Source organism: Toxorhynchites rutilus, chromosome 3 (assembly GCF_029784135.1).
Source record: "Toxorhynchites rutilus septentrionalis strain SRP chromosome 3, ASM2978413v1, whole genome shotgun sequence".
Lineage (NCBI taxonomy): Eukaryota > Metazoa > Arthropoda > Insecta > Diptera > Culicidae > Toxorhynchites > Toxorhynchites rutilus.
In genome coordinates this window covers 65010488-65081518 of record NC_073746.1, presented here as the reverse complement: position 1 = coordinate 65081518, position 71031 = coordinate 65010488, and the positions used below count along the sequence as shown (strand labels likewise).

Below are 71031 nucleotides of genomic sequence, written 5' to 3'. Positions count from 1 at the left end.
CGCCGAGGTAAAGGGACGAATGATTGTCTCGCGCTGCTATCTTCTGAAATCCAAATCGCATTTGCTCGCAAAGAACAAATGGCTTCCGTTTTTCTCGATATCAAAGGGGCATTTGATTCAGTTTCCATGGAAATTCTCTCAGAGAAACTTCATAATCGTGGACTTTCACCAATTCTGAATAATTCCCTGTACAATTTACTGTCAGAAAAGCACATGTTTTTCAATCATGGCAGCTTGAAATCTTCTCGATACAGTTTTATGGGCCTACCACAAGGCTCCTGCCTAAGCCCCCTCTAGTACAGTTTTTACGTCAATGATATAGATGATTGTCTAACTAGAGATTGCACTTTGAGACAACTTGCAGACGATGGAGTTATTTCCATCACGGGTACTAATCCCGCCGTTCTGCAAAAATCCTTGCAAGATACCCTGAACAACCTGTTCACGTGGGCTCTCAAGCTGGGTATCGAATTCTCTACGGAGAAAACCGAAATGGTCGTTTTTTCTAGGAAGCACGAACCCTCCCAATTCCAGCTTCACCTATCCGGCAAAGCGATCAGGCACTCGATGTTTTTCAAATACCTTGGAGTATATTTTGACTCTAAATGTACCTGGGGAATACACATTGCGTATTTGAAACAGAAATGCCAGCAAAGAATCAATTTTCTCCAAACAATAACCGGAACATGGTGGGGTGCCCATCCAGGAGACTTCATTCAGTTGTACAAAACAACGATATTATCAGTGTTAGAATATGGCAGTTTTTGCTTTCGATCAGCTGCCAGGATTCATATTCTCAAGCTGGAGAGAATACAATATCGTTGCTTGCGTATAGCCATGGGGTGTTTGCATTCGACACATACGATGAGTCTCGAAGTTTTGGCAGGAGTACCCCCGCTTACTCTTCGGTTCACAGAATTATCCTACAGATTTCTCATCCGTTGCAAGATCATGAATCCATTGGTGATTGATAACTTCGAAAATCTACTCCAACTGACTCCTCAGTCAAGTTTTATGTCTTTATACCATGAGTACCTTACCCACGACGTGCACCCTTCACCGGGCATCTCCAACCAAGTTTGCTTCCCATACTTTTGCAATTCCTCTGTCAATTTTGATCTGTCCATGCGACAAAAGATCCATGGAATCCCAGATCATCTACGCTCCGATTATATTCCGGAGATATTTTCGGCAGAATATGGGAAAGTTAGATCTGATAAAATGTTCTTTACTGACGGTTCATGCATAAACGGGTCCACTGGCTTCAGCATCTTCAATGAAAGTTCCAGTGCCTCTTTCAAACTCAAAGATCCTTGTTCCGTGTATGTCGCTGAACTGGGTGCGATATATTACGCATTAGGGATCATTGAAACATTGCCCATCGACCACTATTTTATTTTTTCAGACAGTCTCAGCTCAATAGAGGCAATCCGCTCAATGAAAGTTGATAAATGCTCATCTTATTTCCTAACAAGAATAAGACAACTATTGAGTGTTTTGGTCGAAAAATTATTCAAGATTACCTTAGCATGGGTTCCCTCTCATTGCTCGATTCCGGGGAATGAGAAAGCGGACTCGCTAGCTAAGGTGGGCGCTTTAGAAGGCACACTTTTTGAAAGGCAAATTGCTTATAATGAATTTTTCCACATTCCTCGTCAGTATACGCTCGTAAGTTGGCAGCGCATGTGGAGTGGTGATGAGTTCGGTCGTTGGTTACACACGATTATCCCTAAGGTCTCGACGAGTGCATGGTTCAAGGGATTGAATGTAGGTCGTGATTTCATTCGCGTGATATCTCGGCTTATGTCCAATCACTACAACCTAAACGCGCATCTCTATCGCATTGGGCTCGCAGCAAACAATCTTTGTGATTGTGGCGATGGCTACCACGACATCGAGCATGTTGTCTGGTCGTGTATCCGGTTCCATGCTGCTCGCTCTCAGCTCTCTAGAGTACTGAGATCACAAGGCAGACAATCGGATATCCCCGTCCGGGATATCTTAGGTAGCCGTGATCCTGATCTTCTGCTTCATCTATACCTGTTCCTCAGAAACGCCGATGTCAACGTTTAATGATGTTTCCTTCGTTGTGTCCCCGTTTCATATCCCTCCTATCCGATCGATAAACTTTTACTTAGTCGCGGCAATACATACACACACTCTTTACAGATGCACGGGCCAAAGGTTGTGCAGTCCACTGATCATTCAACAAGAGCCAAAGGTTGTACCGCTCATGACAACTCTACACGAGCTGATGATTGCGCCGGCTAGTGACCATTCTATCCTGGATTCCTCGAGAAGACGCACCACGCTAGATATGGGGTACAGACTAGGGGGCGTTGCTGATTAATGGTCAGCTGCATCCCAATAGGAAGTATCCCGTGTCGGGCACAGGTACAGATCATTGAAGACAGCAACATCACAATTACGAAAACACTTGTAATACTAACCTCGAGCCAACCGCGAGTAATCGGTTACATATTACTAACATAGTTATAAGGCAAACATTGTCGAAATATTGAACTCCCGGCCCCGTCAGGTTGACGCCATATGAGCCTTAATAAAAATACATATTTTGTATAAAAAAAAAAAAATCAATGGATTTGTACCCCATCGTTCCACAACGTCCAATTTATTATGCTACACCAACGTGCTCTGCACTAAAGGCTTTGTACTGTAGTTTAGTGAGGAGCAACTTAGAGTACGCTGCACCGGTCTGGGTCCCATACCATGTTTCCTAGATTGTACGTATTGAGCGTGTACAGAAATGTTTTATTCGTTTTGCATTGCGACGTCTCCCGTGGAATGACCCCGCCCATCTTCTCCATTACTCGGAACGTTGACGTCTAATCGACTTGGAATTGCTCACGGCAAGGCGACTGAAGATGCAACGACTGATTGTATTCGACATCCTCAGTGAAAACATCGATTGTGCAGATCTTCTTCTGCATATTCCAATAAACGTTCCTCAACGTCAGCTGTGATTCTCCACAATAATTGCTGTTCCCGGACATAGAACATGCTATGGCTACAATAACCCATTAAGTTCCTGCCTCCGAGCCTTCAACAATGTCTGCCAAATTTTTGATTTCAACATGACTAAAGATTGTTTTAAAGCTAGGATTAAGAATATATCATAAGTATAACCAGTCTGTACGATACTCTCGAAGACGATGAATAAATAAATAAATAAATAAAATAAAAATAAGAAAATACAAATATCCATTGAAACTTCGTCAATAGTTCGGTGTCATACTGCTAATCATCTTATATATGAACGTAAGAGTGCAATATTTGATACGCTGTCCCACTGACACCCATTGTAGGCATTCAAGCATAAATCTTCGTGGAGTAAGTCGATCGCATCTCAATATCAAGCGTATGGCCTTGTTTTGAACAATTTGCATTCTTTTCATTTGCCTCTTATTTGCGAGAAATAGCACAGATGCACGATAATGTGGAGAAAAATGGAAATGTGGAGCGATCAAAGCTTAGTAGATGGTGATTTTACTCTTATAGGTCAATAATCGGTCCAGTTACATTATAATTGGAACGCAAATTAAGTAATTTCATTCGATCTGTTGTTTCAAAAGCCCTCTTCAAGTCAATAAATACAGCCAATACTATTTTCTTCATTTGCACAGCCTGTTTCCATTTCAGGAGTAATAAATTGAGAGCCGTTTCACAAGAGTGGTTTTTCCTGAACCCTGACTTTTCCTCCACCAGAATTCCATTTTTCGTTAAATGTTCCAACAGCTGGCCTTTCATAACGATTTGTTTTTTTACCGTCAAACTGTCGATATCCTTGCTGCCGCCTGGATTACATAATGCTTTGATTTTTTTTCCATAGCTTCTTCGGATCATGTTGAATTGCATTTATCTGATTTTGGATGACTTTATTCTTGGAATGCTTAAGTTCACGTACATAAATATTTCTCCATATTCTGTACGTGCTCCAATTTCCAATAGTTTTTGTGCGTTTTGTCCATATTTGTGTTCAGCATCCCAAAATTTGGTAAAAGCCATGTTTTTTTTTTCGCGTTGAACGACTTTTTTTTCTGGCTTGGTCAGCCTTTGTGTGGAATCGCCCCACTACGCGCTGCCTTTCTTTGGTCTAGAGGTCCCGCGACTTGCATGTCTTTGGAGTTACGGATGTTGTAGCTCCAGCGTCTAGTCATCCGTTATCGCAGTCACTGAGCCTGGTGTCAGAATCAGGAACACTGTGAATAACCTGTATTATATATACAGTAATTGAATATCAATGTATATCGTCAATCTAAATATATGATTGGAGTGCTAGATGATGTCTTTCCACATAAAAAACCACACATCCTGCAGTGCGATTAAATGAAACGTTACTCTTTAATCAATCAATCAATCAATTGGCAACAAGTTTCTCCCAGCATCAATGTCTTTATGAATCCTACGGCTTTATTCTGCACGGTAAGTAATTTTATCTAGCTCCAAATGAAGAACAGATAAATGTAAAAATGGCTCCCGTACACAATTAAAACAGCAGCAGAATTAATCCTCGTGCTGTGTTCAGCTTATCTTATAATGCGATCGCAATCGAATGCGATCGAGTATTTCTGCTCGACATGCCACAACACTCCACGTTCAGCTTGATTACTTGCTAATTGAGAAGCAATCAATCATGTGGAGCGTGTCCTCGATGTCCAAAGGGTGATCATTTATGTGGTGCTTAATAACTGTTTGTGAATTGCAGAGCGCGAAGGTAATATATTTGTGATACATGGGAACCAATATGTGGTTTGAAGCCTGATTGTTTTTTAAAAGCCGTGTGGCTCTATTTCTGGCACATTTTTCAAAGATGAGCTGAATTCTTTAATAAATTCTTGATATTCTGTGTCAGAATTTGTTATTTTGAGTAAAATTCGTTCAATTTGGAACCCACATTGATTTAAAAAAAAAAACAGAAAAGTTCAAGATTACAAACAAACTACATTTATTCGACACATATTTAAAATTGACTTGGTTTAGGCTTTTTTTTCGTGTTGTCTCACTTAGGTGTGTTGAGTTTAGCATGCACTTTACAGGGTTCCCGCAGCTGGTTCCAGGTTCAGCGACTGCTGGGAGATGGCGTGTCCAGCGAGAGGAGCATCATGGACGGCTCCTGGGTTGGCAGCAACATAGCGAGCTTCCTTCTGGGCTACAACGGCCACAGCTGGCTGGGCGATAACATTGACGGCTGGCTGAGCCACAACGGTGGCTGCTGGGGCTACAACCTGGGTAGCTTCAACCACTTCCGAGTCCAGAGAGCTGTAGGCAAGGGCTGGAGCAGCGGCGTAGGCAATTGGAGCAGTATATTGTGGGGCACCGTTGGATTGAACGACGGTGGTGTGAGGAGCGGCGTAAGCGATTGGAACGGAAGCGGCATAAGAGGTCACTGGGACGGAAGCAGCATAGGAAGTCACTGGGAGGGAAGCAATGTAACGTGGCGCCACATTCTGCTGAACAACGGTGGTGTGGGGAGCAGAGTAGGCCAATGGGACGGAATAGGTGACAGCGGATCCTTTAGCAACAACGGCGAGGGCCATCATGACTACAGCTGCGATGCACTACAAGGAAAAAAGCGATAATTAGAACCATCTACCGTGCTACATGACTCTCAAACTCACCTTCATGATTATTGATTTCTTCGGGATGGATCGCTGGGAGACGAGAAGATTGATACAGCTTTGAGTACCGATGTGTTCTGGTTTCCTAGCAGCCCCAAATTCTCTTTTATACCGAAGCGAATACCAGAACGAGATTAATAGCCTCCGCCGTGGAACAGGTTGCCCAAAATTGTATTTCGATCCGTCAATCATTGCTAGCCGGTCAACTTCTGCAAGGAAGGAGTTATTCCTGTACTTTTCCTGCTTCGCGCGATTTAGTTGTTGGCATTTTGAATCGACTGAGGTTCAATCGCCCACAAATATTCTTGAACTGGACTTATATCTTTCGTTTTCATTATCCATTTTGTTCAACAAGAGTTCTTCCCATATCGAGCATGTTTTGGAGTCATCACTTTTGATTGTTATCTTTTTAATTTGCTCCATTCATATGGTAATGTCATCGTTTGTGTCTTTAGGTAATTCACCCAAATTAGTACAGGGTATCACCATGAAAGTGATACACTTTAACCCTCTACCACCCAAATTTTTCTATTTATCTGAAAAAACCTACTCCACTTTTATTTCGAATTTCCGACTTTCAACATAAAATACTCCTAGCAGAAAGCTGCCAGCATAAAAACAATGTGTATGTGTGATAGATGAAAATATTCTAAAGACGTTCTAGTGGGGGTGAACATTGAAAATAATGTCTGAATAATTTGAAAAGAGAATCCGCGAAGCCCGTCCAAAGGCGGGCTTGGGCTGTAGAGGGTTAGTTATGTCATAAACACATAAACCCACATTATCTGATTCCTTTTTTTTTGTTATTATGGTAAAGAAGTGAAGAATCAGTGGAATTTGTCTCCTCCTTTCTCTCTTGTGTTAGATTCCATCCCATAAACGCTTTTCGAAATTGTCACAGGCCACACACATGACTTCAATCGCCGTTTCGTCCCAGATCTTCATCAAACGATTTTTAACAGTACGTCACACATTATCATGTCGGCGGTTCGGGTTCGATTCCCTTTCTGGCCGGGGATTTTTCGTCAAAGAAATTTCTTCCGACTTGCACTGTGGTCACGCATATTCCTCCTAAGCTTGCCATTGGGAATACTTTTAAAGCGTGTTATTTGTGTTATTTCCTTACATGTATCCCTAAATGTCCAATTAATTCAAATCGGGAGACGATGCGGGTCATTCAGAGGTGCTGATGGAGATGGAAAATTTTCGTTTCACCACTTCTGAACAATCAAAATATTGGAGCTTTTGGGCCGGCGCTACAATATTTTGAATATTCCGAAATCGTTCCATTCCTCATTTATCGGTTGGAATATCACATGACTTATTCAAAATAGCCTCTAAAGTAAACAATCTTCATCCCAAAAAAATGGTTAGGTGCAGCTCATGTCATCAGCAGTTTATTTTGCTGAATTGTACCCACATTAATAGATTTTTGTGCTTGGAATAGTTTGCTCTCAAAACGGTTTTTGATCTATTGCAACAAGTTTTTATATCAATACATAGCAATCATCACTCGTACACCTTCTATATTTCGAATGAAGTGATTATTATGCCATTTCGTTCAGTCGGTAGTATTAACGCTCAAAACCTTTTACCTTCAACGTAAAGCTCTCATTTTTAAAACTACCCATACCCATACCATAGTACTGAAATGAAAAATGTAGCTCTTAGTCAAAATTATGAACGCACTGCATTGCAAATTTACTGCTGTACTTGTTTGATGCTCAGAACATGATATGGGTTTGGTATAGTAAAAGGCAGATTGCCCCAACATATGTGATATGTCTGAGCCGCAATGATAAATTCGAGCAAGGGATCTGAATCATCCGCGCCACAATTGGAAGTCTGATGACGTTCAAAAAAAGGTAATGGATCGACAAAGTTATGTTACCAAGAAGTAGGGATCATGCGACCTCCTGAACTTCGGCAGGAGAGAATGTGGGCTACTTCACACCAACGTGGCCTAAATTGTTCATCGACAACTGGTGTCCATTTGTGACATCGTTCTGAACTGCCGGTACGCTTTGCACTGTTTTGACCGACCTCTCGATCCACCAACACCGTCCAATCATAATCGATGTGGCTATTACATTGAAGAAAAAAAATGGAGGAGAGCCATGGTCGCGAATTTGCATATACCGATCATTGATAGTGGATCTCAAGAATCAGTGGGTACAAAGGGAGATCCCAAAAATTATACTGGAGAAAATGTCAATTCCAAGACGACAGCAATGGTGCTCTTAGATATTGAAAAGACCTTCAACAATGTATGGCACAATGACCTGATGTATCCTATCAAAATCATTAGAAATCACATCTCTAGCAGGGTCTATCAGTGGAAGATTTTTCTTGGTTGCTGTTGCAGTGTTTGCTGTTGTATTTACTGTGGTTCTTTGGTCCGAACCAGATTTTATCTGGAGTAGTTTTTTATTTGACGTAGAACTACGTCTTTCATTAAGGGTGCTAAATCAGAAAACAGGTCACGTTTTTTATGAAATAAAGTTAACGTTAATAACTATTTTTGCCGCGAACGGATGTTGGCGATTTACATACCAAACGAATCGGAAATTCCGTAAGATTTGTTTAATATGCTATACATTAGAATACCCTGGTTTGTAAATGGTTAAAATTCATGAAAACTTTAAGCGTTTCCATTTTCCAATACATTTGTTCTGTCCATTTGTGTGCTTTCCCGAACAGAGCTTTCAATAACGAGCAACTTATCGACGACCAACGGAGGGGAAATCGTAGGATTCAAAGTCTCCGTGAACAAAGGAAAAGTAGAAGAATGAAGGGGAATACTTGCCTAGAGTATAAACAGTGGATCTCGCTGAGGCAAACAGAGAGGCGAATGAACTGCAAAGTTTAAAGCCTCTTAAAAACAAAGAAAGAAAGAAGAAGGCAAACTTTCAATCGGCATCGGACTGTTGAGCAATCCAGTTCACTTTGCTTTCGCTGCGCTTCGATCTAAGATTGGACCCCACCAGTGGTAATCAAACTTGGATATCGTCGTTTGGTTTTTCTGTTCGTTTTTCGCGTTATTCGTATCGTGTTTTTCTCTCCGCGTCATAAGTTGGACGTTTCGCGTAGTGTGTGATGAGCAAGAAGAAGAGGAAGGCAGGTTCGAGCCCTGCAAAAAACGAACGCATTGCCACGGGCAATAAATTTCGAGGCAAGCGTCATCTAATGATGCACACGATGTTGGTGCAGTGAAAAGCGCTCGCACTGAACCGAGCCTTCTTAAATGTGGCACCGCATAGAACAACTGCGAAGTAGGCGATTTCGGCGCGTCGGTCGAAAATGTAAACGTCGTTACCCAGGCAGCAACCAAAATCAAGCTCCCCCCGCTGGTAGTTAAGGCGGTACCTCTTGACACACTCATCGATAGGTGTTACAGCAGAGTACAAGCTGTGTGGCATAATTCAGTCTTTCTCCAAGCAGTTAACATTGTTTGTTTTCCGTCATCATAAGGGTTTCGTTTGTGCCTTTGAGAATGCATTAATGCATTAAACTTACGTTATGGCGAAGCATGCGTTAAGCTTGTGCGCCAAAAAATTATTTGGGGAATACCAATCATCTTGAATATCTTACTGGAATGTTATAAGTTATTTGGGTTCGCGTGCCAGTCGCAAAACTGCCTTCAACTAGGATTGCATTTGCACTAATATTCATCATAATGAAGCATTGCTATTGTTTTCGAGGTTGTTATTAACAAATAGAGTTTATTTCGCTTGTTTAGTCACCAAGAAAGTAAATGTCGTTCTGGAATTTTGTATGTGATTAGGTTTCGCTTGCCAGTAGCAAAACTTCCTCCACTAAGGGTGACAACTGCGCTTCTCTCGAGCATAAGAAAGTAATGCAACTTTTTTCGAGGCCAGTAACATTAACAGAAGCGTTTCTTTTGAGAATAGCGCAAAATGATGAGAAGTGTTTATATTCCTAGTTCCCAATGTATGGCTCTGTATGCATGCTATGGCGAACGCTTGTTTGGCGCTTGGTTTACGTTGTACGAACGATGCCTAGAGTTGCGATTCCTTTGAGGCAATACTAAATAACATGTAGCATGATATTTGATACATGCAAGTGTTGTCATTGTTGTTGTTTCCATGCGGTGCCAAAGATATTTTGATGTAGTTATGAGATGTGGAAAAATGGTGCTGGTGCAACTTGTATATAATCGACTGTAGCCGAGCCTATGTCAATTGCGAAAAAGGCCACCGGAATAGCGTTCGAGATAAACTTTCAATGCATTGACATGAAATGAATTGCGAAATACGATCAGCTAGTGTATTGTTTTGCGAAGGCAAGAATGAATCATCAATCAATTATCGTCAACTTTCAGAGATTATTCTACTAAGCAGTTGTTTCTAAAATTTCACAGCATTTTAGAATAATATCCGAAGGTATGAATAAGCGACTTATATAAAATAACAGCGTAGTTCTACGTCAACAATGCGGTCGTATCTTGGACACAACCTCCTATAATTTTTTATTTCTCCGTGGGAAAACCTAGAATTAAAGTCGCTTATTCCATTATATTATCAAACCAACAGCTTTGCACAAGAAGTTGAGAATATTGAATGGATTTTCAAGATCAACACATTTTCAGCGGAGGAAAGAATCGCACACTTCCTCGGGTTATGTGAAAAGTTTCAGTGAATTGAAGCTATTGGGTTTCTGGAAAAAACACTCCAGAAAAATATTTTCAAATTAACTTTCAGCATTAATATGTACTGTTGATTGCTCGCTCTTTAGAGCGATACTGAAATACAGAACTTAATGAATATTCAACTAGTTTTTCAGTATCTCTTAGCAAAATAATATCACCAATGCTCCCGAAAACATAATCCCCAAAGAAATAATCTTCAAATATATTTATAACCTATATATATAACCTTTTAGAGAACGGCAACCTAAAAAATCTGAAATCGATTGTGTTGTGGTGGCGACAGCTACAGCACCCGTAGTGGAACGAATTTTCACTTTTAGTTTTCAACCGAACAGCTCCCACTGCTATCAAATTTCATGCTATCTCGTCTTGGGAGTTGGTAGCACCATGTAAAATTTCAGTGAAACATTGTGGGTGTATAGATATTAGACATTTAGGCAATTTTCCATACTTGAAATCTCAAAAAAAAAAAAACATACAAATTAGACTTTTTGAAAAGGCCCAAAGTTTTTTTTCTATTTTTTTTTACTAAAAATTCCAACTCGAAAACTATAAGACCTACAAAATTTTGGTCATAAATGTAGGAATTTGGATTTTTTCATCAAATATTATCATCTATCACCTCCTGAATGAATTCGGATTTTTTTTATGAGAAAGGTATTTTATGACTTTAAGGGGATGAATCAAAGATTTTTTTTCTTTTATATTCAAAAAACGAAAAACATATGCATAAAAAACGATTAAAAATATTTTTTGGCTCGATTATATACAGTGAAAATAAATCCTTGTACATATTATTTTTGAGAATTTTAAAATAATACATTTTTGAAAGGAAATGAATTTGAATTTTGTTGACAACAATTCTTGACTAACATTTTGTAGGTCCTCTAAGTTTTTAGTTAAAATTTTTTGTAATAGGAGTATCGGTAAGTTTCTTCGTTTTTTTTCTCAAAAATTAATTCTATATTCTGCAAAAATGGTTACAAATTTAATATTCAAAGTATTGCCCATCGTTAGTTACAATTTTTTCCCGTCTTTCTTGCAAGTCATGGATCCCTTTGCGGAAATAATCGGCCGGTTCGTCGGCTAACCTCGAATCGATCCAATCGATCAAATCGAACGGATGTCTGGAGAATACGGCGGGTGGGATACGACCTCACATTTCAACGTTTCCAAGTTTTCGGTTTCGTGACATGCGGCCGAACATTGTTGTGCTGCAAAATAACTTTATCGTGTCTCTTGCTCATACTGTGGTCGTTTTTCCTTCAGTGCACAGCTCAAACGCATCAATAGTCGTCGGTAGAGATCCCCCGTAATGGTTTCATTCGGTTCTCATAGTACACCACACCCAGCTGGTCCCACCAAATAGACAACATAGCCTTCTGGACTTGAATATTCCACGCGGCCGTCGATGTTGATGCATGGGTATCCATACGTTGCCCGACGTTTAGGATTGTCGTAATGGACCCACTTTTCATCGCCAGTAGCGATAACGATGCAAAAAACCCCTTTTAAGCCGTTGCAGCAGTTGTTCGTACGTTAAAAAACGGCATTCGACGTCTCGTCGCTTCAATTCATATCCACATGATAGGGCACCCAATGTCCTATCTTTCGGATCATTCCCATTGCTTCTAAACGATCGGGTATGGTTTGCTGAGCTACTCCAAGTGTATCTGCAAGTTCTTGTTGCGTTTGTGACGAATCTTGATCGAGTAAAGCCTTCAATTCATCATCTTCAAACTTTTTTGGCGGTCCGGAACGTTCTTCGTCTTCCATGTCAAAATTACCACCTTTAAACCGTGCAACCCACGTCTGACACGTTAGCTCAGTTGGAGTATGGTCACCATAAACATCCACCAAAATGCGATGATTTTCCGCAACTTTTTTCTTCATATTGAAGTAATGAAGTAACACTCCCCGCAAAAACACTCTCGTTGGTACGAAATTCGACATATTCGAAGTGGCAAAAAACTATGTTGTTTACGCTTCAACTTTCTGACATATACTGAAAAAGACGCGCAATGACAGTAGCTTTCCAACGAATGTCTGGAAATTCGATTCACTGGAATAATAATCTGTTGTAAAACCGAAGAAACTTAATAAAAGATTAGGAAAAGAAAATCTTTCAAAAAAAAGTATGAAAAGTTGCATAAATGACCAATGTCCCACAACGTTTCACTGCAATCTGAGATGGTGCTGCCAATGGCCAGTCGAGGTGGCATGAAATTAGTCTGCCAGAAAATAGTTACTTCCCATCCGGGTTGCGATGTGTTGTACATTAACGTTGATTTTAACCCGGAAACAATGCACGATTTAGCGAAATTGAATAATCGATCGGAAAGCCACACACACAAAAAAACAAAAACTCTTCAGAATCCACACAAGCTCATTATATACTATAAAACGCATCGAAATGTTATCGATAACACGAGAGCGGAGGATGATAGTTCTTTTCTGGATGCCGGGAAAAATGGAAGTCATGTGCTGCTGCTGATTATTTTGATGCTGATACCTACTTTGTTGTTTCTTTGCTACCGCTCCTGTTGCTGATGTGCATTACTTTCCAAATAGGATCGATTTGGGGCGTGCGAGTGTTTGATTATAGAGACATAAAGCTTTTGCAGTTCATTTGTCTCAACCTCGAAAAGGGCTAATGTAGAGAAACAAAACAAAACAAACACAGTTTACAAAAACATAAGTTCCCAAATATGCGCTTATCAACCGGTCCATTATATCTTCAGTTTCCTTACTAAAAGAAGAGCATTTCCAAATGAAATCGTCCTAAAAATTCCAAAAATATGTATTTTTGATTCAAATGAAAGTTTGTATTCCGTTTGCCTTGTAGGAAATATGAGTTTTCCGCAGCAAATGGGATTTTTTTGGCTAAAGTGTTACTTTTGAAAAAGGGGGTATCGATTTAAGTAAGAGAAATCTTTGATAATTTATAACTCAAAATCTAAGAGTCGTACCGAAATAGTGTCTTAGAAAGAGTTATAGACTATTGATGTTAAAATGTGAAAAAATATACACTGAGAAAAAAAAAATTAGTACTATTTTTTTTAATTACAAATAAAGAAAATTATTTGTGATATCTAAAATATGTATTTTTAAATTTTTATTTTTTCATAAAAAAATAGAAGCCACGTAGAAAATTTAAAAATTGATTCCAAGATGGTAAAACTATATTTGACAAACTTTGTGGAACATTGAATTTTTATTTTCGAAACATAGAAGTTTTTATGTTAACAAATCTTCTTCTAAATGCAGCCATTTACGAGATATTTAACAAAAAAACATTATTAATGCATTGCCTTTTTTAATTTATTTTTTTTTAAATTAACATATGTATTTTTTAATTCTTTTTATTTTTTTCATATACAAAAAGTCCTGTAGAAAATTTAAAAAATGAGCCCAAGATGGTAAAACTATTTCTGACTAGCATCGATTTTTTATGAATTTTCGAAACGTGGAATTTATGTATGTTGACAATCATTTTTAGTCACAAATTATAAATCCTGATGTGATTTAAAACAAAAAAGCTCTTCATCAATCACCTTCTAAATGCAGCCATTTTCAAGATATTTAAGAAATATGTTTAATTTGGTAAAAATATATGTTTAGGATTGACGTTTAACAACATTTGAAGACATGTGGGTTAATACTCCCAAACATAACATGGGTAACTCCTAAACATATATTTTTACCATTATGATGTATTTGGAAAAGTTGTTGAAAATTATAAGCAAATTCATAAAATTTAATGAGTATGACGGTGTAACACGACAAACATATAAAAAGAGCCTATTTACTAAATAAAGACAATAAATTAAAATATTTTTTTTAATTATCTAAAGAATGCCTGCCTTTAGAAGGAGATTGATAAAAAGGTTTTTTGTTTGAAATCACATCGGGATTCATAAATTCATAAAAATTCGATGTTCCACAAAGTTGGTCAAAAAAAGTTTTACCATTTTGGACTCATTTTCTAAATGACTTCTATTTTAAATGAAAAAAATTAAAAACACATATTTTAGATATTGCAAATTTAAGTTTTTTTTTAAATAAAAAAAATCTATTTTTTCTCTCAGTGTATATTTTTTCACGTTTTAGCCTCAATGCTCTATAATTCTTTTTAAGATACTATTTCGGTACGACTCATAGTTTTTGAGATATAAATTATCAAAGATTTCTCTTACTAAAATCGATACGCTCTTTTTCAAAAGTTACGCTTTAGTCCCAAAATTCCCAATTGCTATGTAAATTCATATTTCCTCCAACCCAAACGGAATACAAACTTTCACTTGGAACAAAAATACTCATGTTTTTTCCATTTGTCGATTTCATTTGGAATTGCTCAGAAGTAAAAAAAGGTCCAGTTTACAACTACAAACAAACTTCATTTATTCCGCATCAACATATTTTACACCCGAAATGTACAGAATTCGTTCATCTTCAAGAACCATGTTCAAATTGCTATAAGAACGCGCTTTACTGAGTTCCGGCAGCTGGTTCCAGGTTCAGCGACTGCTGGGAGACGGTGTGTCCAGCGAGAGGGGCATCATGAACGGCTCCTGGGTTGGCGGCCAAATAGCGGGCTTCCTTCTGGGCAACAACGGCCACAGCAGGCTGGGCAATAACGCTGACGGCTGGCTGAGCCACAACGGTGGCTGCTGGGGCAACAACTTGGGTAGCCTCAACGACTTCCGAATCGATCGAGCTGTAGGCCAAAGCTGGGGCAGCGGCGTGGGCAATTGGAACAGCATACCGTGGGACAACGTTGGACTGAACGACGGTGGTGTGTGGGGCGGCGTAAGCGATTGGAACGGAAGCGGCATAAGAGGTCACTGGGACGGAAGCAGCATAGGAAGTCACCGGTAGGGAGGCAATATAACGCGGAGCCACATTCTGCTGGACAACGGTGGTTCGGGGAGCGGAGTAGGCCAATGGGACGGAATAGGTAACAGCGGATCCTTCAGCAACAACGGCGAGGGCCATCATGACTACAGCTGCGATGCACTGTTACGAAACAATTCAAGATAAAAAAATGCACCTTTTATAATTACTCAAATCCAATATTACCTTCATGATTGTTGATTTCTGTTGGTCGCTGGAAGACTGATGGAATGGTAATACTGTTGCGAATACTGTGCTTCGTGTTATGAAATCCTTTTTGTGCTGATCCGGCTTTTATACCCAAAATTCTGACCAAAATTTTAGTATTAATTCTATCCATATCCACATGATCCACAGTCAGTTCGATTATCATTCTTCACGCGCTTTGTTTGGGCAGTACATGATAGGTCAGCATAAAGGTGGTTGGCATTTAGAGGCACTAATGTCGTTTTTTTTTGTTTCAAGAATGAACACTTTACTCCATCATGAAATGCTTGGGTGGAATTTGATGATTCTTGTGCGTGATAAGTTCACTAACGATCCCTGGAGTTATTTCGAATCGGAAAGAAGCATCAACCCGTGGTTGACAATTTTCAATCGGAGTAGCAAATAGAACCAGTTTTATGCTGCTGAAATAGTGCGGCAGTGAACTTCATTGTTTTTTTTTGTTGTCCTGTGAGTAACGCAGGAGGATTAAATATTGGCAACCGGTTTCGCCCATCAACGTTATTTGGTGGTTCAAAAAAAATCTCTGATTGTTTCGATCATCGAACTCAGGTTTTATGGATATAAAAGATAGTGTTACCACAATGAGGAGTCAGAACACATCAGTACTCTAAACTGTATCAATCCTCTAGTCCTCCAGCGATCAGTCCCCAAGAAATCAATAATCATGAAGGTAATATTAAATTTAAGTAATTATACAAGGAACAATTTTAAATCATGAATCGTTTCAAAACAGTGCATCGCAGCTGTAGTCATGATGGCCCTCGCCGTTGTTGCTGAAGGATCCGCTGTCACCTATTCCGTCCCATTGGCCTACTCCGCTCCCCACACCACCGTTGTTCAGCAGAATGTGGCTCCACGTTACATTGCCTCCCTCCCGGTGACTTCCTATGCTGCTTCTGTCCCAGTGACCTCTTATGCCGCTTCCGTTCCAATCGCTTACGCCGCGCCACACACCACCGTCGTTCAGTCCAACGTTGTCCCACGGTATGCTGTTCCAATTGCCCATGCCGCTGCCCCAGCTTTGGCCTACAGCTCGATCGATTCGGAAGTCGTTGAGGCTACCCAAGTTGTTGCCCCAGCAGCCACCGTTGTGGCTCAGCCAGCGGTCAGCGTTATCGCCCAGCCTGCTGTGGCCGTTGTTGCCCAAAAGGAAGCCCGATATGTTGCTGCCAACCCAGGAGCCGTCCATGATGCCCCTCTCGCTGGACATACCGTCTCCCAGCAATCGCTTAATCTGGAACCAGCTGCAGGAACCTTGTAAAGCGCGTGCTCTTCCCTAACTATCGATCTTCAACAAAAAAACTGGTCAAGTGAAATAAATATAAGTTTGTAAATTAGGTGCGTGGTATGACTTTAAATGGCTGCATAAGCTTTGGAAAATGTTACGTTCAACGATTGAATCGCTCGCTGATCTTCGTCAGCGGTAAAACAGGCTCACCAACCGATCGGTTGCAATTAGTGTCGATAGCAATCTTCTGTGTGGTATTCCTCTTACTGCGGTTGATAATGAATGTTGGTTGGAATTTTCGCAATCGGATTCCCCGCAAGCAGTTACGTATTGAAGGGGCGGAAGAGACTTCAAAAATGTTAAACAACGATTACTTCAACACTGCCAGCGGCGGCAGAGATGCAGTCGATTATCACCCAATGTCGTAATGAATTTATCAAACACGCTTCCATGCGGAACAATTAAGCTTCAATTGCGGGATCAAAACGTGGCTCTCCGTAATCCAATTGGTTGGTGCGTTACTTGTTTGTTTATTTTTACTGATATTGTTCATTGCGATTTTCCAACTCTCAGTCGCAGGTTGAAGTGACATAGTATCACTTGAACTTGTAGAAGCAGTTTTATGAGCAGGCATTCCATTCACAGCCCCATGTCGGTCCCTAGGGGCTGACGTTGAGCTATTCGTTAGAAAAATGTTGATGGACTGGGACTGACAGTTTCAAAATAAGGAAACACGAAAAAAATTGTTTGTTTTTGGATGTTTTACGATATGCGACTACTTTCTAGTGAAATTTGTGAAATAGTCAGAAATTTCTCTTGAATACAATTAATATCTCTGTTGTTGGGGACCGACATTGATATTGTGCAAATGCTCTTTATGCGGACTGAATGGAAAGCGTAGTAAGAACAATCCGGGATTTTAGGAGAAAAAACTAAACATATCGAATTCTGTTTAATTGACTTTAATCCACTGGGAAAATATACAATATAGTGTTTCGTAAACCGTAAAATTACGTTTTAACTGAGGAGAAGGTGTAATTTCTTCATCAAACTAATGTAGCTAATAATCAATGTTAGAATTAATAAAATTAATTTACAACTGAGCTTTTTTTTAGAATTTCAACCACTGCTGATCTTTCATCCTAGAATTTTGGAGCACGTTCGTCGCCCAACGCGACGTTCCTGAGTTTCTTGGGGAGAAATTATTAAACGAAGATCAAACTCAGTTTGTAGACATCTTTTGCAGGATCTTGCAATATTTTATTTTAATTTGAAGACTAATTGACAACAATAATACATGCCAAAGTCATCTTATATGGGTTTCGCAAAAAAGCAGTACAAACCACCCGTACTATAAATTAACAAAAGTATAGTATTAACATTATAATAATGTGGTAATGATTTTATGATTTTTCTTCATACAGTGGTAGACATTCATTTAGCCGCACCCTATTTTTTCTCAATATTTTTAAAAATAAGTCAATTCTTTGTACAGTTTTGCTCATAAAAGACGATGATTGTTTATTTTCATTGAATTCATTCTAAAAAAAGTATAATTTCACTTTTTGTTTCCAAGTAATTCAAATATGTGGAATCAGGGTGGACATTCGTTCAGCCGCATCCTAAAATTTCAATAAAAGAAGAAAATTTGTACGGCAAATTTCGAGTTCAATCGGTAGCTAATATTTAGTATGTCCACCTCCATTTCGGATCACTTTGAAAACTCGATTTGGCATCGAGTCAGACAACTTTTAAAGTGTTGTCATATTGATTATAGCCCAACATTCCTGAATTACTGCCTTGAGACTGGAAATGTTGTCAAACTGTCATCCGTTTGCATAGACCATCTCGGCCAAGATTCTCCGTAGGTTCTCTATGGGATTGCAATCGACTGCCAGCAGGTCATTCAAGAAGCGGAATGTCCTTCACGGCAAACCATGCCTTCGATTGTTTGGAAACGTGGATCTATGCATAACCCTGCTGAAAAAACCACATCCTCGGTAACGTTATTCTCAATATTGTTCACTGAATATCTTTATTATTTTCCGCCCTCTTCCGTCAATAGAATACCTTTCGCCATTCCTTTAAATTCTACGTAAATCAGCTTCTTACATGGCACATCTAATATTTATCTTGTAAATTGAATTTCCCAAGTATTTTTTCAAAAAACACAGATAAAGGCTTGGTGATTATGCAAAAACTCGATTTTTATTCCCTGCGATCTATATCGAAAGATGGGCACTTTTACAGGGAAAAAGGTTTTTCTACCAACAACTTTTTCATGTTTTCTTTTATAAAATTACAACTAATACTAATTTTGTTTAAACTTAAGATTGCGATTCTCATACATTACTTGAGCTTGAAGTATCATCAAAAGTGCTATCCACCCATACTGCAACAGTATTTTCTCAAGCGTGTGGGGAGTTTCGGTATTCACATTCACATTCACACACATTCTGTCAAATATATACCGGGAATTAGTAATTTTTAATTTTTCCCCGGAACATTTTGAATTATGAAAATATCAACATAATAAAAGAGATTGTGCTCGGAAATTTCCCTTAAAGTTTAAGAGAGCTAGCTCGTGAATTAAATATCCCTCACGAGACCGTTCGAGATATTTTGGTTGATGTTTTGGGCATGTGAAAAGTCGCATCGGAACAACTAGTGCCAAAAGAGCTCAAATTCCTCCAAAAGTTTCACCGCAATCAAGTGGCGAAAGACATGCTTGAACGAGCAAATTCTGATCCCACGTTAATTCAACGCATAATTATGGTCGATATGGTCCCGTGTGATTTTTTTCCGTGGGACCCGTTCTGACAGCATTGAAGATTTGCTTGTATACCTTCGAGTACATTGTCAAATCATTTGGCAGATAAATAATTTCCGTGCAAAATTATCAGCGTAAACAAACCAAAATTTGATGGGAATGATCCTCAGTTGTAGTCAGAAAGGATTGAAGCCCGGGAAGCTTCCAAAAATCCATCTTCACATATGATTTGTCTTCCACGAGTTTTGGCCACATGGTTCTGCTTAAGCGTCCTGTCCGGTTACTGTATGAACGGTAGTATCCTCGCAAACGGGCTTCGAACGGTACGTGACTGACACCGTTTTTTTAGCGACATCCCTATTTGGTAATACACTGCTTTTCACAACTATAGAACCACTTATTTTTTCTGAGTTTCCAGAGATATGTAAGAAGTCGGTTGAATTGAAGTATATAGTGTAGAATACAATAACTATTTTCATTTATAAGACTGGCCATATAAACTTAATTGTTGTGTGCAGGCGCGAAACATTCAAACAACTAAAATTCCAGTGTTTCATAACTATAGAACCCGATAGAAAAACTTTCACTTCTTTACAAAATTAAGGCCAATTTCACATGAATTACAGTAAGTTTCTAATTTGTAGGTCATCTTAAGTTCTCCATCAGTTCAAATAACCCATTCGGGGTGATTTCGAACAAGCTGCGCCATGTTGTAGTGTGTATCTCGTTCTACGCAGAGGATACTGCTCGTGGCTTGATGATTACTTTGTAGATGTAACGTTAGGTGTTATGTTCGAAATTTGGTTAAACAAGAATAAGTGTAAATTGATTAAAGTGTTGCACGCAAACACTTATAAAATAAGGGATGTTCAAGTTTTTTGGAAGGAAATGCGTCAATTTTATGTCGAGCAGATTTTTGATCGTAACACCCTTAACACGCATACTCGTCTTCTAGTCTAGAGATTTTTTAAACAAAACTCGATTTTTTTATTCCAATTATTTGTATTAATGTGTATTAATTTTGTACACTCGAAAGAATTAGGACAAAGGCCTTCCTTTGTCCTTTGTCCAAACAATAAAATAATGGATACTAAAAATATTATTTGTTTATTTTTTTCAGAGCTCGAAAAATCGTCCGATGTTCGTGCGTCTACACTAGAGAATCCCCCTAAATATAAATCGTCCCTCTCAAACCTTTTTAAGGGAATGAAATTGGACCATCATTACTGAAAAAAAAAAAAAAGGAATGCAACCAAATTGGCTACGGAGAAATTTTGCTTAGTCCAGTCAAAACCGTGTTCGGTTCTCGTGAATAATTATGTTTTGATCACATTTTGATATTAGTATTTATCTAAATTTGTTTTCAAAATGTATCGTTTTGCTTTCTTCCAAGATGTGATCCCTTACATTATAGCGATTCATATACATTATGGTACCAATGAATGTATGGGAAAACATCGACCCTAAAATTTCAAAAAGTAACCCCTTAAAAAATGTTCACTACCTCGAAAAACACCCTATGCAAAATATCAGCTCAATCGGACTTAAGGAAGAGTGGCGCAAAGCGGCACTTGAGTTTGAGTTATTTGAAAATCCAAAAATCACCCACATTTCGCAGCAAGTTCCGAATGAAAAATCGAGACAACTATTTTTATTGGCACCCAAAACCATATGTTTCGCCTCGTATTCCGAAAAACTCTTTCGAAACTTTTTCGAGATGACAGTATATCTCGACGTTTCATGTAATTTTAAGACATTTGGCATCAACAATTTTTTTTGAAAACCTCGATTTCCTTTACTCCTCCCTTGGGTGATTTTTCGATTTTCAAAAAACTCAAACTTTGACCGCTTTGCGCCACTCTTCCTTAAGTCCGATTGAGCTGGTATTTTGCATAGGGTGTTTGTTCGAGGTGGTTAACATTTTTATGGGGTAACTTTATGAAATTTGAGATGGCCATTTTCATTGGCACCCTAATATTCATGGATGGTGTTTTTCGATATTTTCAGAAACTCTGCCGTTTAAAGTATCGTGTAACTAACTAGTAGAGTCTCCAATTAGTTATCATTACTGGTGGAATGTCTGCTCGAGCGATATTGGTTTCTAAAGGCACGTCCACATTAGGCCGAATGATGCCGATCGGCCTGTACCAGGCGGCATATTCGGTTCGTTATGTAATGTGGGCGCCCCATCGGGTGCACGAAGCCGAAGTCCCATCGGATGCACGAAGCCGTCACGAACACACGAAGCACAATGTCGTTAACGCTAATTTACTTCGTTTTGTTTTGGTTCGACTTTCTCGAACCGGACCCACTTGTTTCGGGTTGGGTTCGGTTTGATTCAAGTCGGTTTTCGGCTCGTCGGCAAGCCCGGGCGGTACGTACACATTTTACCGGATTTACCGGGCGGCCAAGGCCGATTGGCGTATGTAGACGGGTCTTAAGGTGTATTAACCGGCATTCAACTTAGCGAACCACCTGCGTAAAGGTATTTTCCCCATAAACAGAGCGCGTTTTTTCAAAATTAATTTTTAGCACATATTTTGAAATCCTGATTTATAACATTAAATGAGCTTAAAAATAACAAAAAATGTGCTACCCTCCCATACTAGTACAGCATTTGTATAATGCACATGCCATAGCAATATAGACGAATTTCATGCCAACTCGTTTAGGAGTTGGCAGCACCATCTCAGATAGCAGTGAAACGTTGTGGGTGTAAAGACATAGGTCATTTAAGCAACTTTGCATACTTGAAATATTCGAAAAAAATTAGACTACTTTTTGGAAAAAGCCAATTTTTTTTCTTAATTTTATTTAAAAATTTATAACTCAAAAACTATGATACCTACAAAATTCTGGTCAAAGGATGAAACGTAGGCAATTGTTTAAATTTCCACAAAAAAAAATATCAAAAACGCTGACAAAATAGGTATTTTAAAAATTAAAATTAATTTTTCCCAAAAACATATTTTTTTTTAAATTTCCAAAAATATATAAATGAATAGCGCTTACAATTTCCAACAAGTCGTCCATACATCGGAAGATGGGCACTTTTACAGGGAAAAAGTTTATCGAACAACTTTTTCATGTTTTCTTTGGAAAAAAATAAAACTTATTCTAATTTTGTTTAAAATCAAGATAGCGGTATAATGTATTCGACAATGTTTTAGATCTTGTTAAAATATAAACTTTTGTCGAAGACATTAACTTTCTATCTTTTATAGTTTTTGGAATATAAGTCATTTTTGTGTGAAGATTCCTGAAAAAAAATATGTTTTGTTCGTAACATTTTTGTTTGTAAATTCTCACGTTTGACATGTTCTTGGTATGTTTCTAAATAGAGAAAAGTTAGCAGAGCATTTAAAATGCGATAATTTATACATAAAAATGTAACGAATTGAAACTTGTTTGAAATTTTAAGGGCTATTTATATTAATTTTTTTTCAGAATTTTAAAAGCATATTTTTTCGAGAAAAATGAATTCTAATTTTTAAAATATTTTTTTGTCAATTAATTTTTTTTCCAAAAAATTCTTTGATAATTTTTAATGAACTTTTTGGAAAAAGCCAATTTTTTTTCTTAATTTTATTTAAAAATTTATAACTCAGTTTCTTGGGGAGAAATTATTAAACGAAGATCAAACTCAGTTTGTAGACATCTTTTGCAGGATCTTGCAATATTTTATTTTAATTTGAAGACTAATTGACAACAATAATACATGCCAAAGTCATCTTATATGGGTTTCGCAAAAAAGCAGTACAAACCACCCGTACTATAAATTAACAAAAGTATAGTATTAACATTATAATAATGTGGTAATGATTTTATGATTTTTCTTCATACAGTGGTAGACATTCATTTAGCCGCACCCTATTTTTTCTCAATATTTTTAAAAATAAGTCAATTCTTTGTACAGTTTTGCTCATAAAAGACGATGATTGTTTATTTTCATTGAATTCATTCTAAAAAAAGTATAATTTCACTTTTTGTTTCCAAGTAATTCAAATATGTGGAATCAGGGTGGACATTCGTTCAGCCGCATCCTAAAATTTCAATAAAAGAAGAAAATTTGTACGGCAAATTTCGAGTTCAATCGGTAGCTAATATTTAGTATGTCCACCTCCATTTCGGATCACTTTGAAAACTCGATTTGGCATCGAGTCAGACAACTTTTAAAGTGTTGTCATATTGATTATAGCCCAACATTCCTGAATTACTGCCTTGAGACTGGAAATGTTGTCAAACTGTCATCCGTTTGCATAGACCATCTCGGCCAAGATTCTCCGTAGGTTCTCTATGGGATTGCAATCGACTGCCAGTAGGTCATTCAAGAAGCGGAATGTCCTTCACGGCAAACCATGCCTTCGATTGTTTGGAAACGTGGATCTATGCATAACCCTGCTGAAAAAACCACATCCTCGGTAACGTTATTCTCAATATTGTTCACTGAATATCTTTATTATTTTCCGCCCTCTTCCGTCAATAGAATACCTTTCGCCATTCCTTTAAATTCTACGTAAATCACTAATCTGACCAGCTTCTTACATGGCACATCTAATATTTATCTTGTAAATTGAATTTCCCAAGTATTTTTTCAAAAAACACAGATAAAGGCTTGGTGATTATGCAAAAACTCGATTTTTATTCCCTGCGATCTATATCGAAAGATGGGCACTTTTACAGGGAAAAAGGTTTTTCTACCAACAACTTTTTCATGTTTTCTTTTATAAAATTACAACTAATACTAATTTTGTTTAAACTTAAGATTGCGATTCTCATACATTACTTGAGCTTGAAGTATCATCAAAAGTGCTATCCACCCATACTGCAACAGTATTTTCTCAAGCGTGTGGGGAGTTTCGGTATTCACATTCACATTCACACACATTCTGTCAAATATATACCGGGAATTTGTAATTTTTAATTTTTCCCCGGAACATTTTGAATTATGAAAATATCAACATAATAAAAGAGATTGTGCTCGGAAATTTCCCTTAAAGTTTAAGAGAGCTAGCTCGTGAATTAAATATCCCTCACGAGACCGTTCGAGATATTTTGGTTGATGTTTTGGGCATGTGAAAAGTCGCATCGGAACAACTAGTGCCAAAAGAGCTCAAATTCCTCCAAAAGTTTCACCGCAATCAAGTGGCGAAAGACATGCTTGAACGAGCAAATTCTGATCCCACGTTAATTCAACGCATAATTATGGTCGATATGGTCCCGTGTGATTTTTTTCCGTGGGACCCGTTCTGACAGCATTGAAGATTTGCTTGTATACCTTCGAGTACATTGTCAAATCATTTGGCAGATAAATAATTTCCGTGCAAAATTATCAGCGTAAACAAACCAAAATTTGATGGGAATGATCCTCAGTTGTAGTCAGAAAGGATTGAAGCCCGGGAAGCTTCCAAAAATCCATCTTCACATATGATTTGTCTTCCACGAGTTTTGGCCACATGGTTCTGCTTAAGCGTCCTGTCCGGTTACTGTATGAACGGTAGTATCCTCGCAAACGGGCTTCGAACGGTACGTGACTGACACCGTTTTTTTAGCGACATCCCTATTTGGTAATACACTGCTTTTCACAACTATAGAACCACTTATTTTTTCTGAGTTTCCAGAGATATGTAAGAAGTCGGTTGAATTGAAGTATATAGTGTAGAATACAATAACTATCTTCATTTATAAGACTGGCCATATAAACTTAATTGTTGTGTGCAGGCGCGAAACATTCAAACAACTAAAATTCCAGTGTTTCATAACTATAGAACCCGATAGAAAAACTTTCACTTCTTTACAAAATTAAGGCCAATTTCACATGAATTACAGTAAGTTTCTAATTTGTAGGTCATCTTAAGTTCTCCATCAGTTCAAATAACCCATTCGGGGTGATTTCGACCAAGCTGCGCCATGTTGTAGTGTGTATCTCGTTCTACGCAGAGGATACTGCTCGTGGCTTGATGATTACTTTGTAGATGTAACGTGAGGTGTTATGTTCGAAATTTGGTTAAACAAGAATAAGTGTAAATTGATTAAAGTGTTGCACGCAAACACTTATAAAATAAGGGATGTTCAAGTTTTTTGGAAGGAAATGCGTCAATTTTATGTCGAGCAGATTTTTGATCGTAACACCCTTAACACGCATACTCGTCTTCTAGTCTAGAGATTTTTTAAACAAAACTCGATTTTTTTTATTCCAATTATTTGTATTAATGTGTATTAATTTTGTACACTCGAAGGATTAGGACAAAGGCCTTCCTTTGTCCTTTGTCCAAACAATAAAATAATGGATACTAAAAATATTATTTGTTTATTTTTTTCAGAGCTCGAAAAATCGTCCGATGTTCGTGCGTCTACACTAGAGAATCCCCCTAAATATAAATCGTCCCTCTCAAACCTTTTTAAGGGAATGAAATTGGACCATCATTACTGAAAAAAAAACAGAAATGCAACCAAATTGGCTACGGAGAAATTTTGCTTAGTCCAGTCAAAACCGTGTTCGGTTTTCGTGAATAATTATGTTTTGATCACATTTTGATATTAGTATTTATCTAAATTTGTTTTCAAAATGTATCGTTTTGCTTTCTTCCAAGATGTGATCCCTTACATTATAGCGATTCATATACATTATGGTACCAATGAATGTATGGGAAAACATCGACCCTAAAATTTCAAAAAGTAACCCCTTAAAAAATGTTCACTACCTCGAAAAACACCCTATGCAAAATATCAGCTCAATCGGACTTAAGGAAGAGTGGCGCAAAGCGGCCAAAGTTTGAGTTATTTGAAAATCCAAAAATCACCCACATTTCGCAGCAAGTTCTGAATGAAAAATCGAGACAACTATTTTTATTGGCACCCAAAACCATATGTTTCGCCTCGTATTCCGAAAAACTCTTTCGTAACTTTTTCGAGATGACAGTATATCTCGACGTTTCATGTAATTTTAAGACATTTGGCATCAACAATTTTTTTTGAAAACCTCGATTTCCTTTACTCATCCCTTGGGTGATTTTTCGATTTTCAAAAAACTCAAACTTTGACCGCTTTGCGCCACTCTTCCTTAAGTCCGATTGAGCTGGTATTTTGCATAGGGTGTTTGTTCGAGGTGGTTAACATTTTTATGGGGTAACTTTATGAAATTTGAGATGGCCATTTTCATTGGCACCCTAATATTCATGGATGGTGTTTTTCGATATTTTCAGAAACTCTGCCGTTTAAAGTATCGTGTAACTAACTAGTAGAGTCTCCAATTAGTTATCATTACTGGTGGAATGTCTGCTCGAGCGATATTGGTTTCTAAAGGCGCGTCCACATTAGGCCGAATGATGCCGATCGGCCTGTACCAGGCGGCATATTCGGTTCGTTATGTAATGTGGGCGCCCCATCGGGTGCACGAAGCCGAAGTCCCATCGGATGCACGAAGCCGTCACGAACACACGAAGCACAATGTCGTTAACGCTAATTTACTTCGTTTTGTTTTGGTTCGACTTTCTCGAACCGGACCCACTTGTTTCGGGTTGGGTTCGGTTTGATTCAAGTCGGTTTTCGGCTCGTCGGCAAGCCCGGGCGGTACGTCCACATTTTACCGGATTTACCGGGCGGCCAAGGCCGATTGGCGTATGTAGACGGGTCTTAAGGTGTATTAACCGGCATTCAACTTAGCGAACCACCTGCGTAAAGGTATTTTCCCCATAAACAGAGCGCGTTTTTTCAAAATTAATTTTTAGCACATATTTTGAAATCCTGATTTATAACATTAAATGAGCTTAAAAATAACAAAAAATGTGCTACCCTCCCATACTAGTACAGCATTTGTATAATGCACATGCCATAGCAATATAGACGAATTTCATGCCAACTCGTTTAGGAGTTGGCAGCACCATCTCAGATAGCAGTGAAACGTTGTGGGTGTAAAGACATAGGTCATTTAAGCAACTTTGCATACTTGAAATATTCGAAAAAAATTAGACTACTTTTTGGAAAAAGCCAATTTTTTTTCTTAATTTTATTTAAAAATTTATAACTCAAAAACTATGATACCTACAAAATTCTGGTCAAAGGATGAAACGTAGGCAATTGTTTAAATTTCCACAAAAAAAAATATCAAAAACGCTGACAAAATAGGTATTTTAAAAATTAAAATTAATTTTTCCCAAAAACATATTTTTTTTTAAATTTCCAAAAATATATAAATGAATAGCGCTTACAATTTCCAACAAGTCGTCCATACATCGGAAGATGGGCACTTTTACAGGGAAAAAGTTTTTCGAACAACTTTTTCATGTTTTCTTTGGAAAAAATAAAACTTATTCTAATTTTGTTTAAAATCAAGATAGCGGTATAATGTATTCGACAATGTTTTAGATCTTGTTAAAATATAAACTTTTGTCGAAGACATTAACTTTCTATCTTTTATAGTTTTTGGAATATAAGTCATTTTTGTGTGAAGATTCCTGAAAAAAAATATGTTTTGTTCGTAACATTTTTGTTTGTAAATTCTCACGTTTGACATGTTCTTGGTATGTTTCTAAATAGAGAAAAGTTAGCAGAGCATTTAAAATGCGATAATTTATACATAAAAATGTAACGAATTGAAACTTGTTTGAAATTTTAAGGGCTATTTATATTAATTTTTTTTCAGAATTTTAAAAGCATATTTTTTCGAGAAAAATGAATTCTAATTTTTAAAATATTTTTTTGTCAATTAATTTTTTTTCCAAAAAATTCTTTGATAATTTTTAATGAAAACCAAAATAGTTTTCTACATTCCATTCTTTGACTAAAATTTGGTAGGTCTGATAGATTTTGTTTGTAGGTTTTTTTTAAATTTTGAGTTTTTCAACTTTGTTTCGAAAGATCTTAATTTAAAAACTATAAGATCCACAAAAAGATGGTCAGAGAATAAAATGTAGCAAATTACTTAGGTTTTCAATAAAAACTATCAAAGAATTTCTTGGAAAAAAAATTCATTGAAAAAAAATATTTTAAAAATTTAAATTCATTTTTCTCGATATCATATGCTTTTAAAATTCTGAAAAAAATAGATATAAATAGCTCTTGAAAATTCCAACAAATTTTCCATACATCGGACGATGGGCACATTTACATGCAAAAAGTTTTTCGAACAACAACTTTTTAATTTTTTTCTTACTATCAATGTTTAATTCGTAAATTATCGCAATTTACCTGCTCTGCTAACTTTTCTCTATTCAGAAACATGTCAAGAATATGTCAAACGTGAGAATACACACACAAAAATGTTACGAACAAAACATTATTTTTATCAGGAGTCTTCATACAAAAATGACTTATATTCCAAAAACTATAACAGATAGAATATTGACGTCTTCAACCGTACATATTTGAATAAGATCTACAACTTTGTTGGATACACTATATCGCTATCTTGACTTTAAACAAAATTAGGATTAGTTGTATTTTTTTCAAAGAAAACATAAAAAAGTTGTTGTTAGAAAAAAAATGTCCATGTAGAAGTGCTCATCTTCCGATGTATGGATAACTTGTTGGAAATTGTAAGGGCTATTCATATATATATTTTTGAGAATTAAAAAAAAATACGTTTTTGAGAAAAATGAATTTTAAATTTAAAAATAACTTTTTTGTCAGCGAAATTTTTCTCCAAAATTTGTTTGGTATTTTTTTGTGAAAATTTAAACAATTTCCTTTGACAATAATTTTGTAGGCTTTAAACTGTAAATTTTTGAAAAAAATTTAAAAAAAAATTGGCTTTTTCCAAAAAGTAGTTCGAATATTTCAAGTATGCAAAGTTGCCTTAATGACTCATGTCTTTACACCCACAATGTTTCACTGCTATCCGAGATGGTGCTGCCAACGGCCAGTCGAGTTGGCATGAAATTCGTCTATAACAATATGAGAGAACGAAATAAGAGACACATTGCAAATAAGCACGCATTAACCCTTTCCGCATACTTTGCCACATACACGACCTGCGAGCGAAAACGATACAGATTCACGTTTATGTTTTCCTTTCTACCGACCTTGGTTCGATCCCTGATTGGCATCGTTTGGATTTTTTTCCCAAACTGTTCAGTCTGAGAGAAACAGAGGTTTGCCCCCAAACATTTTAAAACGCTTGAAAAGCATTCTTTTATTTGTTGATTTTACCCTTCAACACACGAAAAAGCATTTTTTCTTCCGAAGATTACATTTTTTCTGCCAACGGTAGTTTAGATGTACTTATGACTCGTCATCATAATGAACTGAAGGTCAGATTTGAGCTGTTTTTATATCGTTGTGTGTGTCTCCATCCAAATTAGAATTGGAGAATATTGAAGAAAAATAGGAACGTACACAAAAAAAAATCAATTGGGCATGTGTTCAAATGTTACGCAGTGATAAGTTTGCCTAAAGCTTTATGTTCCACTAGCTAACCCGGCAAACTTCGTCCCGCCATTTACTTGATTAATTCTCGAGTAATGCAGAAATTTGTGTTTTATTTGTATGGCAGCCACCCCTAAGAGAGGGGGGAGGGGTATCTAACCACCATAGAAACATTCATTGCACCCTAAAGTTTCCATATGCCTAATTTGGTTTAATTTGCTTGATTAATTCTCGGGTAATGCAAAAATTTGTGTTTCATTTGTACGGCAGCCCCCTCTAAGAGAGGGGGAAGGAGTATCTTAACACCATAGAAACATTTATTGCATCCTAAAACCTCCACATGCCAAATTTGGTTTCATTTGCTTGATTAATTCTCGAGTAATGCAGAAATTTGTGTTTCATTTGTATGGCAGCCCCCCCCCCCCTTTGAGTGGGGGAAGGACTGTCTAACCATCATAGAAACATTGTATATAATAAATGATAAATGATTCTATGGTGGTTAGACTCTCCACCCACCTCTCTTAAGTGGGGCTGCCATCAAAATGAAACACAAATTTCTGCATAGCTCGAGAATTAATCAAGCAAATGAAACCAAATTCGGCATGTGGAGGTTTTAGGGTGCAATAAATGTTTTTACGGTGGTTAGACACTTCACCCCCCTCACTAAGGGGGAGCTGCCATACAAATGAAAGACAAATTTCTGCATAATCCGCAAACTTATCAAGCAAATGGAGCCAAATTTGTCATGCAAATGTTTTAGGGGACACAAAACGTTTCCATGGTGAATAGACACTCCTTCCCTCGCTATGAAGGAGGCGGGGGGGCTGCCATACAAATGAAACATACATTTCTGCGTAATTCAAGAACTAATCGAGCAAACAGAACCAAATTTGGCATGTGGAGGTTATAGGGGGCAAGAAACATTTCTAAAGCGGTTCAACACTCCTCCCACCTTTCTGGGGGAAGGAAGGAAGGATGTGGTTGAATGATCTTGAACGAGAATTGTGTCTGAGAATAATCTGATATTATAATGATGAGTTTTGTTAGAAATACTAGGAATTTTATACTAAAAGGTAAATTCAACGGGGTCGGTTAGAAGATCAATCAATGAACAGTTCTGCGATTAGACCCGTGAACTTGCTCATAGTGAGAAAACGTGAATGTTTGAAGATATTGATAACAAAAAACAAATGTTGGGCGTGACGAAGTTTGCCGGGTCAGCTAGTCTTATATATAAAACAAAGATGTTATAGATCTCGAAAGCACGAGAAGAAAATAGACAATTTCGAGAGAAAACTACAAAAAATTAAGCGGGACGAAGTTTGCCAGGTTTGTTGATTGTATATATGATAGTCTAGTGTTGTACCTAGGTGTCGAGTTGAGGGAAAGCTGGTACTATGAAGCCATTCTTCTAGTGAAGACAATTTTTTGATTTTATGCTTCAATATACGAATTGTATACAGTGTCATAATCAGTATCCAGTCTCTTTCCTTTCATCGATAACTTAAAATGATCTACGTCTAATACAGAAAATTGTCTCATACGAATTGAACACGAATACGAATAGTTGTTCAGATCCGCACACACGGGCATTCAAGAAAAGGTTTATTACTGGTTGATTACTACGGTGATAACGTGACATTTCAATCGAGAGTAAAAGCTACCGCGGTCACTTGTCACTCTCGCTGCTCGAAAATAGTAAAACATATACTGCTCAGTACATTTTATGCACTTGCGACCCGTAAGTGCGAATGCAAATCATTTCTGGTTGGTTACTTTACACTAATTGATCTTGGCAATTAGAACGTTGTTATCAATAGACTTTCGTTCCTCCTACTGCTAACTCTTGTTCTGAAACCTGCTCTCAAAGACAAGGTGAACTTTGGAAATAGTGACTCACAGTTTGAATTAACCGGCTACGGCTTTGTTCGAAGTGTTCTTGTGGGCAGGTGTTTTCAATGTTGAAAGCTGCATTCTTCGCGCGGTTAACTTATTTTCTCCACCAGCCACATGTTGCTGAACGGCTCTAATCGAACGGACGTGTTAATTATAATTTCTAGGCCTGACCAGCCCCTTCGTAACCTATTCATAGACTATATATAAACGCATGTTTATTGACCAACCGTTGACAAAGAGTGATTGTCACTTGAAACGTGTAAATCGAAATGAAGGTAATTGTTCAACTGTCGGATTAATATCAAATTGAAAGTCCTCTCTATTTTATTTGTGTAGGCTGTGTTAGCTGTACTCACCCTGGCGCTAGGCGCTGCTCATGGAAGCTACAATCCATACTACGCGGGGTTCAATCCTTATGCCGCGGCATGGCCGGCCTTGGGGTTGTACAATCCTCACGTCGCACCGCTCGTACACCAGATTCCCTCACTGTCCGGAACCTATGCCTACCACGACGGCATCCGACCAACCGTAGTTCAGGCAAACAATGACGGTTATGCGAATCCACATGCCGTTAACGGGTTGTACTCGCCGCATCTCCTGAATCCACACGCGGCCTCCCTGGGGTATTATGGCCATGGACTGGGTTATCCACATAAAACGGTTGTTCAAGCCAACCTTGGTTCGGGAGGGGATCCCTGGGGCATCGCGGCCCTTTACGGAACGGGAATATATGGGGTGGGCTACCACAACTACGTTCCTGCGTCGATAAGCAAGTATTTGCTTGGGTGAGGTGTTACGTATACCATTGTAAGCTTTCAGAACGCCAGGTCTTAGAATGATTATAACTGGGAATCGCTCATTTATAAATGAACCTGTCATATATGTTAACAAATGTGGATCTTGATTTGGTTTAGACATGTAACGCAATTTAACAACAGTATTTAGAAAATTAATCAACAAAATGGAACAAAAATGGTTTATTTATTTTGTTTTTACATTTTATCGCTTTCGTTTGGAAGACATTTATTCTCGCGAGGGAACACGTTAACTTCTTTAATTGATTTATTGAACAATTCATTTTATGGAAATTTTTGACACAAACGAAAATCTGAAAACCTCTTGTGTTTCGCGACAGAGATTATCTTTAGGTAACTTCAGAAGTAAAATCTGTATATTGGCTATATATTCTATCATTCATGGCATTCATGGAATTAAATTACGAAGACGGATCTTTGAGAAACCTGAGAAGGTAGTCAAGAGAACTGCTCTAGAAATAATCGACCCGGCGATAGCGGAAAGTTATTTTCAGGAAACCTGAGAAGCTAATCAAAAGAACTCCTCTGAAACCATTAAATAATTTTTAAAATTTGGTGATAAGCAATATAGCATCAAATTTAATGTGGTACCTAACATGCTTAGCAACATAGCTGGTTTATAAGGTACAGATATTCTTATAAAGTATAAAGTAAAAATTATTTTTGAAACCAATACGGTATGTTAAGAAAATATCCAATTATTCGAGTAGCATTACAGGTCTGTGAAATTACCATCAATGACACGGTCCCGATACCATTAACCTTATACGGCACGGTTTCAATAACTATAACGCCAAGTACAGAATTTCTTGCAAATATAGTGAAAAACTTTAATGACTCATGCGTGGTACCTAAGTGACTTCCAATGTATTTATAGCAAACTCAATTCGTCTACCTTCAAGAGGTTCTTTATCTATCAGGATAATTAATTTGAAGAATAAACCAGTATTGATAGATCAAGAAATTGAGCCAAAAATAACAGCCGCAGATAACTAAAGTATTAATGAATTCAAACACGATACAAACTATGACAAAAAATGAACAATAAAACAGGAACTGAAACTCAATCATCTCCAGGCAAATGATGAGAAAGCCATTAAAATTTCGTTTGAAGTATTCGGATATTTTGATGTAGGACTAGATCTTTCAGTAAGGGTTGGCACCCAGAAAATAGGTAACGTTTTTATGAGATAAAGTTAACGTTAAAAACTATTTTCGCTACGAGCGAATCCTGATGATACTATATTTTGATACCAATATTGATATTCTCTAAAATTTGTTTGATATTGTATACATTACGATTCCCTAATCCGTAAACGGTTCAAATTAACGCAAATTGGAATCATTCTCATTTTCCCATCCATTTCTTGTGCCCACTTGTGTACTTACTTACTCGTACTGTCAATAACGAGCAACTAATGCATTCCTTTCTGCCCTTCACACTTCACTTCTCGTTTGAAGTTTGTAGAGCGAACACCGTGTGCTGACGAGCGTCGAGCGGGAACGAATTGTCTTTCTCAAGACATGGAGAGAAGTTGGAGTTATGTTGTAACAAGGGTCTTTTTCAAGGTTAAAGACGAATGAACCGAGAATGTTCAAAGCCTCTCTAGTGCAAAAAAAAAAACGGAATTACCGAACGGAAGTCTGCTCTTCTTCAACTTATTTTGATATGAATGCAAAATGTCAATCATTATTCAAATGGAAAACCCGCGTTCTGGTTGGTGGATTGGCATACATAAATAATTTGTGGTCCCTCAGTTGTGCTATTAAAAGAGCAAGTAATGTAGCGATGATGATTCAGTATCATGTTGCATCTCTGTCAGTGACATTCCAGATAGCGATCAACGTCATGTGTTGAAGCTGAGTAAATTTGAAAATATTACTGCTTTGCTGATCGCTCGCGTAGCTCAGTGCAACCATTCCGATTGCTATGAAGTTTGAGTTCTGTTGGTTTGCCGATTTGGAGTACCGAAACTAAACTTTTAAATATTGGCCTTCAGGGAATCCATTTACGAGCCTCGCTGCCGCTCCCTTCTAGTTGTTAGCTGGAAGAATGAAGAAACGAGTCTGAAGTATGCTTTAATCTTCCTCTTTGTTTATTTACGGGCACTTTATATCTTCCGATTCAGTCGTCTCCGACAGATAAATGAAATTTTATCAATGAAGTCGGTTTCCTTCAGAAACACGATCAAATGGATTTCTTGGGATTCGTCTCATCTGAGAATGCCTCTTAGGCTTTTACTTATTATCATTTTTTGGCATCTTTGATCTACTGACAATCCAGCAATAACGGCTATCGGATATGGAACATAAGGGTTGTTTCGTTTTTGTCAAGTGAGTAGAAGAGAGTAAAGAAAATGCCGGAGATATAGATGGGTGAAAACCAGTCTTTATCTACTGTTATGTCGGTCGAACCAAGGAAGTGTGGTTTTTTTAATGTTGTGAAGATGAGTAGAATGAATGTTTCTGCAGGTTATATCCCAGCTTGAGCGGATCTGATGTTTCCCTCAACGGATGATATCAGATGGAGGACAGCGATCACCCAATATATGCTGAGGCTGAGACTTAATATGAAAGATAAAATCTATTTTAGATGGCTACGATGAAGTCACAACAAAATCACGTAGCGGGGCCATCAAAATATTCTGCTAAAGAAAAGTTATAATATTATGTTCCTTCCTAAGTTAACAAAGAAATTGATAATAATTGTATTGATAGCAAATTAAATGCAATAAGTTCGTAATCCTACGTTTACAATGCGGTTGTGTTTTGGACACCATCCTCAGATTTTATGAAGCTTTCCCCGCGTCACAATATTTCTAGCCTACTGGTGACAACACACTTTTTTCTGTCAGATATTGCTTGCATTATTTTTCTTAGTAGTACTTAAGTTGAGCTTTCTTGTGCCAAATAACACGCCTAGAATGCAGTGCAAGTCGGAAAAAATTTTATTGACCGAAAAACTCATGTCCAGAACGGAAATCAAGCCAAATCTTCTTCCTCCTTCTTTGCAATATGGGATATATTTTAGGTTTATGATTTTAAAATAAATGCATATAAATAACAAAAAGTACATTTATTTTTTTTATTGAATTGATAAATTGATATCTCTCTCGTCATCGACCGATTCATTCACAATAGCGGGGCGGCCGAAGATGAAGATTCATCTTCAAAGAAATATTGACCGTTGATTCTTCCGGTCCATTAATCGTATCGAACAGTGTATTTTGTATCGGCAGTTCCTGTGATGCCAGTTGCTGCTCATAACACGGTATGCATAAGTTTTATTTATAAATGTATCCATTGATAAGACCGAGCATAAACTAGATCCAAAACAATGGCACATGTCACGAATCAGGCGTAAGCAGTTATAAATAGAAGTTTTAAAAGCGAACCTCCAGAAATAGTCCCTCGTATATACCCCGAAAAAAACTTAATAGAACTAGATTAGGTGTTTTTTTTTCGCAAAGTATGCTTATTCAATGAGTAAAGGGTCAGCCATAACAGTAATAGAACCTTCCTTTCGAAAAAAATTTTTTTTTCTATCAATCCTTCCTTTTAGAAGATTTTGATAATAAAAGAAATAAGATACAAAATACTGATTAATTGTTGGTAATATTTATTCCATTTGTTTTACAGTCTTGGTAGCTCAGTGCAAATATTTACAGAGTTCCTGGTGCTGGTGCCAGATTCAGGGACTTCTGATTGACGGCGTGTCCGGCAAGTGGAGCCTTATGAACGGCACCACGGTTAGCAGCGACATACGAAGCAGAATGGTGCACTGGGGTGGCGATCACTGCGGCAGCGTGATGATGGTTATCCCAGTGACCATGATGGTTATCAACAGCAACAACAGCTGGAACGTGATGAGCATCCCAGTGATTATAGGCAATAATTGGGGCATGATGAGCTAAAGTGTTGTGGGCAATGGCAGCATGAGCCCAGCTGTGATGATCGTTTGATTGCACAACAGTTGGGTTGACGAGATGATGGGCAGCATAAGTTACCACTGGAGCAGCGTGATGAGCGTAAATCGATGGAACATAAGAACCTTCAGCAACAACGGCGAGGGCCACCATGACTACAGCTGTAATGCACTGGAAATAAAGACAATTCAATAATGATATTCAATGACATTAAAATTAAAATATACCTTCATGATTATTGTTTTGAGAATTACTCGGAAGATGTGAGTAAGTTGAGTACTAATCGAATTGTGTTAACAAACGCTATCGCTACAAGCAATTTATACCTGTGCCGATTTACGAGTAGAACATATAAAATACGGAAACCAACAATCATTTACTTTCGCTAATATATAAACTTTTCTCACAAAAAAAAGGAATGCTGCATGATTTCATTCGTCACAATCATCGGTCGACTAGGGTAGAAGAGAGAACATTAGAAACAATTACTTTTGCGTTTTGCTTTGGATCATTTTCGGTTAGAAGTTAACGATTTATTATCGACGCGTATGAATTCGTTTGAAAGTTATCAGGTATTTTGGTATAAATTGCCAATTCTTTTGCACTTTCAATCATATCTGAATTAATCTTCAAGTTGTTAAGAACACCAAAAGAATCATAAACCATCAATCATGAAGGTAAGTTCAAATTGATCATCGAGAACCATGTGGATTTTAACAATATTATTTTATCACAGTGCATCGCAGCTGTAGTCATGGTGGCCCTCTCCGTTGTAGCTGAAGGTTCTTATATTCCATCGATTTACGCTCATCACACCGCTCCAGTGGTGACTTATGCTGCCCATCATCTGGTCAACCCAACCGTGGTTCAGTCCAATGATCATCACAGCTGGGCTCATGCTGCCATCGCCCACAACGCTCTGGTTCATCATGCTCCAATTGTTGCCCACACTCATTGGGATGCCCATCATGTTCCAGCCGTCGTTGCTGTTGATAGTCATCATGGTCATTGGGATAACCATCATCACTCTGCCGCTGTGATCGCCACCCCAGTGCACCATTCGGCTTCATATGTTGCTGCTAACCGTGGAGCCGTTCATAAGGCTCCACTCGCCGGACACGCTATCAACCAGAAGTCCCTGAATCTGGCACCTGCTCCAGGAACTCTGTAAACTGTATAGACTGAATTATCAAAACCTGTTAGACCAAGGAATAAATTTTATAATGAGCAAATTATATAGTTTGTTTTATTTACTTCAGTCCTGATTTTTATTTATCTTCTCTCGTTGTCGGTTTATTTGTAGGGTGGAATGAATGTAGTCTGTTCAATGTATTCTACGGTATAATAATTCTACTAGGGTGATGATTTTGTGTTCACATTAAAAAAAACTTACCGATGCGTTCATACGATAGCTATTACCAAGAATGCCACCGATTGTACAAGGGCAGTCCAATAAGTGCTTAGCCTCATCGCCCGATGGTGTCAGTATCGCAAGAGTGATTACATATCGTGTAGTCTTCTTCTTCTTCTTCTTCTTCAATGGCACTAACGTTCTAGAGGAACTTCGCCGTCTCAACGTAGTATTACTTGCGTTATTTTTATTAGTACTTAGTTGAGATTTCTATGTCAAATAACACGCCTTGAATGCATTCTGTGTGGCAAGCTGTAGAATACGCGTGATCACAGTGCAAGTCGGAGGAAATTTCTTTGACGAAAAATTCCCCCGAATTTCTTTGACGGGAATCGAACCCGAACACCCGGCATGTTAGTTATGACACTAACCACTCGGCCACGGGAGCACAAATTCCGCCGCCGTCGTCCGCCGTATCGTGTAGTACATTCTCGTAAACGGCTGCTGTTTAAATTTCAGTCGAATAGGACTCATAGTTTTGTTTTGCTGTGTGTGGAAGCGGGCGTGTCCGCGGATTTTAGGAAAATGGAAAAAAAATGGAAATTCCGCCTTCTTCTTCTTCATGAATGGTTTTAACGTTCCCAGTGGAACATTTGCCGTCTCAACGTAGTATTATTACTTGCTCCATTTTTTTAAGTACTTAGTTGAGATTTCTATGCCAAGTAACACGCCTTGAATGTATTCTAAGTGCCAAGCTCTAGAATACGCGTGACCACAGTGCAAGTCGGAAGAAATTTCTTTGACGAAAAATCTCCCGGCCAGAACGGGAATCGAACCCGAACCCCCGGCATGCTAATGTGTGGCGCTAACCACTCGGCCACGGGAGTACAAATTCCGCCGTCGCCACGGCCAAATTGGTCGAATTTCACTACGAACTGCTGCCCCGTGCGACTTTTTTGTTTCCAAACTTGAAATAGTCCTCCGCCGGGCAGAAATTTGGATCGAATGAGGAGGTCATCGCCGCTACGGAGGCCTGCTTTGCAGACTTCGAGAATACGTATTTTTCAGATGGATTAAAGAAGTTGGAGCATCGCTGGGTCAAGTGTATCGAGCTAAAAGGAGACTGTGTTGATATAAATAGCCAGTTTTCCATTTTTTTGTAGGCTAAGTACTTCTCGGACTGCCCTCGTATTCAATATCATCACATAACCCAAACATCATTGGCAATAGATGCGATTGATAGCAAGAAACAAGCCCTAGAAATAATGGAGCAAGGTTTTTCGCAAAGATTCATATTATAACAGAATAACAATGAAATAATAAGCATTTCAAAAATCAGCAACAAGTTTTTCTCAAAGAAATGCTGCTGATAAAATGTGTCCAGAATTTGGAACAAAAGTCTCCGGAATTTCAATCATAATTAAAATGTTCCCGGATTTTGAATCACGACACAGTTACAAAATTTTAATGCATAACATACATGAATGTCTTCTAATCCCATTGAAATGGCACTGTTCCATGCTATGCTATAGCAATAATTTTTAGTAGTTGATGTTATCCTCGTAAATGTTTATGTATCCGGATTTCGATTCATTACGACACCTCGATTGCCAGTTTTCATAATCAGAACATTAATTTTCTGTTTTAAATTTTACTGAAGAGAAACACAATAAAGGGTGTGTCACATGAAATTGCATCACAGAAAAAACGCTGTAGAAATTCACCCAGTGGACCGATCCTTTGGAAAATTTTAGACAGTAAAATAAAAACTATTAAACAACTTTTGGCATTTTCTTTTTATTCATACTTCGAGCCCAAGCCCGTATGCTCGCACCTTCCTCTTTACCCCGTCCATAAGGTTCTGTACAGCGTCAGGTTGTAGTTTTTTTTGAACAGAAATCCATTTTCTCTTGAAGTCCGCCTTCGATTTGACAACTTTTGGGTTCTTCCGGAGGGCCTGCTTCATAATCGCCCAATATTTCTCTATTGGGCGAAGCTCCGGCGCGTTGGGTGGGTTCATTTCCTTTGGCACGAAGGTGACCCCGTTGGCTTCGTACCACTCCAACACGTCCTTTGAATAGTGGCACGAAGCGAGCTCCGGCCAGAAGATGGTCGGGCCCTCGTGCTGCTTCAATAGTGGTAGTAAGCGCTTCTGTAGGCACTCCTTAAGGTAAACCTGCCCGTTTACCGTGCCGGTCATCACGAAGGGGGCGCTCCGCTTTCCGCAAGAGCAGATCGCTTGCCACACCATGTACTTTTTGGCAAACTTGGATAGTTTCTGCTTGCGAATCTCCTCCGGAACGCTGAATTTGTCCTCTGCGGAGAAGAACAACAGGCCCGGCAGCTGACGAAAGTCCGCTTTGACGTAGGTTTCGTCGTCCATTACCAGGCAATGCGGCTTCGTCAGCATTTCGGTGTACAGCTTCCGGGCTCGCGTCTTCCCCACCATGTTTTGCCTTTCGTCGCGGTTAGGAGCCTTCTGAACCTTGTATGTACGCAGGCCCTCCCGCTGCTTGGTCCGCTGGACGAATGAACTTGACAAATTCAGCTTATTGGTGACATCCCGAACCGAATTTCTCGGATCACGTCTAAACTGCTTAACTACGCGTTTGTGATCTTTTTCACTGACGGAACATCCATTTTTGCCGTTCTTCACCTTCCGGTCGATGGTTAGGTTCTCGAAGTATCGTTTTAGTACTCTGCTGACCGTGGATTGGACGATTCCCAGCATCTTACCGATGTCCCGATGTGACAACTCCGGATTCTCGAAATGAGTGCGCAGGATTAATTCACGACGCTCTTTTTCGTTCGACGACATTTTTCCAAATTTACGAAAAATTGACAGTGAAGCATGGCCAACGTGATCTATACACTCTTATCTGATTATAAGCGAAAGCTGAAGATATAATTCCTAAAAATTAAATTTCTACAGTGTTTTTTTCCGTGATGTAATTTGATGTGACACACCCTTTAATATATTAATAATTTATTGGTTCGATGATATTATTTCACACATAGCACGTGATTGGATTGGAGGAAAATTGTCTTAATCCTTCAACACCTGGATTCAAAAATAAAAAGTATAGAAAAAAATTGCACGTTATCAGAAATTTGTCAGATAATTTAGCAGTGCTAAAGAAGACCGACTTCTGGATTCCAAATAATTCCTTCTCATCATGATTAGCTCAACAGTTCCATAGAGAATTTTCCTGGCCTTTTACAAGCTTCGTAAATGTTTGAACTAACAGTCGGAACTTTTAATTGTTGTTTTTGCAGATTAGCCTTTAGCGTAATCGTGACATTTTTTTGGTGACGTCAAAATATCTCTTGACATAAACCTTAATAACAGTTCGGCTGAAAAGTTTATGAGGTAACACAGTAAAACAATTTTTTTTTTGCAAAATTCAATTTTATTATTCAACATAATTGCCTTTGAGGGCGATACAGCGACTATAGCGATCTTGCAACTTTTCGATACCATTTTTATAGTACTCTTTCGAGTTTTCCAAAATAGGCCTCAGTTTCGGTAATCATCATCGGTCTTAAATTTCTTACCAGCGAGCATTCTCTTCAGGTCTTCGAACAGAAAATAGTCGCTGGGGGCCAGATCTGGAGAATACGGTGGGTGCGGAAGCAATTCGAATTCGAATTTTGCCATCGTTTTCATTGATTTGTGATTTTTCCATTTTTTCCACAACAACAAAAGATGCTTCACTCTCAATGCTGTAACTCACCAACCAATCGATCGATTGCTGTCCAATTTTGACAGCGATTTTGTGATAGTCAAGTAATTTTTTGCAAGAGGCGCCATCTAGACGTCAACCTTATGAACTTTTCAGCCGAACTGTTACATGTTACAAGGTGGCTTATTGAGAGTCTCTTACGAGATGTAGAACCCTACTGAGCGTATGCTGAAATTTCAATCGTTTGTGTTGAATCACCTGTTAGTTGGTTGTTAGTTGAGGCTTGTTTTTATCTACGCTTGTTTCATTTTTCAAAATTGAAAATAGACATCTATTGGAAAATTAAAAAAAAGTGAGATAGGATTGTTCGCATAAAACTGCAAAAAACTGTATACCTGATCAAAGCATCGAGTCTTCAGGTAATCAAAATAATATCACGCATTGCGACACGAACGACACATTGCGGACCACTCACGAGATTTATCGTGTTTCGCGTTCAGTCTGTTCCGGATGGATCACGAAATAACCCGTGTTTTCCACCTTGAAGGTTAAATCCTTGGTTTTCCAAGGCCTACCAATGGCTCGCCTTCATCTCATCCACATCGAAGGAAACGATCTCATTCGTGGAATCCAAACAAATGAAGCGTTCAAGTTTGACCCAAAACGTACGGTCCTTAATGTGTTAAGTCTTCAAATACTGAACCTTCTTCATTTTCCATAGTATTAACATTTTTGGCTACAGTTGGCAAATAGTTTACTACCAATCCTTTTTTAAGTCTAGAGAAGTTTTCATATAGCTTTTCTATCCTATTTATTGCTACGCAATTCGCAGCTCAAACAAATCAAAATTGCAACAAGATGCAAAAATACCGTTAATAAATAAAATACAAAATATTACTTGGTCATCGTAACATTTATTCATTGGTCTGACAGGTTTGATAATTCAGTCTATGGAATTTACAAAGTTCCTGGAGCTGGGGCCAGATTCAGGGACTTCTGGTTGACGGCGTGTCCGGCAAGTGGAGCCTTATGAACGGCACCACGGTTAGCAGCGACATACGAAGCAGAATGGTGCACTGGGGCGGCGATCACAGCAGCAGCGTGATGATGGTTATCCCAATGACCATGATGGTTGTCAACAGCAACGACGGCTGGAACGTGATGAGCATCCCAATGGTTGTAGGCAACAATTGGAGCATGATGAGCCAGAGTGTTGTGTGCAATGGCAGCATGAGCCCAGCTATGATGATCATTGGACTGAACCACGGTTGGGTTGACCAGATGATGTGCAGCATATGTCACCACTGGCGCAGCGTGATGAGCGTAAATCGATGGAACATAAGAACCTTCAGCAACAACGGCGAGGGCCACCATGACTACAGCTGCGATGCACTGGAAATAATGACATGATTGTGAATAATGAATTATTTGTACCGCAATGAATAACTAATTACCTTCATGATTGTTGTTTTAATGTTCACTCGAAAGATGTGAATAGGTTGAGTGTTAGTGGAATTGTGACAACATACTCTTCCACTACAAGGAATTTATACAAAAATTGACGTATCTAATACGGAAGTGAACGATTATTTACTTTCACTAAAACACGATGTTTTCTTTACAAAAAATTATGTGGATGTTGATTTTATTTGACACGAGCAACAGCAGTTCTCGAGAGAAGACCGAAGGCAATTACTTTTGTGTGTTGCTTTGAATCATTTTCGGTTAGAATTGGAGCGGACGAATGAATATTTACGCATTTGATTGAATGCGGCTCGTGATATAATTTTAGTATAAATTGTTGATCCTTTCTTCGACCCAATCATATTCGAATCAATCTTCAAGTTGTTAAGAACACCAAAAGAATCTTAAACCATCAATCATGAAGGTAAGTTCAAATTGACCATTGAGAATCATGTGGATTTTAACAATATTATTTTATCACAGTGCATCGCAGCTGTAGTCATGGTGGCCCTCGCCGTTGTTGCTGAAGGTTCTTATGTTCCATCGATTTACGCTCATCACACCGCTCCAGTGGTGACTTATGCTGCCCATCATCTGGTCAACCCAACTGTTGTCCAATCAAACGATCATCATAGCTGGGCTCATGCTGCCATTGCACACAACACTCTGGCTCATCATGCTCCAATTGTTGCCTACAACCATTGGGATGCTCATCACGTTCCAGCCGTCGTTGCTGTTGATAACCATCATGGTCATTGGGATAACCATCATCACGCTGCTGCTGTGATCGCCGCCCCAGTGCACCATTCTGCTTCGTATGTCGCTGCTAACCGTGGTGCCGTGCATAAGGCTCCTCTCGCCGGACACGCCGTCAACCAGAAGTCCCTGAATCTGGCACCAGCTCCAGGAACTCTGTAAACTTTATAGACTGAATTTCGGAAACTGTTAGACCAATTTAATAAACATTATAATAATCGAGCAATATTTAGTGTTTCATTTAAGGCGGTATTCTAGTGTAGAGATATGACTTTCGGACATTTTTTCGAGCTCCGTAAAAATAAAACAAAGTATATTTTTTTGTATCCATTATACTGTTATTTGGTCATCTATCTTTTAGCAATAAAACAAAAATTGAGCGGGAAAAACATTCACAATAACACTAGTTACAAGCTGATGAAGTGAGGGGGCTCAAAAAAAGTTGTGCCATGGCGTACACGATCCCATCCCTTCTGGTTATCTGAAACAAAAAAATCGAACAGATCTGAATCAAAGATGCCGCTATCGCATGAACCTCGGACACGTCAAAAACATCTATTTTGACAAAATGGCGGCCATTTGAAAAACAAAATGAGGTTTGAAATATTTTTTTCTATGTTTCCCGATTATTTTTTAAACAGTAAAATTTAAAAAATATATTTTTAGAGGTTCATGCGATAGAGAGATGCCTGCAGATAGTATCCATATAAATTGGACATGAATCGGTTCAGCAGTCGAGAAAAACACGTTTGAAGTACATGATTCTGGCCGTACTAGATGAGACACCGCATCACAAAAATGGCTCCAACTCGGTAAATATGCCTAAACTGCAGAAATATGAAGGAAAAACATTTGGACTTTTTCGTTCAAATTTCAAGACTAGAATACTGCCTTAAAAATAATCAGCTTATAAACTTGGTTTTAATTATCTTTAAGGTCTAATTGTCCTTTCATTTGATAGTAAGAGATCGAAAATCGTTTCAGCGGCTCGAAAGTTAGGATTATTTTAACATAAAAAATGGCGAAGTAAAAATATGTGGCTCCAACAGATTAACAGTGGAATACAGCTATTTGAATCAATGATCTCTCCTCAGCTAAACTTTTCTTCTTCCATTTTTGACCAATGAAACACAAGCGTCAAGATTACAGCGTTTGCAGAACAAAATAATGCGTATGATTTTACAATGTAATAGGATCACTTTCTTACATTTGACGCAGGATGCTTTGCAATGCTTATCTGTGAAGCATGGAATTGTGCATTCAACTATGGTGTTCATTTTTAAAGTAGTTAATCGATCGCTTCCTCGATATTTGTGTGATCGAGACACGAAAAAAATATAAGAGGTTGTGTCCAAGTTACGACCGCATTTTTGACGTAGAACTACACTGTTATTTCATATAAGTCCCTTGTTAATAACTTCGGATATTATTTAATAATGCTGTGAAATTTTAGAAATAACTGTTTAGTAGAATGGTTTGATCGCCCTGAAATGGTTTTTTTTATTGTAGAATCAGTTGACACTTGACCTTTTTCGCAATTGACATAGACTGAGCTACAGTCGACTATATACGTATTGTGCCAGCACCATTATTCCACATCTCATAACTACATCAATATAACTTTGGCACCGCCTGGAAACAACAACAATGACAATACTTGCAAGTAAAAAATATCATTCTACATGTTATTTAGTATTGCCTCAGTGGGATCGCACCTCTAGACAGCATTCGTACATCGTAAACCAAGCGCCATACAAGCGTTCGTCATAGCATGCATACAGAACCATACATCGGTGGCTTGAAGCTACTAGGAATATAAACACTTCTCATCATTTTGCGCTATTCTCAATGGGAACGCTTCTGGTAATATTACTGGCCTCGATAAAAGTTGCATTACTTTTCCATGCTCAAGATAAGCGCAGCTGTCATCCTTAGTGGAGAAAGTTTTGCTACTGGCAAGCGAAACCAAATCACATACAAATTTCCAGAACGACATTTACTTTCTTGGTGACTAAATAAATAAAATAAACTTTTTCTGTTAATCTCAACAACCTCGAAAAGAGTAGCATTGCTCCATCATTATCAAGATAAGCTCAAATGCAATCATAGTTGAAAGTAGTTTTGCGACTGGCACGCGAACCCAAATAAATTATAAGGTTCCAGCACGACATTCAAGAAGCTTGGTATTCTCCAAATATTTTTTGGCGCACTACCTTGAGCCTGCTTCGCCATATCGTCAGTTCAATTCATTGAATGCAATGTCAAAGGCGCCAACGAAGCCTTTATAATGACGGAAACCAAACAATGTCAACTGCTTGGAAAAAGACTGAATATTTGCCTCAGCAGGGATTCATTACTGATACCCTAACGCAAATATTTCCTTCCCGCACTATTTTACGTACGGGTTATAAAACACGCACGTCCGCACATCAATATCCATATTTCGATGGCTTGAAGCAACTAAATATACACACACTTATCACCGTTTTGCGCTTCTTTCAACAGAATTCTTTTCTGTTAATACTACCGGTCTAGATTAGCTTAGCTGCCATCCTAGGTGGAGAGAGTATTGCTACCGCCATGCGAAACCAAATCACAGACCAAATTCCAGAACATTTATTTTCTTGGTGAGCCGACAATAGCCTAGCTTGATGATTCCCCACACAATTGTGTAGCTCAGAACCTTAATGTAATGGCGTCAGTTTGATGCAATGACTGCAATGCCAGAGACATCACCGAATGAATAACTTGGTCACGTCCACAGCTCAACCCGAAACGAAGGCATGTGATGACGCAAAACAAGGCAGAAGAAGCGATGTTCATTGCTTTGAAAACAGAACGAGACTGAAAGTTTGCCTCAGCGAGATCCACTGTTTATACTCTAGGCAAACATTTCCCTTCATTCTTCTTCCTTTCCTTTGTTTACGGAGACTTTGAATCTTACGATTTCCCCTTCATTGCTCGTTATTAACAGCTCTGTTCGGGAAAGCACATATAACAGCAAAACAAATGAATGGGAAAATGGAAACGCTTATAGTTTTCATGAATTTTAATCATTTAAACACCAGGGGATTATGATGGTTAGAATATCAAACAAATATTAGGGAATTTCCGATTCGTTTGGTATGTAAATCGCCAAAATTTGATCGCTGCGAAAATAGTATTTAACGTTAACTTTATTTCATAAAAACGTGACCTGTTTTCTGATTTGGCCCCCCTAATGAAAGACGTAGTTCTACGTCAAAAAATTGTTGCAGTCCATGGTGGTATACACCGGATTCTTTTTCAACGCGATTTTTTTTGCATGATTTTTTTACGCGATTTGCTCGAAATTGCATGATTTTTTTTACGTGATTTGCTCGAAATTACGCGATTTTCTTTTTGCGCGCACGCATCTATCGCGTAAAAAAAGAATCCAGTGTACTGTTATTCACTCTATAAAAAAGATTGTTCGACTGATGAACGATGTTTGAATTTGAGCAGCTTTACATACAGCCATTCCATGCCAAACCGATATACTGGTTCTCAGATTTTCGTGAAAAGCGGTAATTTTATTCTTTATCGCAAAACATAAGACTCGTTTTTTTCAATTTTTTCATTAGGGTGACCATTTCCGTTTTAGGGTGGTCCGAAAATAATTTTTGAAGTACTGTACCGATTCCGATGACCAACATATCAAATTAAAGGCAATGAACTATTCTTCTTCGAAAAAAGTATAACACTTGCAAAAAAAATTGATTTTATTTTCATAATTATTGATTGTATTTGTTTTTTATAGTTTACATGGTGTAGCGGGATAACCTATTACCATTATCCTTTCTCACTTGTCATAAAATCCCAACGATCCTATTCCCATAAACTCATTCCCACGCCATAAATTATCGTCATACATGTTTGTAGGCCAAATGCATTTTTATGTCACTAGCTCACAGCTGCATACGATAATATTAAATAACAACCACTCACCCTTGCAGCGTAACATTATGCAGAACTAACCCACTTCAACCAAGTGTGAAATGACAACACACAGAAACAACCACTACCTTTTTGTTCTCCGTTTTGACCCGTTCGAACCAATCGAACGCGCTCACATATTTCCTTGCTGGCTCCTCCTCCTCTAGAATAGAAGCTATCTTGTGTAGAGTTTTAGTTTAAGCATTATAAAAAGTACATGTCGAATGCAAGCGAGGAGTCTTGCAATTATCTAGTTAAGCCAACGAAGCACGCGAGGAACTAAGAATATAGTGTTGATATATAGATGGAAAGTGTCTGAGTTTCAACAATATCACAAGTGCCCAAAAAGGGATCTCTTTGAGCCCCCACAATGGTCTCGGAACCAAAAGCGCTTTATATTTTTATATTTTTTCTTGCAAGCTGAGATTTTTTCACACAACATATTCGAAAATCAGTGAAACGTTATTTTTTGTTCTTATACAAAAATATCGCGCCCTTGGTCCCGAGATCGTGTAAACTATAAAAACAAATCCAATCAAATCACCGAAACTCATTATTTTTCGACCTTTCAAAACAGGGGTCTCCCTTAAGCAAATAGGGCGATAGCGAAGAGGATTGACAGAGGAGGAACAGTGGTTAAAAAATTTCTCAAGAATAGTCCTAGATGAGGCAAGATTTTAAACCGGGACAGGAGCCGCATTATATAGTTTGCGGAGTCTGGAAATCTCAATGCCTCGGGAATCAAACAGGGATTTGACCTTCCCGTATCGAAAAGGCCTGTATCTAACATTTTTCGAGGATCTGGACATTTTGTTTACAATGAAAAGGCGAAGAAACCTAACCTTACCCTAAGGTACGTACAGGCGAGATTGGAATTTGCTAAACAACACATGAACTGGGAAGCGGAGTATCAGTTAAATTTATCAGTTTCATGTTTTAATCTATTTTTGAGTATAAAATATGAGATTCGCTTATGAGAATTTGTACTCCGAATATGTGTTTTCACAATTTGAAAAAAAAATTGTTGACAATTGGACTGGGATATTCAATGGTGAAATTTACTTGATGTTCTAAGATTTTATAGAGCCTCTGTTTATATTTTGAACATATAGTTTTTAGCACTCAAACAGTTCAAATATATGGGTGCGCTTATAGGCACTTCACGCACTGTATGTATAAATTTATGTCTGCAAATAAAATCAGTTCTTCTTTTTAGTAAATTGGTATCAATGCTGACAAAAATAAAACATCTTTTCAAAAACTCGTCTTTCTCAAACCTCTGTGGAGGATGAGGGCGGAACCATCATCTCCATCATTAAAACTTTCAGATAATCGATAAATATATGTAGAAGATTTGAACAATATCGGAGATTTTTTTCAGTCCAACTTTTTTTTTCTTGAAAACCAGCACATAAAAATCGAATTTGACCACAAACATTGAAATTGAAACAGGAGGCAAAATCGTTTTCACGTATTGATGAAATAAAATATAAAATATTGCTTGCTCATTATAACATTTATTCATTGGTCTAACAGGTTTGATAATTCAGTCTATGTAATTTACAGAGTTCCTGGGGCTGGGGCCAGATTCAGGGACTTCTGGTTGACGGCGTGTCCGGCAAGTGGAGCCTTATGAACGGCACCACGGTTAGCAGCGACATACGAAGCAGAATGGTGCACTGGGGCGGCGATCACAGCAGCAGCGTGATGATGGTTATCCCAATGACCATGATGGTTATCAACAGCAACGACGGCTGGAACGTGATGAGCATCCCAATGGTTGTAGGCAACAATTGGAGCATGATGAGCCAGAGTGTTGTGGGCAATGGCAGCATGAGCCCAGCTATGATGATCGTTTGATTGGACAACAGTTGGGTTGACCAGATGATGGGCAGCATATGTCACCACTGGCGCAGCGTGATGAGCGTAAATCGATGGAACATAAGAACCTTCAGCAACGACGGCGAGGGCCATCATGACTACAGCTGCGATGCACTGGAAATAATGACATGATTGTGAATAATGAATTATTTGTACCGCAATGAATAACTAATTACCTTCATGATTGTTGTTTTAATGTTCACTTGAAAGATGTGAATAGGTTGAGTGTTAGTGGAATTGTGATAACACACTCCTCCACTACAAGGAATTTATACAAAAATTGACGTATCTAATACGGAAGTGAACGATTATTTACTTTCACTAAAACACGATGTTTTCTTTACAAAAAATTATGTGGATGTTGATTTTATTTGACACGAGCAACAGCAGTTCTCGAGAGAAGACCGAAGGCAATTACTTTTGTGTGTTGCTTTGAATCATTTTCGGTTAGAATTGGAGCGGACGAATGAATATTTACGCATTTGATTGAATGCGGCTCGTGATAAATTTTAGTATAAATGGTTGATCCTTTTATCGACCCAATCATATTCGAATCAATTCTCAAGTGGTTAAGAACACCAAAAGAATCTTAAACCATCAATCATGAAGGTAAGTTTAAATTGACCATTGAGAATCATGTGGATTTTAACAATATTATTTTATCACAGTGCATCGCAGCTGTAGTCATGGTGGCCCTCGCCGTTGTTGCTGAAGGTTCTTATGTTCCATCGATTTATGCTCATCACGCTGCGCCAGTGGTGACATATGCTGCCCATCATCTGGTCAACCCAACTGTTGTCCAATCAAACGATCATCATAGCTGGGCTCATGCTGCCATTGCCCACAACACTCTGGCTCATCATGCTCCAATTGTTGCCTACAACCATTGGGATGCTCATCACGTTCCAGCTGTTGTTGCTGTTGATAACCATCATGGTCACTGGGATAACCATCATCACTCTGCCGCAGTGATCGCCACCCCAGTACACCATTCTGCTTCGTATGTCGCTGCTAACCGTGGTGCCGTGCATAAGGCTCCTCTCGCCGGACACGCCGTCAACCAGAAGTCCCTGAATCTGGCTCCAGCTCCAGGAACTCTGTAAACTTTATAGACTGAATTTCGGAAACTGTTAGACCAATTTAATAAACATTATAATAATCGAGCAATATTTAGTGTTTCATTTAAGGCGGTATTCTAGTGTAGAGATATGACTTTCGGACATTTTTTCGAGCTCCGTAAAAATAAAACAAAGTATATTTTTTTGTATCCATTATACTGTTATTTGGTCATCTATCTTTTAGCAATAAAACAAAAATTGAGCGGGAAAAACATTCACAATAACAATAGTTACAAGCTGATGAAGTGAGGGGGCTCAAAAAAAGTTGTGCCATGGCGTACACGATCCCATCCCTTCTGGTTATCTGAAACAAAAAAATCGAACAGATCTGAATCAAAGATGCCGCTATCGCATGAACCTCGGACACGTCAAAAACATCTATTTTGACAAAATGGCGGCCATTTGAAAAACAAAATGAGGTTTGAAATATATTTTTCTATGTTTCCCGATTATTTTTTAAACAGTAAAATTTAAAAAATATATTTTTAGAGGTTCATGCGATAGAGAGATGCCTGCAGATAGTATCCATATAAATTGGACATGAATCGGTTCAGCAGTCGAGAAAAACACGTTTGAAGTACATGATTCTGGCCGTACTAGATGAGACACCGCATCACAAAAATGGCTCCAACTCGGTAAATATGCCTAAACTGCAGAAATATGAAGGAAAAACATTTTGACTTTTTTTTTTTTAAATAATCAGCTTATAAACTTGGTTTTAATTATCTTTAAGTTCTAATTGTCCTTTCATTTGATAGTAAGAGATCGAAAATCGTTTCAGCGGCTCGAAAGTTAGGATTATTTTAACATAAAAAATGGCGAAGTAAAAATATGTGGCTCCAACAGATTAACAGTGGAATACAGCTATTTGAATCAATGATCTCTCCTCAGCTAAACTTTTCTTCTTCCATTTTTGACCAATGAAACACAAGCGTCAAGATTACAGCGTTTGCAGAACAAAATAATGCGTATGATTTTACAATGTAATAGGATCACTTTCTTACATTTGACGCAGGATGCTTTGCAATGCTTATCTGTGAAGCATGGAATTGTGCATTCAACTATGGTGTTCATTTTTAAAGTAGTTAATCGATCGCTTCCTCGATATTTGTGTGATCGAGACACGAAAAAAATATAAGAGGTTGTGTCCAAGTTACGACCGCATTTTTGACGTAGAACTACACTGTTATTTCATATAAGTCCCTTGTTAATAACTTCGGATATTATTTAATAATGCTGTGAAATTTTAGAAATAACTATTTAGTAGAATGGTTTGATCGCCCTGAAATGGTTATTTTTATTGTAGAATCAGTTGACACTTGACCTTTTTCGCAATTGACATAGACTCAGCTACAGTCGACTATATACGTGTTGTGCCAGCACCATTATTCCACATCTCATAACTACATCAATATAACTTTGGCACCGCCTGGAAACAACAACAATGACAATACTTGCAAGTAAAAAATATCATTCTACATGTTATTTAGTATTGCCTCAGTGGGATCGCACCTCTAGACAGCATTCGTATATCGTAAACCAAGCGCCATACAAGCGTTCGTCATAGCATGCATACAGAACCATACATCGGTGGCTTGAAGCTACTAGGAATATAAACACTTCTCATCATTTTGCGCTATTCTCAATGGGAAAGCTTCTGGTAATATTACTGGCCTCGATAAAAGTTGCATTACTTTTCCATGCTCAAGATAAGCGCAGCTGTTATCCTTAGTGGAGAAAGTTTTGCAACTGGCAAGCGAAACCAAATCACATACAAATTCCCAGAACGACATTTACTTTCTTGGTGACTAAATAAATAAAATAAACTTTTTCTGTTAATCTCAATAACCTCGAAAAGAGTAGCATTGCTCCATCATTATCAAGATAAGCTCAAATGCAATCATAGTTGAAAGTAGTTTTGCGACTGGCACGCGAACCCAAATAAATTATAAGGTTCCAGCACGACATTCAAGAAGCTTAGTATTCTCCAAATATTTTTTGGCGCACAACCTTGAGCCTGCTTCGCCATATCGTCAGTTCAATTCATTGAATGCAATGTCAAAGGCGCCAACGAAGCCTTCATGATGACGGAAACCAAACAATGTGAACTGCTTGGAAAAAGACTGAATATTTGCCTCAGCAGGGATTCATTACTGATACCCTAACGCAAATATTTCCTTCCCGCACTATTTTACGTACGGGTTATAAAACACGCACGTCCGCACATCAATATCCATATTTCGATGGCTTGAAGCAACTAAATATACACACACTTATCACCGTTTTGCGCTTCTTTCAACAGAATTCTTTTCTGTTAATACTACCGGTCTAGATTAGCTTAGCTGCCATCCTAGGTGGAGAGAGTATTGCTACCGCCATGCGAAACCAAATCACAGACCAAATTCCAGAACATTTATTTTCTTGGTGAGCCGACAATAGCCTAGCTTGATGATTCCCCACACAATTGTGTAGCTCAGAACCTTAATGTAATGGCGTCAGTTTGATGCAATGACTGCAATGCCAGAGACATCACCGAATGAATAACTTGGTCACGTCCACAGCTCAACCCGAAACGAAGGCATGTGATGACGCAAAACAAGGCAGAAGAAGCGATGTTCATTGCTTTGAAAACAGAACGAGACTGAAAGTTTGCCTCAGCGAGATCCACTGTTTATACTCTAGGCAAACATTTCCCTTCATTCTTCTTCCTTTCCTTTGTTTACGGAGACTTTGAATCTTACGATTTCCCCTTCATTGCTCGTTATTGACAGCTCTGTTTGGGAAAGCACATATAACAGCAAAAAAAATGAATGGGAAAATGGAAACGCTTATAGTTTTCATGAATTTTAATCATTTAAACACCAGGGGATTATGATGGTTAGAATATCAAACAAATATTAGGGAATTTCCGATTCGTTTGGTATGTAAATCGCCAAAATTTGTTCGCTGCGAAAATAGTATTTAACGTTAACTTTATTTCATAAAAACGTGACCTGTTTTCTGATTTGGCCCCCCTAATGAAAGACGTAGTTCTACGTCAAAAAATTGTTGCAGTCCATGGTGGTATACACCGGATTCTTTTTCAACGCGATTTTTTTTGCATGATTTTTTTACGCGATTTGCTCGAAATTGCATGATTTTTTTTACGTGATTTGCTCGAAATTACGCGATTTTCTTTTTGCGCGCACGCATCTATCGCGTAAAAAAAGAATCCAGTGTACTGTTATTCACTCTATAAAAAAGATTGTTCGACTGATGAACGATGTTTGAATTTGAGCAGCTTTACATACAGCCATTCCATGCCAAACCGATATACTGGTTCTCAGATTTTCGTGAAAAGCGGTAATTTAATTCTTTATCGCAAAACATAAGACTCGTTTTTTTCAATTTTTTCATTAGGGTGACCATTTCCGTTTTAGGGTGGTCCGAAAATAATTTTTGAAGTACTGTACCGATTCCGATGACCAACATATCAAATTAAAGGCAATGAACTATTCTTCTTCGAAAAAAGTATAACACTTGCAAAAAAAAAATTGATTTTATTTTCATAATTATTGATTGTATTTGTTTTTTATAGTTTACATGGTCTCGGAACCGAGAGCGCTTTATATTTTTATATTTTTTCTTGCAAGCTGAGATTTTTTCACACAACATATTCGAAAATCAGTGAAACGTTATTTTTTGTTCTTATACAAAAATATCGCGCCCTTGGTCCCGAGATCATGTAAACTATAAAAACAAATCCAATCAAATCACCGAAACTCATTATTTTTCGACCTTTCAAAACACGGGTCTCCCTTAAGCAAATGGGGCGATAGCGAAGAGGATTGACAGAGGAGGAACAGCGGTTAAAAAATTTCTCAAGAATAGTCCTAGATGAGGCAAGATTTCAAACCGGGACAGGAGCCGCATTATATAGTTTGGGGAGTCTGGAAATCTCAATGCCTCGGGAATCAAACAGGGATGTGACCTTCCCGTATCGAAAAGACCTGTATCTAACATTTTTCGAGGATCTGGACATGTTGTTTACAATGAAAAGGCGAAGAAACCTAACCTTACCCTAAGGTACGTACAGGCGAGATTGGAATTTGCTAAACAACACATGAACTGGGAAGCGGAGTATCAGTTAAATTTATCAGTTTCATGTTTTAATCTATTTTTGAGTATAAAATATGAGATTCGCTTATGAGAATTTGTACTCCGAATATGTGTTCTCACAATTTGAAAAAAATTTTTTGACAATTGGACTGGGATATTCAATGGTGAAATTTACTTGATGTTCTAAGATTTTATAGAGCCTCTGTTTATATTTTGAACATATAGTTTTTAGCACCCAAACAGTTCAAATATATGGGTGCGCTTATAGGCACTTCTCGCACTGTATGTATACATTTATGTCTGCAAATAAAATCAGTTCTTCTTTTTAGTAAATTGGTATCAATGCTGACAAAAATAAAACATCTTTTCAAAAACTCGTTTTTCTCAAACCTCTGTGGAGGATGAGGGCGGAACCATCATCTCCATCATTAAAACTTTCAGATAATCGATAAATATATGTAGAAGATTTGAACAATATCGGAGATTTTTTTCAGTCCAACGTTTTTTTTCGTGAAAACCAGCACTTAAAAATCGAATTTGACCACAAACATTGAAATTGAAACAGGAGGCAAAATCGTTTTCACGTATTGATGAAATAAAATATAAAATATTGCTTGCTCATTATAACATTTATTCATTGGTCTAACAGGTTTGATAATTCAGTCTATGTAATTTACAGAGTTCCTGGGGCTGGGGCCAGATTCAGGGACTTCTGGTTGACGGCGTGTCCGGCGAGAGGAGCCTTATGCACGGCACCACGGTTAGCAGCAACGTACGAAGCGGAATGATGTACTGGGGCGGCGATCACAGCGGCAGTGTGATGATGGTTATCCCAATGACCATGATGGTTATCAACCGCAACGACGGCTGGAACGTGATGAGCATCCCAATGGTTGTAGGCAACAATCGGAGCATGATGAGCCAGAGTGTTGTGGGCAATGGCAGCATGAGCCCAGCTATGATGATCGTTTGATTGGACAACAGTTGGGTTGACCAGATGATGTGCAGCATATGTCACCACTGGCGCAGCGTGATGAGCGTAAATCGATGGAACATAAGAACCTTCAGCAACAACGGCGAGGGCCACCATGACTACAGCTGCGATGCACTGTGATAAAATAATATTGTTAAAATCGACATGATTCTCGATGATCAATTTCAACTTACCTTCATGATTGATGGTTTAAGATCCTTTTGGTGTTCTTAACAACTTGAAGATTGATTCGAATATGATTGGGTCGAAGAAAGGATCAACAATTTATACTAAAATTATATCACGAGCCGCATTCAATCAAATGCGTAAATATTCATTCGTCCGCTCCAATTCTAACCGAAAATGATTCAAAGCAACACACAAAAGTAATTGCCTTCGGTCTTCTCTCGAGAACTGCTGTTGCTCGTGTCAAATAAAATCAACATCCACATAATTTTTTGTAAAGAAAACATCGTGTTTTAGTGAAAGTAAATAATCGTTCACTTCCGTATTAGATACGTCAATTTTTGTATAAATTCCTTGTAGTGGAAGAGTATGTTGTCACAATTCCACTAACACTCAACCTATTCACATCTTTCGAGTGAACATTAGAACAACAATCATGAAGGTAATTAGTTATTCATTGCGGTACAAATAATTCATTATTCACAATCATGTCATTTATTCCAGTGCATCGCAGCTGTAGTCATGGTGGCCCTCGCCGTTGTTGCTGAAGGTTCTTATGTTCCATCGATTTACGCTCATCACGCTGCACCAGTGGTGACATATGCTGCACATCATCTGGTCAACCCAACCGTGGTTCAGTCCAACGATCATCATAGCTGGGCTCATGCTGCCATTGCACACAACACTCTGGCTCATCATGCTCCGATTGTTGCCTACAACCATTGGGATGCTCATCACGTTCCAGCCGTCGTTGCTGTTGACAACCATCATGGTCATTGGGATAACCATCATCACGCTGCTGCTGTGATCGCCGCCCCAGTGCACCATTCTGCTTCGTATGTCGCTGCTAACCGTGGTGCCGTTCATAAGGCTCCACTTGCCGGACACGCCGTCAACCAGAAGTCCCTGAATCTGGCCTCAGCTCCAGGAACTTTGTAAATTATATAGACTGATTTGCCGAAACTGTTAGACCAATGAATAAATGTTATAATGAGCAAGCAATATTCTGTATTTTATTCGCTTTAGAGTAGATTTTTTTGCTTATAGGTATGCTTTTATTACCTTATTATACATTTATCCCTATTGAAACTCCATGTCAATCCCTCATTATTCGAAACAGTGCAGTAATCACTGAAATCACGGCAAATGCTTCGAAACGCGAGTTCACTGCTTTCACGAAATCGAATAATGTTCCTTCTGATGGTTTCGACTTAAGAAACAGTTAACAGTTCTAGGACGCGAGCCCCGCTAAACAGGACTGATGGTTGAACACGGGTATGCTGAACTGAACTAGAAAAAGAGTGAATCAACTTTGGAACACTAGATTCATTCTTTTTGTATGTTAAAATTACTCTGTGAACTACTGTTTTTGTAGGCAAAGGAATGATTTAATCATATTTTAGGTCAATATGATGCGTAATGGGAGCGCAATCGTTCTGGTGGTTGTTACAATGGTGGCAATTTGACTTTGCCACCCGCACAACACAATCCTGTTGCATATGAATGAAACTTTAGTGTAATGAAATATTGGCATATCACATCCATGGACGCAAAGAAATACGAACACAATTTGTTGTAGCCAATTGTGAAAGCATGTTTGAAAGCGACGCGTAAAAATTGGATATTCACGACACTCACGACTTCTCACTCGACGATTATCGTCGCAGATTGCGATTGCGCTACTATCTCAATCGTCAATATTTGAAACTGTTTTCCATTCCTTCTGCGTTCGTTCTGTATGAATTTGCGATAAATGGTTTCGAAGCAGTTGCTCAGTGGTTTGATTAGCACTTTAAATCACAAATCTTTGTGTATTGTAACTGCACGAACCAATGTGAGATCATCTATTTAGCGGAAAATGTGTCCCGTGTTTTGGATGGGAATTATATTCAGAAACAAACATTTTCTTCATTATTTTAGTGGTACCAAGATGATATTATTAAAGACCTCTGTATTGTCAGCTTGTATTGGCCTCCGAGAGCTGCGGTTAGCCGCAAGCAACTTGTTGACATGTGTCTTTTTCACTCTCTCATCATCATAGAAATAAAGAAATTTTCATCTTTTTCGCGATAATATGATAATATGTTTAAGGCTCACAGTGTCGGTGTATGTGACTCGAGAAATTTGTTTACAATCAAATATTTCATTGAAGATTCTGCTATTCCTGAGGATTGAGAATACCACTGTTGTCTGGACCTTTTTACCTTTTAAATGATGGAAATAAGTCACAATACAATTATCATCTATTGGAAAGCAACCAGTTACAAGATTTCATGAGCAAATTGGCTCATGACATCATGAAACTGTGCGTTATTTAAACATTGTTTTGTTTTTTTTCATATAGCAAATAATGACGACACCACATTTTGTTTACCAATCCAAGTATACTCTGCCTACTGCTCCACCCCATATGTACCTCATTGGGGTTAGACGAAGGCAGTTCAATGTGCCGGTGAGAGATGTGTTGGCTCGGTTAGACCTTGATTACATGTCCCAAATATATTCCTTAGTTTTCCTTTAAGCTATCGATGTTCGTGTGTGATTATCCTTATATCCTTATACCCTCCTTTTCTTCCTTTGTGGGTAATTGGTCCCCTTGCTATAAACAGGAGAATAAGTTGAAATGTAAATTAACAATAGATGTACGAATAGATTTAAGAATTGAGTATGTGTGATTATCAATATTGTAAAAATTTCCTTATATCCCATCCTTTTTCTGAGAAAATATGTAACCCTTCTAATCTCGAGTCCACCGCGAGTAATCGGTTTCTCACATTCGTTCTCACAAGATTTAAGAGAATTATTTATATATATAGTTTTTAAAATATTTTCAAGAATTCGGCTCGTTTAAACTTATGTAATTGAGCCTGTAAAAAAAACGAATTAATAAAAAAAAGATGATATTATCATGGTTCACAGTTTTGATGAGTGTGACATGGAAAATAGTCAGTAATCAATCCTGCTTGATTACCGAAAAAGTTATTCCTCCTCAGAACTAAAGATAAGTATGCACTTTGGTCCATTTCGCTATTTAAGCAATAAAGAAAGTCGCGATACAATTGTTATCAATTGAAAACAGTTTTATGATTTCTTGAGTTGTTGAAAATACTCACGACTCCATTATATTTTTAACTAAAATTAAAATATCATAGAATCGTACATTCATCCAAATCATAGATGTCATGCAATATTTTGTCTGTTTTCATAGGTTTGCTCCGTTCACTTTTTTTTCTATCGAAACTTGTAAGTTTCAGAATTTCTGTAAAATTATGTCTGCTCGTATTTTCAGAGAACGATTGAGCCCTTATATGTTGTTCATCAATAACATCTTTCAAATTTAAACCTGTCATTGTGCGTTCAATTTTAAAGATACTGCACATCGCTAGCTCTCCATATTGTGATTCCTGTAAGTCCCAACTAGGCTTCCAGGTGCTTCAGAAGTAGGTTTCCTGGATATATCTAGTCTAAAAAGTGCAATGAATTTCATAATAATAAATACGCTTGTTAGCATAAGATTTTTTAGAATGTTCAACATTCTAAAAATGTTTTGCTCAGTTCTGCTCTGAATATTGAGAGTTTTCTAAATTGAATCGTTACGTATGATAAAAAAAATCATTTACTTTGATAATCTCCAAAAGAGAAGTTAATGGCCTCTTTTCGACGTCATCGCTGACTGAAAACATAATTCCTTCTGAATTCAGACGACACATTGTGTTAATATTGATAAAATCCACGAGAAAAGTGGTTGACTCATGTTTTCTTTCCTGAATATATACTTTTCTTCGTCTCGAAATGTAACTGTTTTCAGATAGACGAAAAAACATTGTGGCGTCGAATCGTAGAAATTTCATAAACCTAGTCTTAACTGTTCACTTTCAGCTTCAATGTATTGGATTTGTTCGGAATTTGTACTGTATGGTTAGCCTCAGAACTCAGAACAGAAATTCTATAGAGTTTCCCGATTTTTTTCAGTGAGAGCTAGGCTTTTTTGTTTTGATCATGGCTTTCACATTACAAGTCGGACTCGATTATATACAGACCCGATTATATATAGACTCGATCATATGTGATTCGATTATATTCAATTTTGTACTGGATTATATACAGTTTGGAAAAAAATATATTTTTTTATATTTCAAACATGACATATTTCAAGAAGAAATGTAACCTTTCATCGGTAAAATGTAATTTAGGTGGCTATTACATGTACAGTGGGGTAAATCGTGATTTTAGAGGATTTTGCTTGAGTTTTCACCAGGAATTGTTTATACCGATATTGCAGGTGATTTAAGAAAGATAGAAGCTGGGTGTCAAAGAACAAATTGTAGAGCGGTTAGGGAGCTTTAATTTAATTGATAGAAACAATCTAGTTTAATATATTTTTTTACGATGAAATTATTAATAACAAATTAAAAACTATTACCTTTTAAGTTTTTCACTTCCAAAATGTTATTAAAATGAACTAATTTAGATGTTGTACTACTATATCCTGTACTAAATTTTCTCATCTTTCAAATGAAAGCAACAGAATTGTATTCCGTAGCGTACTTTGTAATGTAGAGCCAGTTTGAGGCAACAAAGTCCGAGTCCGAAAGTTCAATAAGTTTGTCATTGTTGAAATTGGAACATATGCGTAGAAGGATTTTTTTCATAAAATTTGATCGTCTATCACTTGCTGAGAGAGTTTTGATAAATTTATTTTTTTCATGTGAGAAAAGTGTTTTCTGACTTTAATCAAATTCCTCTCATATATTCAAAAAACGAAAAAATGCAAGCAAACGAATAAAAAAATTGTTTTTGACTCGATTATATACAGTGAAAAGAAATCAAAAACTGTATATAACCGAGTCCGCGCTGTATCTTACCACTGCTGTACACGACCTTACAGATGGATAGTTTAATGATTTCTGTATTGATGAAACATAATTTTCATGCTGAAATATCTTTATTTCGTGTTTGCACCTCATTTTTAGTCCTTTATCGCGTTATCCACGAATTTCGTTATTTGCGATGACCTTGTCAGACAATCTCGCAGATAATCGGGGTTCCACTGTAATGCCTGTCTCCTGGGAGGGGTTTTCTCATTTTTCCTCCAGTAGAAAGAAAAAAATTGAATTGATTATCGCTCAAAATAGTTTCGCTTGCACTGATTACAAGGAGTTGGCTTTTAATGGCCTTCGAAAAATTCCTCAATTTGCAGCTAATAAGACCACACGAGCGATTGCGGCTAATTGGCAAAAAAGCGTTCCGGAAGCATTTGGCCTAATTTTTGCCTGCATTCCTGCTATGGAATTAATCAATCTACATTAATGCGACCCGGCCCTAGCAACAAAGCAGCGATCACCTGTACGAGATCAGTGAGCAACATATCAAGCCGAATAATAACTGCACATAATAAAATCGTCATTGACACCCCATCACCAATCAAAAAAAGCACATTATCGAATGTTTGACCTGCTGCGGCTTGAATCGGGGCGCAGAGTGTGACGTCTGTTTGTAAACCGGTTGCCGGCACGGAGGCTCGACCCCCGTTCATAACGAGTGCAAATTACCGCTTGCGACTCGGGGAAGTCTTTGTACGGAAACATTTCGGCAGTTATCTGCACGCAGTAAAAAGATACAAAAAATTATAATCTCACAGGTGCGGTCAAGAAGTGAATGCGCATAATTGAGCTTATTTTGATTGGGGGCGAATTATTCCGATCTGGAGCCATGATTGTCAGTTCATTATTGTCGGTAAAATATAAAAGTGGATTGCTTCTGATGTCTGATATCATTTTTAACACATCAATTAACGTGTCCACAGGTAGCTCTTAAAACAACAATCATGAAGGTATGTTAGAATATTTTAAGTTCCATGTTTCGAATGATCATATGTTTATTACGCTTTAATCTAGTGCATCGTAGCTGTAGTCATGTTGGCCCTCGCCGTTGTTGCTGAAGGTTCCTACATTCCTTCGATTTATGCTCATCATGCTGCCCCAGTGGTGACTTACGCCGCCCACCATTTGATCAACCCCACCGTGGTTCAGTCCAATGATCATCACAGCTGGGCCCATGCTGCCGCCGTGCATCATGCTCCAATTGTAACGTACAACCATTGGGATGCCCATCATGTTCCAGCCGTCGTTGCTGTCGACAATCACCATGGTCACTGGGATAACCATCACCATCATGCCGCCTCGGTGGTCGTTGCTCCTGTTGAGCACTCTGCTACTTATGTTGCTGCTAACCGTGGTGCTGTTCACAAGGCTCCACTAGCCGGGCATGCTGTTAACCAGAAGTCTCTGAACTTGGCACCAGCTCCAGGAACTTTGTAAATAATTTAATCCAATGAGAAACGTAGATATGTATATTTATGAATAAAGTTTAGTTGCTTCAAATCAATCGTAGTGTTGTTCACTGTATATAATCAAATCCTTATATAATCGAGTCAAACAAAATATTGTTTGACGTAGGACTACGTCTAACCGGAAGATATAGGGGGTGAAATGAAAATCTAGGCACTGAACAAGTAGGAAAAAATGCAAGATTTGGATCGCTTATAACTCGAGCATTTCTCAATAGATCGCAAAGGTTTTTGCATCAATTGATAGGAAATATATCTACGCATCTATCATAACGAATAACATTTCATTTTTCTTGAGATAAATAATTGAATAATGGTGAAATATCAAGCATTGTCCAAATGCACTATGTGCCCATTTTTGATTGGTCCATTTTGTGCTCCTCAAATCGTAACTACCTAAACGGGCAACCAGAGCAGCAGCCAAATACAATGAAGCACGATTGGGAAGGAAAAAGAACAAAAATGAACGAAACATTGGTCGCAGTCTCACACATGCGTAATTCTCGAGCCAGCCAGTCAGCTTTAAAAATCCCCGCTCCGCTGCCGTAACGATCATTCTCATCCAAACCGTACACCACATCTTTTCGCATCACATCACATCAACAAACCAACACATGGTACATGGTACTGGACGTGACAAAGGAGGACAAGTTAAGGGGAAGGCAAAATCCCGCTCGAACCGTGTTGGTCTGCAGTTCCCCGTAGGTGTATCCGCCAATTGCTCCGCAAGGGTAGCTAGGCCGAGCGCGTTAGTATCAGTGCACCAGTCCACCTAGCCGGCGTTATATAGTTTCGGCCGCCGAAGTGATCGAGTTGGCTGGCAAAGCTGCTCGCGACGATAAGAAAACCCGCATTCAGAACAGAACACATTCGGTTCGGTGGATATCAAAACAACAACAGGCAGTTGCAGCGAGTGGCGAGTGGCAAACGCAATCGCAAAACGGCAGCAGGTAGCGGAAGAAAAAAAGTTTGTTCTTTATACAAACTGCTTTGGTGACAAATCCAGAACAAGGCGGCATCGAGGGCGTTCGAAATGGTTTTTTTTTTCAAAACCACGAGTACTATGTTTTCTAAATTGGAACCATTTCATAAAATACGGCGCTTTTCAGGGCCATTAAACCATCCAAAAAAGAGTTTACGAAATACAGTTCAATGCTTTCTAAAACAATATCCAAAATAATAATAAAACACAAATTGATTTTTTTATAATTTGTTTGCCAGGATATGATGAGTATGAGAATTTGGCAGTTGTTCTGAGCTTATTGGTGGTTGGGGACATTCCCGATTATTCAATTTTCACCAATTCTTTCAAGTTTCTGTCAATCAAATTAAAGGTTTCAAATCGCTCTACAATTCGTTCTTTTAAAACCCAACTTCTACCGTTCTTAAATTCTCTGCAATGTCGTTATAAACAATTTCAGGTGAGAAAAAATCTCAAAATCTTCAATAATCATGATTACTACTCCACTGTTCTTATAAAAGCCAAATAAATTTCACCTTAACGATGAAATAATACATTTTGTCTTGAAATAAGCCATATTTAAAATATAAAAAAAAAAATGTATATAATCGAGTCCAAAATTGTAAATAATCGAACCATACATAATCGAGTCCGAACTGTACATGTTTTAATAGCATCTTCCAGACCCAGATTTGAAATTTGAATTGCAGTTTTCAGTTTTAATCCAATTAGGTCACATAGCATCTGCATTGTTGAAAAAAGTAAATGATTTGGATTTCAGATCTTTATTTCAGGTTGTGCTACAAATTTTATACATTCCAGATGTGGAATCGATTTTTTTTCTCAATCAGATCAGATGTGGTTCGAATTATCCCTAGAATCCAATTCTCTTAATGGATAAATTTCACGTTCACATCTCTGGCGCAGCGTTTACTCGTATTTTATTTTCATATCTGCATTCAAGTTCTACACCCAAACTAGCGTCGGCAGAAAACATGTTTTTCTTTGTGATGAATGGTGAAATGATTGTACCCAAAAAAAGTTCAAACGATGTCAGCGGGGATCGAAACATAACCGGCAGTAATGTAAAGTTGTCCTGTTTCAAATCAGAATGTCAAAAGTTGTGCGAAAATTTAATTTTGGGTGCAGCTTCTATATTACAAATTACATATGCAGATTACAGTTATGTTGTGAATTCCATCTCGAATACAAATTTTATGTTTCAGGCTCAAGATCTATGACCCTAGATTCCAAATTCAGATTTCAGGTTCTGTTTTCAGTCTCACATTGTACAGGGTTATATTCCGTCGAAGGTTTTTTAGCTACGCATTTCAACGTACATCCTTTTTCTTCCAAGATATTTGCAGGTATACCTTTTACTTCAACATATTATGAAGAAATCATAAATGAACTAACAACAACAGGTTTTATGGAGAGAACACACAAATATCATACAATACAGACTACTGATCCGTATCGTTATCGAAGAGTTTTACCAGTAGCTGTTGTAAATTATTTTTTTAGCAGATTGATTACACCTTGCCTGACGAAATAGAGTGGAATGACACTTGATGAAAGTTCAAAAAGATTCAGCAGTAAGTTTCGAAGGAAATGTGGATGATCCATCTCTCTTAAACTAAGCTCACAGGATTTCACGAATTTCCTTAGAATGTCTTACTTGCATTTACAACAGTTAGAAATAAGCTCGATTCGAATTTTCAATTATTCAAAAATCTTTATCACATTCTACACAAAACAACTGATAACAAAATTGTATGAGTATTTTAAGGTTTGTTGACCTGATAATGTATAGCTAACAACTGTTCAACCCATGTATTCCGAATTTGTGGTTCCTCGGGTTGTATTAGTTGTTAGTACGAAAATGGAAGTGTTTTCTTCAAATCAAAGCAAGTAGTGGATACGCTTCGATTACGTGACAACACCTATATATTTTTTTCATTTGGACGTAAAGTCGAAGGTCTACATGGGTCATAGTTCATTGTCTACAGGATTGTGAAATTGGTCGCAGAAATTTCAAATTTCATCGAAATTTGGAATCTGATAATAGATTATGTCAATTACGGTTATCATTCAAAAGAAATGATAAAGAAAATTATAAATTTCAAAGAAAACTTTGTATAGTGTGATTCCTCAAAAACTACTAACCAAATTTGCCGAAGAAAATCCGCTCGTCGAAACGAAAAAAAAAACTAAAGCATCAGTCCAATTTTCTACACATAGGGGTAGTGGGGGCAAATTGGTCACCTGCTTGTTTGGTACTATAACTATTGACTATAGATGCCGTATTGATAGTCACCTTATGTTTGAAGAATTTAATGACTTTTGAGTCACCCTGTACTTCAGTAGAGCTGTCGAATGTAAAAATATAAATAAAAACATAAATTGCTCTCTCGATAGCCATTCGGCCGTAGTTCTGTGCGCATGGTATCTTAGGAATTTCTCTTGAAATTTAGTTTATTTAATCTGATATATTGGACAAATCATCAGGTTGGACGACTGTTTACAAATTCTAGGAGAGGTGAACAGATATTTTGTTTCAGCTCAGCGATTAATTAGCATAGAAATTACTTTGAAGTTTGGGGGCAAAGTGGTCATAGGTGAATAACGACTTACAATGTTCTGTTAACTAAAGTTGATTTACCGCATCACATTCTGCTCTTGAAGAAGATCCTTTTATTGTTTTGGCCCTGGATAAATATGCCACTCCAACTAAACAAAGCCTCATTTTTCGGAACGTGATGTGTTTCTTATTACGTTTACGTTGTATGCATGAGAATTTGGACGAAAAAACGCATATATCTATCCCATTTATTTAGCTCCACATGTGCGAGTGACCACTTTACCTCCAAGCAAAAAAAAAGTTAGATTTTTAACCTCTTTTTCTAATGATGAAAAGTGTACTACAGGCAAACCTTTTTTTGTGCGGGGGATAGGAACCGCATAAAAAAATCGCATAAAAAATCGTGCAAAACTTCACCAGTAGCTTTAAAAAATCGTGTTCGGTACACATTTTGAAAAAAAACTTTTTTGTGCGGTAGATAGGGACCGCATAAAAAAGTTTCCCCCAAGAAAATAACTCAAATCCGCGCCGTTAACTGTTCAATTTCCTTTTGTTTCCCTGCTTTGCGATGGAACAGTTTGCCTTTTCGGTTGCTCGTGGCTGCTTTGTGCTTTTAGTTGCATATCGAAACGTGTTGCTGTTAGAAATCATGTCATGCAGAAACTTAGAAAAACTTAGAGCATTTGATGGGAGGAGGGTAATGATTTCAGAAGTGGATAATTGAGACGCAAATATGCTTTTTTCGCACTGAAATGCATATAAACCATCGAAAAAAACTAAATGGATGATAACTTCGTCAAATATGCTTCTTTTCATATACCGCATAAAAAAATTGCACAAAAAAAACCGCACAAGAACAGAAAATCACACAAAAAAAAACCGCACAAAAACAGGTTTTACTGTATTTCGAATTTTTATAGTAAAAGCCGTCGTCTATCTTGAAGAACTATGAGTTGAACTATAATATTCTTCGAGAAACGGGAATTGAATCGGTTTGTGGACGCTGGAAATGGGCATATTCCTTAGGGTGACCACTTTGCCCCCACTTCCCGTACGAGTATCACACTAATGACTACACTAGAATAAATTACTTCCATCATTCGCCGACAAATAATTCATGACGAGTGCGAGAGCTGTCGTCTAGAATTATGGTCTATTAGCGAGAATGGAGCGGGTGGATGGAGCAAAAACAAAACTTAACATCGCCATCAGTGTAAGGAAGTGTTTATGTGATTAATTTCGATTTTATGACGCATAATGGTATCTTGCTTAAAAATCTGTTCGTGCTATCGTGACGCTTGATCTCTTCTCTAGACATTCGCGGCTGATTGAGGTGTGTCCGTTAGCCGATTGAGTAGAATTTCGGTTTATAGAAAGTTGACCCACGAATGATGGGTAAATTGGTCCGAAGAATTGAAAGGTGTTAAGTTTGGTATAAAAGTGATCCAATTTCGGGGATCATTATCACAGTTAATTTGTCAATCGACCTCAAAGCAACTGCAAAATAATAATCATGAAGGTAAGTTGTAATTTCTGAACAAAAGTCCAGTTGATTTTAGTTTTATCATTTTATCACAGTGCATCGCAGCTGTAGTCATGGTGGCCCTCGCCGTTGTTGCCGAAGGCTCTTATGTTCCATCGATTTACGCTCATCACGCCACTCCAGTAGTGACTTATGCTGCCCATCATCTGGTCAACCCAACTGTTGTCCAATCAAACGACCATCACAGCTGGGCTCATGCTGCCATTACTCACAACACTCTGGCTCATCATGCTCCAATTGTTGCCTACAACCATTGGGATACTCATCACGTTCCAGCCGTTGTTGCTGTCGACAGCCATCACGGTCATTGGGATAACCATCATCACACTGCTGCTGTGATCGCCGCCCCAGTGCACCATTCCGCTTCGTATGTCGCTGCCAATCGTGGTGCTGTCCACAAGGCTCCACTCGCTGGACATGCCATCAACCAGAAGTCCCTGAATCTTGCTGCTGCTCCAGGAACTCTGTGAATAATTGTGATGTTTTGATTATGGTCCCATTGTGAATAAATAAGTTATTGAAATAAACAAATGTAAAGGGTGTGTCACATCAAATTGCATCACGGAAAAAACGCTGTAGAAATTTAATTTTTAGGAATTATATTATCAGCTTTGGTTTTATAATCAGATAAGAGTGTATAGATCACGTTGGCCATGCTTCACTGTCAATTTTACGTAAATTTGGAAAAATGTCGTCGAACGAAAAAGAGCGTCGTGAATTAATCTTGTACACTCATTTCGAGAATCCGGAGTTGTCACATCGGGACATCGGTAAGATGCTGGGAATCGTCCAATCCACGGTCAGCAGAGTACTTAAACGATACTTCGAGAACCTAACCATCGACCGGAAGGTGAAGAACGGCCAAAATGGATGCCCCGTCAGTGAAAAAGATCACAAGCGCGTAGTTAAGCAGTTTAGACGTGATCCGAGAAGTTCGGTCCGGGATGTCGCCAATAAGCTGAATTTGTCAAGTTTATTCGTCCAGCGGACCAAGCAGCGGGAGGGCATGCGTACATACAAGGTTCAGAAGGCTCCTAACCGCGACGAAAGGCAAAACATGGTGGGGAAGACGCGAGCCCGGAAGCTGTACACCGAAATGCTGACGAAGCCGCATTGCCTGGTAATGGACGACGAAACCTACGTCAAAGCGGACTTTCCTCAGCTGCCGGGCCTGTTGTTCTTCTCCGCAGAGGACAAATTCAGCGTTCCGGAGGAGATTCGCAAGCAGAAACTATCCAAGTTTGCCAAAAAGTACATGGTGTGGCAAGCGATCTGCTCTTCCGGAAAGCGGAGCGCCCCCTTCGTGATGACCGGCACGGTAAACGGGCAGGTTTACCTTAAGTAGTGCCTACAGAAGCGCTTACTACCACTATTGAAGCAGCACGAGGGCCCGACCATCTTCTGGCCGGATCTCGCTTCGTGCCACTATTCAAAGGACGTGTTGGAGTGGTACGAAGCCAACGGGGTCACCTTCGTGTCAAAGGAAATGAACCCGCCCAACGCGCCGGAGCTTCGCCCAATAGAGAAATATTGGGCGATTATGAAGCAGGCCCTCCGGAAGAACCCAAAAGTTGTCAAATCGGAAGCGGACTTCAAGAGAAAATGGATTTCTGTTCAAAAAAAACTACAACCTGACGTTGTACAGAACCTTATGGACGGGGTAAAGAGGAAGGTGCGAGCATACGGGCTTGGGCTCGAAGTATGAATAAAAAGAAAATGCCAAAAGTTGTTTAATAGTTTTTATTTTACTGTCTAAAATTTTCAAAAGGATCGGTCTACTGGGCGAATTTCTACAGCGTTTTTTCCGTGATGCAATTTGATGTGACACACCCTTTAGTTGAATACTTTTTTGACATAAACATTGCATTCTTGCAGAAACGTTAGACATTTCAGTAGAAAGTTGGTCCACGAGAATACTAAATGAATTGATTTTTGTATTTCTGTGTTTTAGTATACAGCAAAGCACAGAAATACAAAAATCAATTCATTTAGTATTCTCGTGGACCAACTTTCTACTGAAACATCTAACGTCATAATTAAACAAACAAAAACCAAATGCAAATCTCACAAAAAACCAGCAAAAGTTTTACAAAATTTAAACAAAATTTGAAATATTCAAAGTTCTAACAAAATTCTAACAAAAATCTAACAAAAATGTCACAAAAATCTATCAAAAATCTAACAAAAACCTAACGAAAAAAAAATAACTTAAATCAAACAAAAACTTTACAAAAATCTGACAAAAATCTATGAAAAACCTAACAAAAATCTAACGAAAATTCAACAGAAATTATACAAAATTTTAACAAAAAAAACTAATAAAAATCTTAAAAAACTAACAAAAATCAAACAAGAACTTCACTAAAATTTAAAACCTCAAACAAAAACTTTGTAAAAATCTGATAAAAAATTGATAAAAAATTAACATTTATCCGACATAAATCAAACAAAAATTTACGAAAATTTGTCTAAAATTTTACGAAAATCTCACAAAATTAACAAAAATCTTTCAAAAATGTAACAAAATCAAACGAAAATACAGCGAAATATAAAATATTCAAAATTTAAAAAAAAATCCATAAACAATCGATTAAAAATGAAGATTTAATGAAAATAAAGAATTCAACAGAAATCTAACAAATTTGTACTAAAATCCAATAAAAACTTTTCAAAGATATAAGAAAAATACAACAAAAATAAAACAAAAAACTGACAAAAATCTCTCAAAAATTTATCTATAAAATCTAATAACTAACAAAAATCAAGCATAAAATTTACAAAAAAGTAAAAAATTCAAACAAAAACTTCACAGAAATCAAACGAAAATCTAATAAAAATGTAACATAAATTCGACATAAATCAAACAAAAATGAGACGAAAATTTACACAGAATATAGCAAAAAGCTATCAAATGAAAATTTACCTGAAATTTAACAGAAAGTTAACAAAAATCTAACGAAAATCTAATAAAAATTCAACATAAATTCGACAAAAATCAAACAAAAATGTGACGAAAATTTACTCCAAATTTAGCAAAAAGCTACAAAAATCTAACGAAAATCTAACGAAAATCTAACGAAAATCTAACAAAAAATCAACAGATAACAAAAAATATCCAAAATTCAAACAAAATGCCTAAGAAAAATTAAACATAAATTCAACATAAAAAATGTGATGAACATTTACCAAAAATTTCACAAAAATCTACAAACAAAACATAAACTTTACAACAACCTAACAAGATTCTAACAAAAACTTTACAAATATCTAACAAATCTGATAAAAATCAACAAAACAAAATTTGAAATCTTCAAAATTAAAAAAAAAGAATTACAAATAAAATATGAGAAAAAAAATAAAAAGAAATTTAACAAAATTCAACAAAATTTGAAATATTTAAAATTCCAAAAAAATCAATCAAAAACTTTACAAAAGTCTTACGAAAACCTAACGAAAACTCATATAAAATTCTAACAAAAATCACACAAAAATCTATTTGAAAAACAAACAAACATAAACTTTACAAAAATCTAACAAATCTGATAAAAATCAACAAAACAAAATTTAAAATCTTCAAAATTCAAAAAAAAAAATTCGAATAAAATCTGAGGAAGAAATTTAACCAAATTCAACAAAATTCAAAATATTGAAAATTCCGAAAAAAATATAAACAGTGGAATCAGTTAAGGAGGAAAACTTGAAAC

The 71031-nt window shown here is 37.8% G+C and overlaps 14 protein-coding genes across 15 annotated transcripts; 8 read left to right on the top strand and 6 right to left on the bottom strand.

Moving 5' to 3' along the window:
- Positions 1–4942: 4942 nt before the first annotated feature.
- LOC129778976 (adult cuticle protein 1-like) lies at positions 4943–5704 on the bottom strand. The gene is made up of 2 exons (XM_055786189.1): positions 5640–5704; positions 4943–5579 (listed from the first exon to the last, which is right to left on the bottom strand). Exons 1-2 carry the CDS (start codon positions 5643–5645, stop codon positions 5052–5054), a joined length of 534 nt encoding a protein of 177 aa, XP_055642164.1. The 5' UTR covers positions 5646–5704; the 3' UTR covers positions 4943–5051.
- An 8980-nt stretch (positions 5705–14684) lies between these two features.
- LOC129778977 (adult cuticle protein 1-like) lies at positions 14685–15454 on the bottom strand. The gene is made up of 2 exons (XM_055786190.1): positions 15388–15454; positions 14685–15324 (listed from the first exon to the last, which is right to left on the bottom strand). Exons 1-2 carry the CDS (start codon positions 15391–15393, stop codon positions 14797–14799), a joined length of 534 nt encoding a protein of 177 aa, XP_055642165.1. The 5' UTR covers positions 15394–15454; the 3' UTR covers positions 14685–14796.
- A 576-nt stretch (positions 15455–16030) lies between these two features.
- On the top strand, positions 16031–16766 carry LOC129778975 (adult cuticle protein 1-like). Its single transcript, XM_055786187.1, has 2 exons — positions 16031–16099; positions 16163–16766. Exons 1-2 carry the CDS (start codon positions 16094–16096, stop codon positions 16688–16690), a joined length of 534 nt encoding a protein of 177 aa, XP_055642162.1. The 5' UTR covers positions 16031–16093; the 3' UTR covers positions 16691–16766.
- A 15147-nt stretch (positions 16767–31913) lies between these two features.
- On the top strand, positions 31914–34252 carry LOC129778980 (uncharacterized). Of its 2 annotated transcripts, XR_008743537.1 has the most exons (3): positions 31914–31963; positions 32025–32937; positions 33011–34252. XR_008743537.1 is itself a non-coding variant. In XM_055786193.1 (2 exons), the coding sequence occupies exons 1-2, from the start codon at positions 31958–31960 to the stop codon at positions 32475–32477; spliced, it is 459 nt and encodes a 152-aa protein (XP_055642168.1). In that variant the 5' UTR covers positions 31914–31957; the 3' UTR covers positions 32478–34247. The 2 variants fall into 2 exon arrangements, 1 of the variants encoding a protein (XP_055642168.1); XM_055786193.1 differs by having other exon boundaries at positions 32025–34247.
- Positions 34253–36117: 1865 nt separating this feature from the next.
- LOC129778981 (adult cuticle protein 1-like) lies at positions 36118–36708 on the bottom strand. Its single transcript, XM_055786194.1, has 2 exons — positions 36657–36708; positions 36118–36600 (listed from the first exon to the last, which is right to left on the bottom strand). Exons 1-2 carry the CDS (start codon positions 36660–36662, stop codon positions 36166–36168), a joined length of 441 nt encoding a protein of 146 aa, XP_055642169.1. The 5' UTR covers positions 36663–36708; the 3' UTR covers positions 36118–36165.
- A 347-nt stretch (positions 36709–37055) lies between these two features.
- LOC129772821 (histidine-rich protein PFHRP-II-like) lies at positions 37056–37652 on the top strand. Its single transcript, XM_055776308.1, has 2 exons — positions 37056–37106; positions 37166–37652. The coding sequence occupies exons 1-2, from the start codon at positions 37101–37103 to the stop codon at positions 37598–37600; spliced, it is 441 nt and encodes a 146-aa protein (XP_055632283.1). The 5' UTR covers positions 37056–37100; the 3' UTR covers positions 37601–37652.
- Positions 37653–42357: 4705 nt separating this feature from the next.
- LOC129780232 (adult cuticle protein 1-like) lies at positions 42358–42968 on the bottom strand. The gene is made up of 2 exons (XM_055788270.1): positions 42918–42968; positions 42358–42855 (listed from the first exon to the last, which is right to left on the bottom strand). Exons 1-2 carry the CDS (start codon positions 42921–42923, stop codon positions 42421–42423), a joined length of 441 nt encoding a protein of 146 aa, XP_055644245.1. The 5' UTR covers positions 42924–42968; the 3' UTR covers positions 42358–42420.
- Positions 42969–43300: 332 nt separating this feature from the next.
- On the top strand, positions 43301–43845 carry LOC129773197 (adult cuticle protein 1-like). The gene is made up of 2 exons (XM_055776786.1): positions 43301–43351; positions 43411–43845. Exons 1-2 carry the CDS (start codon positions 43346–43348, stop codon positions 43843–43845), a joined length of 441 nt encoding a protein of 146 aa, XP_055632761.1. The 5' UTR covers positions 43301–43345.
- A 5297-nt stretch (positions 43846–49142) lies between these two features.
- On the bottom strand, positions 49143–49744 carry LOC129780290 (adult cuticle protein 1-like). The gene is made up of 2 exons (XM_055788368.1): positions 49695–49744; positions 49143–49632 (listed from the first exon to the last, which is right to left on the bottom strand). The coding sequence occupies exons 1-2, from the start codon at positions 49698–49700 to the stop codon at positions 49198–49200; spliced, it is 441 nt and encodes a 146-aa protein (XP_055644343.1). The 5' UTR covers positions 49701–49744; the 3' UTR covers positions 49143–49197.
- A 333-nt stretch (positions 49745–50077) lies between these two features.
- On the top strand, positions 50078–50681 carry LOC129780507 (adult cuticle protein 1-like). The gene is made up of 2 exons (XM_055788829.1): positions 50078–50127; positions 50187–50681. Exons 1-2 carry the CDS (start codon positions 50122–50124, stop codon positions 50619–50621), a joined length of 441 nt encoding a protein of 146 aa, XP_055644804.1. The 5' UTR covers positions 50078–50121; the 3' UTR covers positions 50622–50681.
- A 4674-nt stretch (positions 50682–55355) lies between these two features.
- LOC129780447 (adult cuticle protein 1-like) lies at positions 55356–55971 on the bottom strand. Its single transcript, XM_055788733.1, has 2 exons — positions 55902–55971; positions 55356–55842 (listed from the first exon to the last, which is right to left on the bottom strand). Exons 1-2 carry the CDS (start codon positions 55905–55907, stop codon positions 55408–55410), a joined length of 441 nt encoding a protein of 146 aa, XP_055644708.1. The 5' UTR covers positions 55908–55971; the 3' UTR covers positions 55356–55407.
- A 313-nt stretch (positions 55972–56284) lies between these two features.
- Positions 56285–56862, top strand: LOC129773438 (histidine-rich protein PFHRP-II-like). Its single transcript, XM_055777046.1, has 2 exons — positions 56285–56335; positions 56398–56862. The coding sequence occupies exons 1-2, from the start codon at positions 56330–56332 to the stop codon at positions 56830–56832; spliced, it is 441 nt and encodes a 146-aa protein (XP_055633021.1). The 5' UTR covers positions 56285–56329; the 3' UTR covers positions 56833–56862.
- Positions 56863–61683: 4821 nt separating this feature from the next.
- Positions 61684–62213, top strand: LOC129773196 (adult cuticle protein 1-like). Its single transcript, XM_055776785.1, has 2 exons — positions 61684–61726; positions 61791–62213. Exons 1-2 carry the CDS (start codon positions 61721–61723, stop codon positions 62211–62213), a joined length of 429 nt encoding a protein of 142 aa, XP_055632760.1. The 5' UTR covers positions 61684–61720.
- A 4888-nt stretch (positions 62214–67101) lies between these two features.
- Positions 67102–67811, top strand: LOC129780536 (adult cuticle protein 1-like). Its single transcript, XM_055788897.1, has 2 exons — positions 67102–67303; positions 67363–67811. The coding sequence occupies exons 1-2, from the start codon at positions 67298–67300 to the stop codon at positions 67795–67797; spliced, it is 441 nt and encodes a 146-aa protein (XP_055644872.1). The 5' UTR covers positions 67102–67297; the 3' UTR covers positions 67798–67811.
- Positions 67812–71031: the final 3220 nt, after the last annotated feature.